Genomic DNA, 72,089 nt, shown 5'->3' with positions numbered 1-72,089 from the left:
TTATGGAATTTGTATCATATAATTTTAGCAAAAAATGTTTTTGTGATCATAATCTTATTATATTTTAGAAAAAATATTTTTTTTTAATCATTATCATATCATTTTAGCAAAATATACTTATCGGATAATTATCTTATTATATTTTGGAAAAAATATTTTTGAAATCTTGGGCATATAAATTAGTGGCTATAATATTGAGATATTCCTAATTAGCTTTCATTCACCTTTTTTTTTTTTTTTTGTTATTAGCTAGATATTAGATAATGATAACTTTCTTAAATTAAATGTTATATGACCGTGTATACATCTACATCCATAATTTTAGGACCCATCCTTTTTATCATTGTTAAGAAACACATTTTTTTGCCATTTTTATATATATCATATATTTATATTTTGTTTACAAAGTTATACAAATATAGCTTTGTTATATGATTTGCCCATTATTTAGCAATTTATAGAGAAACAATCTCTCTCAAATCGTTAATGACATTTAAGAGAATATTTTTTTAAAAAAAATATCAAACAACTTCACATATAAGAGTTTACCAAAAAAATTTAAAAATTTAAAAATTAGCTTCTTATTTTTTTTAATTAGCTTTTGTTCACTTTTCTTTTTTTAATTATTAGCTTTTATGTAATGACCAAAGATAGTTTAAGTCATTACCTAACCCACAAACAACTTCAAGAAAACTTAATTACATTTATAAGATCAAACAGGGACTGCGGAAGGTAAAAAAATTCGACCCACTTCATCTTCTACAAACTTGATACTCCTTGTTCTTTGACAATATTGCACAATTTGAGTCTACATAAAACATATTTTTGAACCATTTAAACCAAAATTTGTCCTTTGCAAATACAACTAACATTGAATTTGGGAGTAGGGGGCTAATCTATGACATGATTCATGAACAATGATGAACGATATGATCGAACAATGATAAACGATGACGATCGAGCAATGATGTTAGGAATATAGGAAAATATATTATTGTCATATATTTTTCATATAGATCTTATGATATTATATTTAGGATAATAATATATCTTAGTGATATTCTAAGATAGATTTATGAAATTTTATATGATAGAGTTTATATTGTGTAGGTTATCTTTTGTAGGCTATAAATAATAGCCAAGAGCATCAATACAATTCAAGCTATTCTCTTATATATAAATAATTTAGCATGGTATCAAGAGCAGGTTAAATCTTGGGACCGTTCACACAAATACTCCCCCTGCCGGTGGGTTAGAATGTTAAACCCACCGGTGGGATTCATAAATTTGCTTCCGCTATGCAATAGTATTGCTCTTTAAAATTTCTATTTTTTGATTTAATCTTTTTTTTTATGGAATAACCATGTGATACGTGGGTTATTATTGGTGTATGTGATCAATATGAATGATCATATGTGATTTGGTTAGGTTGAAGTGTTTGAGTGTGCTTCTTCCATTTTTGCATCTCCATGGAGATGAAGAAAAGCCACGTTTGGCGTTTTTTTTTTTTAAATTCAAAATAAAAAATAAAAAATTGCAAAAGACCACGGACACCAGCGAAGGGCCTGGCAAAGAAGAAAATAATAATATGAGGCATGTAGACGTATATGTACCACCCTATAAAAAAAACTATAATTTTAATTTTTAATATAGATTTTGGTACTAATTTTATATGTGTAGCTAACCATCATAGGGTTACTTAGTTAGTGTTATAGGGGTTACCCAATTAGTATTATAGTTGTTACTTTGTCAATGTTGTACTTTGTTATTTGAGTTTAACAAATAAGTATAATAAGACTCTGTTCACTTCACCTTAAATATAATATATGGTAAAAATAATTTCAGTTTAGAGTAAATAAGTTCAATTTGGTATATTTAATTTCAGTTCAGTAAAAAACAATTACCTTAAAGAAGAAATATAATAAAAAAATAAAAAAAAAAATTATCAACAACAATAATTTCAATTCAGTAAAATTAATTTTGATGTAGTAAAACTAATTTAAGATTAACAAAAATAATCTTAGTTCAGCAAATATAAGGTGAAGTGAATAGGGCTTAGAAGTTACTATATCAATATGATAGGGGTTAGTTTGTTAGTGCCATAGGGGTTAATTACTCCCTTTTTTTACAAGCGGTCACATTGTGTGACCAACCGCACAGAAAATATGTTGTAGATTTTGTATATGTAGTCACGGGTGATATTCATTTTTTTTCTTCTCTCTTATATTGACAGGGTAAAGTCGTATCCCCTAATCAAAAGTAAATACCTAAGTCCTCTAACTAAAGTAGATAGGGAAGTAGGGTCGAACTCCACAGGGAAACAAGTCTTTTTACTCCTAATTAATTATTATAATCTAAATTATCTAAGTAACCGATATTTTTGGGAATAAATTCTATACTACGAAGAATAAGTTTGGGAGAAAAACAATAATCAGAAGGCCTAGGGTCACAGGTTCACCAATAATTAATATTCCGGGATAAAACATAATAATTAATAATTAACATTGCACAAATAACATGATCAACAGGCTCTCGCAATTTATTAATCAACATAGATCTAACAGGCTCTCGCAATTTATTAGATCTAAGTTCCTATTAAAAATAGCCTTTAATAAAATTAACATCTGCTCGATTCATCAATTCAATATTGCTGAACATTCACAATCAAATTACATCTGCTCGATTCATAATCTAATTGCAAAGAATTAAAACAATTCAATAAGAAATTATCATGCAATACCAATAATCAATAATAACAAATTATCCCTTCATATTAATTATGGATCCCCATAAACCCTAGAATTAAACTACTCAGACATAATTATAACTAAACTAATCAAATAAATAAAACAAAACATAATCAAAGAAGTAAATGAAATAGATGAAATTAAAAGAGAAGAAATTGTTACCAAAAGAAATCTGGATTAATGAAAGAAAATTAAGAACAAAAGTAGAGAGAGAATTTAAGAGAGAGAAATATCCTAAGTAGAGAGAGAAAATCTAAAAAAAGAAGGTAATCCAAAATTACGTACATAATTCGTACTTAAACATTCCTCAAAACAAAAATTAAAACTAATCTAATCAGCTCTAATAAAAATACGCGCCCGATCGGGCTAGAGGCCGCCCGATCGGGCGCGCCTTTTTCCTCGTGCCTCTTCTCAGCAGCAACGCCGGATCGAGCTAAATGCTCGAACGATCGGGCGCGCCTTAGGCCACGCACCAACACCAAAGCTGCACGTCGCGCCCGATCAAGCTATTGCTTGCCCGATCGGGCCCTTGCTTCTCGAGGCTTGGATTCGATTGAGCTTGATTCCTCAGCCCAATCCGAATTTACTCTTCGGGTCTTGAATACTTGGTCCAAATACCTCGGTATCTCGATTACCGATCCCTTAATCACCGGCTCGATGACTCTAACCGGCCTTGGGCTTCAAAGATGGTCGTGCTCTTCTAATTTCCGTAGTCGCTCCATGAAAAACCCGAGAAAACGCTCCAAAGGTGAAATTTCCTACAAAACTCAACAAAGACTACGAAAACAGTAGAAAACACCAATTAGTAATAAAAGTGGCTCGAAAGAGCCAAAAACACTACTAATTATGACCAAGGGACGGGGGTAAATTACTATATAAAATGAACATATCAAACTCCGCCAAGCCAAACCTTTGCTTGTCCCTAAGAAAAGAGCTCATCAATGAACATATAACACATGCCTCACCCCAATAATCAAATCAAGCACGAACGATTCGAGGCAAATCTAATGAACATGCTTCAACATCAATCAATCTTATTCATCCAATCACCCTTCCTCCCCAACAATTGTCAAATAGAGCAAACCACAAGAGCATATAGAATTCAAGACTAGTGCTCACACACTCAACTCTCATTTATGTGGCGAGTAAAAGATGTACTCGATCGCTCTCCAACCCAACCCCTTTAATGTGAACAATTCCCTCCCAAACTCACACACTCATGTGTTTAAAAAGACATACACTCAACCTAATAGTCGACTTGGAATATGTCAAGTCATAACTTGCATTGATAAACAACACTTTCACATTTACACAACTCTATGCACAAAGGTCGGAAGGTCTTTAAAGCTTGTAATGTAAGGCTAGGGTAAAGGGTAAGATAAATTTGGGAATATGTGAGAGAAAAGCTATGCATTAAGGAAGCCAAATCCTATCAAACCCATGATCAAAAATAAATGATGATCATACATCTCCAACAAGAATCCACCAAATACAACTCCAAACAATATAAACAATCCCAACACTTACAAATTTCACTCATAAAAATATGATAATGTAGAACTTGAGTGAAATACAAACTTTGAACTCATTTTCTTCTTTTTTTTTCTTTCTTTTCAAACTTGAATTTTTTTTTCTTTTTCTTTTGAAATTTTTTTTCTTTTTTTTTTCTTCTTGAACAACCTTCAAATAGAACATTTGAACATTAAAATTTTTTCCTTTTGCTCTTTTTTTTTCCTTTTTAATTCATATTGAAAATTTCAACTTTGTAACACAACATATCAATATTTTCCAATCATAAAATCAAAGAACAATCACTCTTCTTTTATTTCCACATTGTGCAAATAAGCACACCACAACTCACTCACCTCACCAACTAATAGCTCCCCCAAGCCAAGCTTGGGACTAGTAACCAATGGGGCTTGATTAGGGGATTTTTATCCTCCAATCACCGTCTGACAAGTGGACCAACCAGGTTCCGCCACGTGTCCTTCACGTAGGCCAATAGGAGCCTGCCACGTGTCAATCACAGATACGTCCTCTACAGACTAATCGAGGCACGCCACGTGTCCACCCATGCCAAATGGGAAAACCGGCCAACAAGGCCTAATCTTGTCTAGAGGCCCGGTCAGCCCTAGGTTTACCCTAAACCTAGAGAGTGGCACGCTTCTCAAGACTATAAATACTTAATTAATCCTCATTAAAGAGGAGATCAAGAAATCAAGAAAACATCAGGCAATTGAGAGAGCAAACATCAAGCAACTAATCTCACCTGAAGAACAGAGAAGAACAGAAACATTACGGAACACTAATAACCGGCTAATCTCGCTAACAACGCAGATTACCAACATTAAACACTCTCACCTAGAGAGATCTTATTACTTTAATTTCCGTATTTATTACTCCTTAATCAGGTACTAACTTGACCGTTGGAGGCGGAGCTCTCAGGAGTCTCCGTTATTTTGCAGGTACAGGCGTCCGGTTCCAGTCTCGGAATTGTAACTCTCCCGCAGGACATCAGAAAACCCCGAAACATTTGGCGCCGTCTGTGGGGAGTGTACTTCAGAGATGGCATCCAGGTCTGTACCGACTCCTGAAGAGAGGCGTCCCATAAACGACCCTCAAGTTCAGTCGGACCATGACACCGAAAGTGAATTTGAAGTTGAAACTCATACAGCTCCAGACGGGACCCTAAGGGCCTGACGTACCCGTCATACCGAAAGGAGGGAACGGGAGCATCTTCAAACAGGAAGCGAGCCAGCAGGCGCACCGTCTGCTCGGTAACAGCCGACTGATGGGTCTGCTCCCATCACAAGGAACGAACTCATGACCTTCATGAGGGACTTCAAGGGAGAGATCCAAGAGTTGATCAACAAAAAGCCGCCTGCTTCAGTCAAAGAGCAGTCGGCCAAGAAACCTTCCACTTCACTGAAGAGGAAGCCAGTTCAAGGGCGAGAGGCGACTCCTCATCCTAAATCCAAGAAGCGGGAGCCACCTGCTCTTGATTTCACAAAATTCCGTTATCCTACGGGAAATAGGAAACCGGTTCGTCATATTTAGGCGGACGGGTCAAAGCAAACATTCACAGATGCTCGGCTACTGCTAGAGCAGAAGAAGAGTGACCGATTGTCCGAGTCGGCCTCTACTTCAGACTTTCAAGACAGTTTGCGAAATTCCTCGATGAGGCATACTCAGTCGTACCATGAGAGTCAGTCAGGCGGCACCTCCCGTCAGTCCGGCTTTCATAGTGCCCAGGCGGTACCAAACTTACCATTTGTGCCGCAACAACAGTATTTTATGCAGCCACCTCCATTTGGTGGACCTGCAGCAAAAAACGTCCAACCTATGGACTGGCAGCTACGGTTGCTTAGACTTGGTGAACAGCCGTCGGCCTTCTCCAAGGAAATTACTGAAGCCGCTCAGCCGGCCAAAGTAAAGAATGTACTAGTAGGCGCCTATGACGGCACTACTAACCTAGAAGACCATCTGATGGCATTCACCAACCTGATGTACCTTCAAGGGTTGGATGATCCCACTTGGTGCAAGTGTTTCCCAGCGACTCTCAAGGGAATCGCACAGCAATGGTTCGGCAACCTGCCGACTGGTTGTGTAAACAGCTTCAGGACGCTTGCTTACTTATTTGCCTCCAACTTCGCCATGAAAAACCCTGCAAAGAAAACGACCCTTGATTTGGGAACAATTCAGCAGGGCTAGAAGGAGGGGCTTCGTTCTTACATCAGGCGGTTCAACCTGATGAGAATACAGATTCAAGGGTTACCAGATGAGGTAGCTTATACTGACTTTTTTAGAGGTCTCAAAGACGGGTCTACCTTCAAATTTGATTTAGTTCGAAAAAGGGTGGCGACTCTTCAAGAGGCCTTGATTGAAGCAGAAGCCTATATACAGGCGACTGATCTGTGTACAATAAAACAGTCGGATGGGAAAAGGTTCGAAAAAAGAGAAGGACGACCGAAACAGTCGTCTAACAAAGATGAGAAAAGAAAAGAGGTCTGGGCGGCTGATTCCTCTAAACAGCCGGCCCAGAAAAAGAAAAAAGAATTCAAACCATACTCCCCAAAGTATGTGTTTAACAAGGATAACCAGTTTATCCTAAAAGAAATAAAGGGACGGTTCTCAATTGAGAAGCCGGTCCCCATGAAGGGTTCTGCAAACAACCGGAACCAAGACAAAATCTGTGCTTATCATGATGACGTTGGTCATCACACCAATGACTGCATCAGTCTCATGCGGTACCTAGACCGCTTGGCTGAGCAAGGTGATCTTGACACTTATGTCAAGAAATCTACGGGGAACACTTCCTCAAAAAAGCAGTCGGCCAAAAAGAATCAAAAGGCCGACAGTTTCGATACAGATGATGCAGTCGTCTACACCATTGCAGGCGGCTTCTCAGGAGGCGGCCCCACTATTAGGGGCAACAAAGATAATATAAGGCGGTTAGATGTAAATTCCATTCACCAAGAACGGCCGTCCAAATATACATTTCCTGAGATTGTCATCACTGAAGAGGATCTAGGAGGGGTAAGGGGGCCGCATGACGACCCTCTCGTTATTGAATGTAAAGTGGCCAACCAGAGAGTTTGCCGAATCCTCATAGATACCGGGAGCTCCTCAGATCTCATCAGCAGCAAATGTCTGTCAAAACTGAAATATCAGACGGACTGCATACATCCGGCCTCCCACCCTTTAATAGGGTTTGGAGGAGGAGTCGTCCACCCACTAGGACGAGTAGATTTACCCATTCGCCTGGGCGAAAAAGGGGAAGGACGACACATGGTAGTCCGGTTCCTAGTAGTAGAGGAACTCTCGGCCTACAACATGATTCTGGGTCGACCAACCCTGAATAAATCCAAGGCTGTTATAATCCCGTCTCTTATGCTGCTTAAGTTTGAGAGGGATAATGGAACAGTCGGCTCCCTAAGGGGAGATCAGAGGATGGCCCGAGAGTGCTATCTCTCGGATGTCAAGCCCACTGTTATGGCCACTGGGTCAAGTGGAGAAAAAACAGACCTTGACAATGTCAAAGAGAGTGCGCCTGTTCAAGAAACAGGCGACAAAAAGAGAAAGGCGTCCCAGACAGAGTCCGCAAGAAAAGCAAGAAAATAGCAATCATTGGCAGAGGAGCGGCCGGATGAGTTCCGCCCTCAGCCGGCTGGTGAGCATGCGGACCTGATCTTAGACGACTCACGTCCTGACCGAACAGTCAAAGTTGGGACGACTGCTCTGAGAAACCTTGGTGACGACTTTCACAATCTATTGAAAGAATACAAGGACATCTTTGCATTTGAAGTCCATGAAATGCCAGGCATTAGTCCTGATCTGGCAGTACATAAACTCGCTGTGGATCCGAAAAAGAAGCCGGTACGGCAAAAGAAGCGGAACCATGGCGAAGAAAGAAGTCAGGCGGCAGCCGCCGAAGTTAAAAAATTACTTGATGCAGGGTTCATTCGGCAATGTTACTTCCCAGACTGGGTTGCAAATGTGGTTCTTGTTAAAAAGCCGAATGGCACCTGGCGAATGTGTGTAGACTACACAGACTTAAACAAGGCGTGCCCCAAAGACAGTTACCCTCTGCCTAAAATTGATAATCTGGTCGACTCAACAGCCGGCCATGCCTTGATGAGTTTCATGGACGCCTATTCTGGTTTCCATCAAATTCCCTTATGGAAGAAAGATCAGGAGAAGACGGCCTTCGTCACTGATCAGGGGTTATACTGTTACACGGTCATGCCGTTTGGTCTTAAGAATGCCCCGGCTACCTTCCAACGAATGATAAACACTGTGTTTTTTGATCAGATTGGGAGAAACGTCGAGGCATATATTGATGATATGATTGTCAAGACTAAACTTCAGAAAGATCATCTGACGGACCTCCGAGAAACTTTCGCCACACTCAGGCGGCACCATGTCATGCTCAATCCCAAGAAATGTGTATTTGGAGTTGAGTCTGGGAAATTTCACGGATTCCTTATCAATCAGAGAGGAATAGAGGCGAACCCTGAGAAGGTGCAGGCGGTCATTGACATGCAGTCGCCTCGTACCATCCGAGAGGTTTAGAAGTTAACAGGTTGTCTGGCGGCCTTGGGGAGATTCCTAAGCCGATCAGGCGACAAATGCCTATACTTTTTCCAGGCAATTAAGAAAAAGGCAAGGTTTGAATGGGGGCCGGATGCTGAGGCCGCCTTCCAGAAATTAAAAGTTCACTTGCATTCCTTGCCGAGGCTGGTCAGCCCTTTGCCCAAAGAGGATCTCTACATGTACCTGGCCGTCTCTGATCATGCGTTAAGCGCTGTGCTCCTTGCTAAAAGGGATGGCTGTCAGCTCCCGGTCTACTTTGTCAGTCACGTACTGAAAAATGCCGAGTTGAGGTATCCCCTAGTGGAGAAATTTGGTCTTGCACTCTTCATGGCTGTTAAAAAATTGAAGCCCTACTTTTTGGCACATGCAGTCGTCGTGTATACCGACCAACCAATCAAGCGGCCCCTTACCATCATGGAGTCGTTAGGACGAATGATCAAATGGGCCATAGAAATACAGAGCCTCGAAGTTACTTTCGAGCCTAGAAAAGCAGTGAAGGGGCAAGCCTTTGCTGACTTTATTGTAGAGATGACTCGTCCTCCTGACTATCAAGTTCCAGACCAAGTATGGAAGGTATATGTGGACGGAAGCTCTACTTCAAATGGTTGTGGAGCAGGCGTCGTATGTCAATCTCCAGAGGGCGACAGGTTCGAGTATGCTCTACGCTTCAGTTTTCAGGCTTCAAACAATGAGGCAGAATATGAAGCTTTACTAGCCGGGATCCGCATGTTCAAGGCGGCAGGGGCAAGAAAAATAGACGCCTGTTCTGATTCACAATTGATAGTGAGTCAGTACAATGGCGAATACGAAGCAACCCATCCGGCCATGATCAAGTATTTACAGGCGGTCCGACAAGCAGTCGGCTCCCTTGAGGATTTCCATCTGATCCAAGTGCCGAGATCAGAAAACAACCAGGCAGATGCACTGTCTAAATTAGCATCATCCGCCTCCTCCGATACTCCTCGAACTGTTTTTTGGGAAGTAATGGAGAAGAGAAGCATCGAGGAAAACCCTATTGGAATCCTAGACAGAAGCTCAACCTGGATGGATTCAATCAGGGCATATCTGACAAACGGTACACTGCCGGATGATCCTCAACAGGCGGCAGCACTGAAAAAACGAGCCTCCTGTTTTGAAATGATACAGGGAGAACTTCACAAGAGGGGCTACCTTCAACCTTTCTTAAAGTGTGTTACTCCTGAAAAGGGACGAGAGATACTAGATGATCTTCACTCTGGTTACTGTGCTTCTCATATAGGTGATAGGATGCTTGCTCAAAGGGCAAGGCGGCAGGGCTACTTTTGGCCTACTTTGGAAGCAGATGCAATGGAGATGGTGAAAAAATGTGACAAGTTCCAAAGGTTTGGCAAATTAATTCACCGTCCGGCTACTGACCTCACTACCATTCACAGCCCACTACCGTTTGCTAAGTGGGGCATGGACATTCTGGGTCCATATACGCCTGCTACAGGCGGCAGAAGGTATATACTTGTTACCGTTGACTACTTCACTAAATGGGTAGAGGCGGAGGCTGTAAAGGGAATCAAGACGAAAGATGTAATTTCATTCATTTGGAAAAACGTCATCACTCGGTTCGGGGTTCCCATGTCTATGGTTTTTGATAATGGTCCCCAATTTGAGACGCCTGTTCTCAAAAGCTGGTTGGGAGACCAAGGAATTGCACACTACTTTGCATCTGTCGGCCGTCCACAAGCAAACGGCCAGGTAGAAACCTTTAATAAAATCATCTCAGACGGTCTCAAGAAAAAGATTGAACGAGCAGGCGGCCTATGGGCGGATGTACTACCACATGTTCTCTGGGCCATTAGGACGACTGAAAAAGGGGCGACTGGAGAAACTCCATTCCTCCTAACTTATGGTGCGGAAGCTGTTCTTCCAATAGAACACTACGAGCCGACTCTTCGAGTAATGCTATATGACGAAGAGGCAAACTGGGAAGCCATGCGCCTGGCATTAGATTCACTTCCTGAAAAGAGGGGCAATGTTGTTTTGCGCCATGAGATCTATCGCCTGAGAATGACTAGATCATACAACAAAAAAGTACATAGGCGTCCACTCAAAGTAGGGGACTTTGTACTTAGAAAAATGGAAGCAGTTGGTAGGGCTAATGAGTCTGGCAAACTAACTCCCAACTGGGAAGGACCCTACCGAATCTATGAGGAAGTCAGGGACGGTACCTACCGTCTGGAAACACCAGACGGACAACCGTTGCCTCGAACTTGGAATGTAGATAATCTTAAAAAATATTTCTTCTGAATGATGTAAAGTAAAGAGCTACTTAATAAAGTTTGCACTTACTATTCAATTTTGTATTACGAGGGGCATGCCGTCTGTACCTTTACAGTCGGCTACTCTCCATTGAGTTTTTCACTCTATCTTCAGAGGGGCATGCTGTCTGTTCCTTTACAGTCGGCTACTCTCCATTGAGTATTTTACTCACAATACTTAGCTAAAAAGATTAGGGCCTGGCCGACCCGGTGCCTAACAGGCGGCTACCCTTCTTTTACTTAGCACCTACGTTCACCAAGAACTTACCAAGGCAACCGGCCGAATGATCAGACCAGGCGCCAAGCCACCTGATCAAATTTACAAAACTAATACGACCTGTCCCAACATCATAGCAGGCGTCCGGCGGCATCCCTCCGGATGAAATTCGTCGCAGAGAGCAGCTCCCTTTTGGGTGGAACATTGTTCTATAAACTAATTACACGGCACCTATACGACTGTCCCCAAGGGCAACCACGTAGCCGTTTTTGAGACAAGGATAACTATATCACTAACCAAACCAGAGGTAGCAGTTGACATCTGAGTCAGATGACCGCCTGTATTACTTGGGATAAATGCAGGGGGTACCTATTGAGTTAATAGCCAACAAACATTGGTGAATCAAGGGGTCTAGCCGGCCTACGCCGCCTGGTACCTCTACTTCTCAAACAAAAGTGACGGCGACTGAGTAACTCCAACATTAACTCATAGTCACTCCTTCAAATTTGGTATGGAACCTAAAAGGTTTGAGTCGTCCGCCTATTTTAAACAAACAAGGGCACTCAAACCCCAATTCCTACTAGGTAACCTATTGAGTTAATAGCCAACAAACATTGGCAAATCAAGAGGATCAGCCGGCCTCCGCCGCCTGGTACCTCTACTATTCAATCTAGAGTGTGACGAAGACTAAGTAACTCCTATGTTAACTTAATAGTCACTCAAACTTAGTATGGAGCCTAAAAGGTATGAGTCGTCCGCCCGTTTTTAACAAACAGGGACTCAACCACTACTCTTGCTAGGTTAAACAAATTACGAGTTAAAAGCCAACATTGGCAATAAAGGGAAACAACCGGTACCCGCCGCTTGTTATCCTACTTAATTCCTTGGCGACTAGGTAATACTATTTGCTTGGTCAGACTGATTGAATAAATAGTTCAAATACCGATTGAATAAATGGCCGACTGATCGTCTATCCTGGAAACAGACAACCAGTCGTCCAGGGGCATAGGCGGCGTACTTACTATTTGTACCTGTCTGCAATGTTCGGCCATGTACAATAGTCGGTCTAGTGAACAATGGGATATTAGATACGGAATACTTAGACAAATTTGAATCAAAACAAAAATTTGATTAAAAATAAGCCGGTCATTAAAGACCAGCAATATATTCAAAACCCCGGCCCCCTGGCCGGGTAAATACAAAGCAAACGGCACGCAGGCCGTGGAAAAATACTTTAAGCTTAAGAAGGGGGCAGTTCAGTATTAGCAGCTGCCGCCTGGTCAGCACTCTTCTTGCTGGACTCGGCTTCAGCTGCACCCTCTTTTGATGCCTTACCCCCAAGTGGCACAAGCGCCACAACCGGCTCTTCCTCCTCCTCCAACGTATCTCCCAACGCCTCTTCTTCAGCAGCCGCCAGGATCTCTTGATTATAGGTTTCCGAACACTGGCGGTACGTTCTTTCCCATGAGGCAAAGTCGGCATTGGGGAACAGGCGGCCCCAGGTCATGCGCTGGATTTGAGCGGAGTCTTCCACCATCTCCCGGACGAGCTCTTTCTTCTCTTGCTCGGCCTTTTCCGAGAGCTCTTGGGTAAGACTCTTCTCTTGGCTCACCAGGCGTTCTTTTACGTTGGCCAAAGATTTCTCCATGGCTTCGTAAGAGTGCATTTTTTGGCGAAGAGATTTCAGCTCGGCCTTAAGATTTGTGACGGTCGCCTCCAGCTCGTCATTCTTCTTCTGGGCCGCCTCTAACTGAGCCCGAACAGCGGCGGTAGCCTGCGCCTGATAATAAAGAATATCAATGGTCAGTACTTCATTTTGGGCAATTTGAAACATTGCCTTATCACAGTTGGAGGCGGCCATAGCTTTTGCGGCCTTTACCTCTTTGTTTTTCCGATCAATCGGCTTGCGAAGGCTGTTAACTCGGAGCAGGGCCTAAGTACAAAAAGAAAACAGGCGTCAGTTTCCAAACAAAAAAGATAACAGGCGTCCTGGAATTCAAATACTAAAAAAAGTATACCTCAGCAAGGACCCCTGCAATCCCATCAAGGTCAAGGGTGCCGGCACCCCTGACCGCCTCCCTTTCAGATGGAGGAACTAATTTGATCATGGACTTGGCTACCTCAACCAAGTCAAGCCCCTGAGGGCCGGCTGCATCAAGCGTAAAAAAGCAAGTTAGACCTAGTCAAGAAGGAAGCAAGTGTAAAAGTTTTTACAAGTAATTGTCCATACTTCTAGGCGGCCCCGCCGGGGTTTTAGAAGAAGTGGCCGGCTGCTTCTCAGCCGCCACTGTTTTCCTGGAAGACCCAGGAGAGCTTGCAACAGTCGTCCTCCAGGCCTTGGGGTCCGGCTGTTGCGAGGAAAAAGCTCTTGGAGTGCCCGACTGAAAATAAAAAGAGTTAGTATATGCATAAGACAACTCCTAAAAGCAGAAGAGTTTTCGGAGCCTACCAAGGGTGCCCCTTGTTGGGGGAGTCGGCACAAGACTGTTGCATGAGAGAGGCCCGCAACATGGCCGCCGCAGTCTTGGATGCTGTTATTTTACTCATGGCGTCAGCTGCAAAAAATGAACAGCAAAGTTAGTAAAATCCCAAGTAAACAAAGCGTGAAAAAACAGAGTATTTGACAGGCCGGCTACCTCTAGAGCACCGACTGCTGAGGCCACAGGCGGCCAAAAAGTACTCGTCATAGAGCCACTTGAAGCTCGGGACGCAGTTTAGGGGTACTTGCTCTCGTACCCCTAAAGTAGAGTTCACCCTAGTCTCTACTTTGAAGAGTCCTTTGTCTAGGATCTCTCTTTTAGCCTTTGGGGGAACAGGCGGCATGCTGCGGCCGCCTGCGAGAAGAGGCGGATCCCTATTCCACTTGTTAAAACGTTGGTTCAGCTCCGTTTCTGAACCCTCAATGATAAGGAAGGTGTTCCGCCAATCCTTCCATTTGTTCGCCTTACCTCTCGTCATGAGGTAACCCCTATGGCTTGTTAATTGATACCAGCCGGTACCTCCCGACTTAGGGGTCCGGCTGAGATAGTTCATGTGGGCGAAAGCCTCAAAGCTTGGCTCCACCCCGTACATTTCGCACCCGGCCACATAGCCGAGTACGTTTACCCAAGAATTGGGGGCTAACTGCCATAACCCCAAATCATACCCATCTAAAATCCGCTGAACAACCGGATGTAATGGGAAGCGCAGTCCAGCTTTGATGGCCGCCACATAGCAGCCAAAGCAGCCGTCATCATAGCTGGTACCAGCCGGCCAGACGACAGTGTCTTTTGGATCCGGCACGAACAGTAAAAATTTTGGGCCCATTCTGTGGTTAGCAATAAAGCTCTCCACTTTGTCTTGCATGGTTGCGATCCGGCCCCGGGGTACCATGCAGTAGTAGGGGGCGTTTTCCTCTCTGTAAGAGGCGGACGGCTCCGCCCAATTGTCCCCCTTTTCAACTGCATGAGAAAGTCTCGCCTCTTGTAGGCGGCTGTTTCTTTCTTCTGAGCCTGGAGAACTGTGGCCAGAAGAGCTGGACTCGGACTCGTCCTCTGACGAGTCCGAAGAGGACGACTCCTCCCCTCTCCCAGAGGGGCCCGCCTCCTCTCCCTTAGAAGGAGCAGGAGGAAAATTAGACATATCAACGGTAAGATGGGAAGGGACCACCTTGGCCCCTCTCTCAGAACTGTCGGCTTGGCAGCCGTCTCGTTTCAATTCTACATCTGGCGCCTGGTCAGATGTTTCACTAATGAGCACCCTTTGGGAGGAGCCGTCTGAGTTTGATATCATAGCAGTCTTTTTTGTTCTGGCCATCACGTTCTGCATAGACACAGATACAGTCGGACTTTGTATAAAGGGTAAAGATGGGTCCAGAAAAGGGCAGGCGACACTCCTAGTCCTAGATTCAGCCGTCCCCGGTGACCGGCTGATCACTAACTTAGGTCGTGTCATGTGCTTCCGTGGTGCCATTTCAAAAAATAAAAAGAAAATTAAGAGTAAGAGAACTGAGTTACCTGAACGAGTGACGGTTGATGAAGTTCTGGAAATCCGGTGCAGTCGGCTTGTCAGAACAGGCGGTAGGCAGAAAAGGTCCGAAATGTCAGAGCAAGTTCAGGGGTCCGAATGTTCTCGCAAAGTTCTCAAATGTGAAAATGACCGAAGTCAGCACTTCCTTATATAGGCAAAGTGAGAAGGCGAAGGGTCGCTTCCAAATTCAAAATTTGGGCGGGAAAATCTCTCGGCCGTTTGCAAGGTGACACCTGTAGCAGGTCGTCGCCTGTCACCGTGCGACACCTGTCACAGGCGACACGTGACCAGTCACGTGCCACCTGTGAGGGGCAAATGATTAGGGGATTTTTATCCTCCAATCACCGTCTGACAAGTCCGCCACGTGTCCTTCACGTAGGCCAATAGGAGCCTGCCACGTGTCAATCACAGATACGTCCTCTACGGACTAATCGAGGCACGCCACGTGTCCACCCATGCCAAATGGGAAAACCGGCCAACAAGGCCCAATCCTGTCTAGAGGCCCGGTCAGCCCTAGGTTTACCCTAAACCTAGAGAGTGGCACGCTTCTCAAGACTATAAATACTTAATTAATCCTCATTAAAGAGGAGATCAAGAAATCAAGAAAACATCAGGCAATTGAGAGAGCAAACATCAAGCAACTAATCTCACCTGAAGAACAGAGAAGAACAGAAACATTACGGAACACTAATAACCGGCTAATCTCGCTAACAACGCAGATTACCAACATTAAACACTCTCACCTAGAGAGATCTTATTACTTTAATTTCCGTATTTATTACTCCTTAATCAGGTACTAACTTGACCGTTGGAGGCGGAGCTCTCAGGAGTCTCCGTTATTTTGCAGGTACAGGCGTCCGGTTCCAGTCTCGGAATAGTAACTCTCCCGCAGGACATCAGAAAACCCCGAAACAGGGCTCATATAGGCTTGTAATGTGGATAAATAAACAATAAAAGGGCACAAGCAACAACTTGGGTAACAATAAGGGAACAAATGTATCTAATATCGTCTGAAGGCTTCCTAAGAGAACAAATGTCTTCGTCCTCCTCAATGTGCATAATATTGAGCTATATAAAGATTACTAATAGTTGCAAACCAATACTCAAATTCATTGACATACCAGGAACTATGGAACTATCACACATTCCTAACCAAATCAACTAGTCAAGCACTATATTCACAAATAGTTGGCAAAATTGACGCATGTTTAGGAATCCAAACAATTAAACTTCAAATCATGACCAACAAATCCACAATGCTCATTATCAATAACCAAGAATCAAAACAAATTTTCTCAAGTACGGGGCACAGGGAAGCATGATTTACAATTCATTGGAACGTATTTTTGGATTTTTTTATTTTTCAATTTTTTTGTATTTTTTCATAAAGGAACGAAATAAAATCTAAACTAGGAAAGCAATAAATAGAGAAAAGAGAAAGAAAGTAACCATATATACAAGAAATCTCCCCCCAAGCCAAATCAAGCAATGACGTCATTGACTTGGGAGGGTAGCTAGGAGAAGCTACTCCTCATCGTCATCCATCCTCTAATATCCTCCTCCATAGCTTGAGCCGGCACCACCCTGGCTCGGTCCAGAACCACCATAACCCGAACCACCTGAAAAGTAGTTAGGGTTCACATTCCCCCCATACCCCCAAAAGGAGCGTCACCCCATATCCATGGACTGAAGAGTAGTCCACATAAGTACCATATGCACCGGGATGAGAATACCCTCCTTGGGGGCATTGGAACCAATCGGGAACTAATGCCTCAGGGGGAATAGCCCCTCGGCGTGTATAATCATCGTACATGGGGTATAGATCTCTCCCGAGGTTCCTCTCTATGTGTCCTACCCGCCCATCTAAGGTGCTTAACCTAGAATCTAGGTTTTGTATCATACCCTCAACTCTCCCTTGCCCCATCTCGATACGGTCTAATTGGCTCCTAAAAGCCGAAAAGTCATAAGGGGCATTGGGGTCGACGTTATAGTCGACCGAGGAAGTGGGTATGCCGTAGGTGAAAGGTGGAGGTGGTGGGTAGTGTGGTGAATGGTGATGGGGGGAATGGTCTTGGGGAGATTGGTGGGGTTGTGGTGAAGGGTGAGGTGGTTGAACCTCACATTGACCGTTAATCTCAAATGTATAGGAAGGCTTCCCCTTCTCAAATTTGGTCAAGGCGGGGTTGGGTAAGGTGAAGGCTTGGTCTCTCCTACCGGATTGTCGGTGGACTATCCACCAAGTGTCACCCCCCACGGGTTGCACCCAATTTAGACTCCCTAAATAGGCTAGGTCCATGAGGTTTGAGCCTACAACTTTCCTATGCCCATCCGGGTTGCAACCTAAGTGTTTTTTTTGGCAATGTGGGTCACTAAACCCCAAAGTAAATAGGTGCCCTAGACCTACTAGCTTCGGCTGCATTGGCCGCCCTTTGGAAGTGATTGACTATCCTATGTGGTATGTTCAATTTTTCAGTGTTAGGAATTACATAGGATGCCAATAGTTCCAATTCATCTCTCCTCACATTTGCCGGTTCATGCCTCCCAAAAATAGTGAGGCCGGAAAATCTTTGCCAAAATTTTGGGACGGGATGTTGAATCCACGTCCCTTTGGCATGTTGGAGGTTAATCAAATCCTCCCCGGTTAGCCTCTTGTAGACCACGGCAGTGTGGTCTTCAGAGGGTTCAATTGGTTTATCCGATTTTAAATCAAACAACTTTCCAAATTCTTTAAGAGTTAGTCTCACATCGTTGTTTAATAATCGGAATTGTACATGAGTGATTAATGCATTCATTTTAATAACATTAAAAGTTGAAATAAATTCTAATGTTAAATAGTCATACGTATCATGGCACATTTGAAAGAAACCACTCATGCCTATACCTTTGAACAATTTTTCCACATATTTATCTAGACCTAATCTAGCTAGTGTGGGATGATGAACACAACGGGTAGAAATTACTTGTCGATCAATGAGGTTCAACATCCTAGCCCGTTGCTCCTCCGAGGTGATGACAACCTCCTCCCATCCCGGTATTTGAAGGTCCGGGTTAACCGTTGGTTGTGGTGCCCTTGAACTTTCACCCCTTTGTGTCCTTGAACACTTCGAAGCCATTGTATGTGGAAAATTGGGTATTTGGAGCATTCTCTCTCTAAGGGTTTGAAGGATGTATGAGAGAAAGTAGGAGAAAATAGGTGGAAAATAAAGAGGAAGGTGTGAGGATTAAGAATTTGTAAGAAATTTGAGGTTTTGATGGGTGAAATTGAGGAGATGATGGATTGAAGGTGTAGACACCCATTTGTGTCTCCCCAAAATCAAACCCGGTGATGAGTACCTTTCACGTTGAATCATAATCGAATGAAGTGAAAGTGTGGAAAGTCTAGTGTTGCGGATAGTTTTTATTTATTTTCTCTTCTCTCTGTTTTGAAAACTTATTTTAAGAAAACAGCCAATCCAGTTTGGTTGGTCCATGATATGGGTCTAATAATAGTTTAGTTGGATGGGGCTTGACAAGAGCTTTCCAACGATATATTATAAGCCCAATTTCGATGAATATTGAGGAAGTTATGGCCAATTTACTAAACTGGGCCCGGTTTGAGCCTTATGTGTGGCCCAATGATCTAGAGGAGGGCCTATTATGATTTACCATTCCTAATGCAATTAGGAATGACTTTAGTCTTCTAGATTCTTTTACAAGGTTAATTCATTCCTAATTCAATTAGCATTAATAAATTGAATTTTGTTGACTTTTCAGAGTTTTAATTAAAATCAAAAAGCATTTTTGAGGAAAATATACGATTTATCCTCTTGTACGGCATAACTTATCTGATTTTCGAAAACACGTCAAAAACAGGCCTGGCTCCTGGCGCCAGCTCTGTTTCACGTGCGCTAGACTCTATTTTGTTAATTTATCTTTTTGGCTTATTTTCTCTATAAATAACGACGTAAAAAATCCGTTTTCATTCACCAATTCTCATCAACAATCAGTTTTCAATTATATTCACCTACAATCAGTTTTCATTCGCTAATTCTCATCAAGATTTCCTTAATCAATTCATCTTTTTCTTTCTCTTTTTCTAAACTTGCTTTTTATCTACAAAATTCCGCATTCACAAGATCTAGAAACACCTAGCCATATTTGAAGTTGCCTTCGCCCTAGACGTGAAAGGTTTAATTTCTGAGAGTTTGGTCCCAAATCTCTATTTCAATTATTTAATTTAATTGTTTGATTATTGTTTTCCTTGATGTTACTAATATGTGTATTTTGTTATTAGAAAGAGGTACGATGCATCAAAGTAAGTGCTCTAATGGTTTTAATTAATATTATGATGTAGAAATCATGTTTATATTGTTATTATGATAAAACTAGTATCATGTATAGGGTAACTTTAATATTAAATATGATTGTTACGATGCTTCCTATGTTCTTCCTAATATTTATGATTGTTAGTATCATGTTAGGGTTAAAGATTTGATTTTTATTGCTTAGTGACATGCTAGGGTTTGTTATTAATTTTGTTAGTATCATGCCTAGGATCTTGCTATTTTTATTATGCTTTAACATGATTTATGATTATTTTTATAATTGTTTTGATTATGATTATAATTTTATAATTATTATTATTATGATTAACATGATTATTATTATGGTTAATATGATTGTTATTATGATGATTATTTCATTGTTATAATTTTATGATCATGATTATATTTAGGGGGAAATTATCACCGATAACACCCAACTTTTGTTTTTTCTCAATGGTAGAATGCAAAATTTTGTATTATCATTGGTAATCACCAATTAGCAATACTAAGTTACTGGTAACATTAATGAAAGTTTTACTTAAAACCTTAACCATGGTTAAAATGTTAAGTGGGAAATAAACTGTGAAATGACTAAATTGACCCTATTTATTTCCCTTAACCACTTCTGTCTAATCAAATGAATTCAACACTTCTCGTTTCATCATTATGCAGTTTGGATTCCCTTTTTTTTTCTTTGAAAACCCCCTTTCTAAGAGATTATATAAATTAATTATTTTCATATGTTGTCACGACCACTGTTAGTCCTCTCCATAGCAACAACTTTCTCTGACAAATCAGATCAGGTGAGCTCTACGGATGATCACCATGATTCTCATGTACCTTCTGTACAGCCCCATGTTGATGTAAGGTAAACCAATAGCAATATAGCATTCACTTTACAATATTGATTGTATAAGGTAAGATAAATGACTTTGTTGCAATATGATGATAGTGTGTTATTGAAATTAGCCGAAGCCTGCCTACGGTGCTTCAGATGATCAAATTCTCACATAAACTAAAATTAATCAATAAACCCAGTAGTTCATCCCCAAATTAGATCGAAACCCACCAAATTAAACTCAAAATCAGATCGAAAATTGGAAGAACAAGTGATGATTGGGTCAAGTGAACCTAAATTAATCAAACCCAGAAAAATTGAACCTTGAATTACCCACGATTGATAAAATACAGATAAATTGGTAGCTCAATCTATAATCATCTGACTAAAACTTCAATCAAGATGATTAATTTATTGGATTGGATACTTTCGCTGACCTCCTGTCTCATTCCCTATGCTATCTTATATTTTGTATTTTGTTTAGCCATGGAAGTATTAAGAGAAATTGAGAAGAAGAAGAACAGAGAATACAAATAGAATTGGGGGTTTAGGGTTTATATAAAGGGGTAATTGATTAAGGAGGGAAAGAAGCATATAACTTTGGAGGGAAGTGATTTTTTAGAAGGATAGGTGTGTAATTGTGTTATTAGTAAACCATGGTCAGTCAATAATTAGGCAAAGGTTTACTTAATGTTACCAGTAAATTATTATTACTAATTGGTGATTACCAATGATAATCCAAAATTTTGCATTCTACCATTGAGAAAAAACAAAAGTTAGGTGTTACCGGTGAGAATTTCCCTTACATCTTTATTATTATTTTATTATTATGTTGCTTGATGATATTTTTTGTTATTGCTTGATCACACCTTTTATGCATGTTTAAAGGGAATTTATACTTGTAATCACGCTTAATAAGATAATTAATAATCTTGTTTAGGGTTAATTTGATTATAATTTCAAGTGATCGCCAATAATAGTTTTATTTGTGCATTAAATTCAACAAACATAGATAAACAGATTTAGGGTTAATCCTATTGATTGCATGTTAATCAGAAAGCGCACATGAATACGATCAGAATAAAGTAGTGGCCTATTATTAGGGCAGGTTCAATCTCTTTTAGGTTGTATTTGTACCTTCATCCCCGAACCCTTATTTGGTTCTAGACCTTATGGAGTTGACGATCTCTTGGATCGTTAACGGGTGTAACCTTCACCCTGTGAACGGTTTACAAGTTCCTAAAACTTGTTGGCGACTCTTTTGCTCTATCTTCTTCCCTTTTGGACGCCACCGTACTTAAGTGTATGATCACAGTGGGATTCAAGCTAGGGGTTAACGCTTGAAATTATTCTCTACAGTTTTTGGCGACTCCATTGGGGAGGATTTCTATTTTAATTCTTGAATTTATTTCGGCAATGATTTAGAATGAGTGGATGAGACTCAAAATGTACTAAGTATTTCATGTGCGTAATTTTGATTAACATTATTGTCATATGTGTTTCGGGGTTTTCTGATGTCCTGCGGGAGAGTTACAATTCCGAGACTGGTATCCTTGCGCCTGTACCTGTAAAACAACGGAGACTCCTTGTGGTGGGAGCTCCGCCTCCAACGATCAAGTTAGTACTTGTTTGAGGAGTAATAAATGCGGAAAGTAAAGGTGGGAGATCTGGTTCCTCTAGGGGAGGAGTGATCAATGTGTTTAGACTTCTCTAGGTGAGAGTCATCAATTGCTGAATCCCCTTTAATGAGGATTAATTAAGTATTTATAGTCTTGAGAAGCGTGCCAATCCTAGGTTTAGGTTAACCAGGGCAAATTGGGCTTCTCTCGGACTTTGGGCCTTGGTGGCCATTTTTGCCTATTTGGCATATGGGAGGCCACGTGGCGTGGCCTGATTAGTCCATGTTGGACCTCTTAGGGTGACAAGTGGCAGACGCTGATTGGCCCACGTGGTGGACACGTGGCAGGTCCGGATTGGTCCATTTGTCATGGGTAATTTTACCCTAAACATTTTCCCCTCGGAAGGAGTTATTTCTCTTTCCAGGAGGGATTGCTCCTTACGAAAGTTAGACCCTCAAAGCTTTGCTAGGTCGGCATCTTGTCTAGTTCTAATGGGAGATGGACTTGATTAACTTAGAAAATTTTGATACCTTGGGCGGTATGACATTTTCAAAGTTAATCAATCATAATAATGATTGCCGCCGAACTAGACAGATGTCGATTCTTTGCCCCACTATGCAGATAGCCCTTGATCAGGTGGACTGTCAACTATTGCATAAGGGGTAAGCGTTTAGCATTATTCGGCCATTGGCCTCTTTTGATTCAATATACTAAGTTTGGTACTTAGTTTATTTTGTTGGGGGATGGCTGGTCGTCTGCTTTGGTGGCTGCATAAAAGCAGGAGTCAGACAGGACGTCCAACCAAAGTAGCTACGCCTGTTGGGTTACAGACGGCAGCTTTAAGTATAGCCAACCTAGTAAGAATAGTGGTCGAGTACCTCTATTTACCAAAAAACAGGCGGAATCCTCATACCTTTTAGGTTCCGTATTAAGGAGGGCGACTGGTTAACCTTGCGGTTAGTCAATCACTGCCTATTTTGTTTGAGTGGTAGGGAAACCGGGCGGCGGGGGCCGGATAGTCCCCTTAATTCGCCAAGTTTTGCTTGGCTATTAACTCAAAGGTTGTTAACCTAGCAGGAGTAGTGGTTGAGAGCCCCTGTTTGCTAAAAACAGGCGGGCGACTCATACTTTTTAGGCTCCATACTAAGTTTGAGGGAATGAATATAAGTTAACATAGGAGTTACTTAGTCTCCGTCACACTTTAGCTTGAGTAGTAGAGGTACCAGGCGGCGGAGGCCGGCTGATCCCTTTGATTCGCCAATGTTTGTTGGCTATTAACCCAAGGAGTGGTTACCTAGTAGGAATAGGGGTTTGAGTGCCCCTGTTAGCCAAAAACAGGCGGTCTACTCAAACCTTTTAGGTTCCATACCAAGTTTGAGGGAGTGACTATGAGTTAACGTAGGAGTTACTTAGTCTCCGTCACACTCTAGCTTGAGTAGTAGAGGTACCAGGCGGCGGAGGCCGGCTGATCCCCTTGATTCACCAATGTTTGTTGGCCATTAACCCAAGGAGTGGTTACCTAGTAGGAATAGGGGTTTGAGTGCCCCTGTTTGCCAAAAAACAGGCGGTCTACTCAAACCTTTTAGGTTCCATACCAAGTTTGAGGGAGTGACTATGAGTTAACGTTGGTGTTACCTAGTTGCCGTCATTCTTGCTTGAGAAGTAGAGGTACCAGGCGGCGAAGGCCGGCTAGACCCCTTGATTCGCCAATGTTTGTTGGCTATTAACTCAAGAGGTACCCCCTTCATTTATCCCACGTAATATAGGCGGTCATCTGACTCAGATGTCAACTGCTACCACTGGTTTGGTTAGTGATAGAGTTATCCTTGTCTCAAAAACGGCTACGTGGTTGCCCTTGGGGACAGTCGTATAGGTGCCGTGTAATTAGTTTATAGAGCAATGTTCCACCCAAAAGGGAGCTGCTCTCTGCGACGAATTTCATCTGGAGGGATGCCGCCGGACGCCTGCTATGATATTGGGACAGGTCGTATTAGTTTAAAGATTGGATCAGTTGGCTTGGCGCCTGGACTGATCATTCGGCTTGTGGCCTTGGTTAGTTCTTGGTGAACGTAGGTGCTAAGTAAGAGGAGGGTAGCCGCCTGTTTAGGCACAGGGTCGGCCAGACCCTAATCTTTTTTAGCTAAGTATAAGGGGGGTGGCTGTGTGCTTTGGAACCAGTCGGCCCTCTTCTATGGAGAGTAGCCGACTATATGTCCAGACGGCATGCCCCTCTAGTGATAGAGTAAAATAATCAAAGCAGAGAGTAGCCGACTATAGAGGTACCGCTGCTATACTCAATGGAGAGTAGCCGACTGTAAAGGTACAGCGACATGCCCCTCTGATGATAGAGTGAAATACTCAATGGAGAGTAGCCGACTGTAAAGGTACAGGCGACATGCCCCTCTGAATTAGTATCAAGTATTGAAATAATTTCAAGTGTTAGAGTAGATAGATCACTTAGCTCCCTTCCAGGACTTAGCTCCCTTCCATGGAGGATTGGTGACTCAACTTTCTTCAAATGGGAACAGTTGTTTTAATGTGGTTTGCGACCTTGCTGTTCGGCCCACACATTTTCTGTCGGTCTTTAGCCCCTTAGTGAAATTAATGAGGGTCGACTGCTTTCATAGCTTCGAGACTTCGTCGTATAGGGGACCGACTACTATTCATGCCGCCTCTCTTGCTTGATAGATTGTCACACAAATAAGTGGAGGACGGTCTTCAGTAAGGTGTCGCCTAAACAGAAGGGAGATGGTCTTCAATAGGGTGCCGCCTAAACAGCCGGTTTTACTAACCTTAGGCAAATTTTATTTTATTTTATTTTATTAATTTTTTTTTTACTTGCAATCATAATAATGATAATGTGCTTATGGTGACAACTCACACATAAGATGAGACTTCCTGAACAATCATGCGGCAGGTTTTATACGATATGCAAGGCGTCAAGCCCCACACATGCTTGCAATGAACAAGCAATCGACTACTCTTTGGGTTTTGAGGCCGGCTGCTTGAGCTACGACGCTTTACATGCCGCCTGCTCAAGCTTCACATCCGGCCAAGCATGGTGCCGGTCTCCTTTGTTGGTTGTTCAAAGAGAGCTGACTCTCTCATAGCACCAAGATACGAGGGGGTGTTTTCAATAATCATTTGGCATGCCGCCTGTTGTATGATGTCGATTGCCGAGCCACTTGTATATAGCTTGCATATTCACAGGTGGCTTATTATGCCGCTTGTGTTTCTAATTCATCTTCAGTTTTCCACTCAGCAAGGAGTCTATCAAACATACGGCTTTCGCCCCTTGCTTGTGCTACTACCGGATGCTTTAATCATAGGTGCCCATGCTCCACCTTGTACTTTGTCAATGATTTCAAAGGCCGAATGGTTCTGGCGTGATGTGCCGGTTGGAGTTTGAGCTGCCGCCTGCTAGCCTATTTGTGAGGACCAATGAAGGTGCCATCGAAGTGGACATGCCGGCTGAAGCTAGGTGACTAGCGCATGATGCCGGTTGCATGCTATTTACGTGCTTGGCATTATTTAGACAAAAATGATCATAACACTCGGCCCCTATTTAAAAAGTATGAAGACCCACTTTTGCTCATGCCCTTTCAACCAAGTGCCGGTTGTTTAAGGTGAGTCTAGCTGAGACTGGGCTTAAGTCTTGAAGAGCACTTGTGGCCGCCTGTTTTCATTAACAAGGGTGGCCGACTATTTGATTTTATTGAGCGTCTGAGCACTGAATGCCGGCTGAAATAAGAGCAATGAGGATTCCCTAACTTAGCAAGTTGAGTTATATACTCTTGGGCTCATAAATTTGGCTTGGATGATCACTTCATGCGGCTCTTCAAACACATGGATACACACTTGGTTGGACGAATGGATAGCTTAGCATCTACTTGGCATGTACTCGTACCCAGCATCAACGTCAAATCTCAGCATGATATTTGAACTTAGCACGATAATTGTGTTTCATGTGCCGCATGTTTTACTATGGCTAGCTTCTTTGGTTGCAAGTGCCCCCTGCTAGCTTGAGCTACGACACCTAGATGCTGCCTGCTCTCGAATGCTTCGACCATTTGAACTCATCCAAGCCGGATGTGTTTTAGAGCCGCCTCCTTGCTGTGTTGCAAGGACTAGGCTGGCTGTCTATAGACATACAAGGGACTTGCTGTTGCGTGCATACACATGGTGGTTGTTTCTTTACAAACAATAGCAATGTGTCGTTTGATTCTTGATGTTTACCCATGATACTATGAAATTTCAAAAGGCACTCATTTTGAGCTTACATGGTGCTTTGGTAAGGATGCCGAGCTGCTCTTCTCAATGGAGCTAACTTTCAAAATTTTATTCGGCCACATGATGCCGTATGATCAGCTTGCCGCTTGTTTTAATTATGTTTTGATCGTGTTGGGCATTATTTAGACCAAAGTGATTCAAGACTCGGCCCTCATTTCAAAACATGAAGACCCATATCACCTCACGCATTGCTTGATGCGTTCGCTGTGGATGCCGCCTGCTTTCATGAAAGACAAGTGGTTTGTTGGATTTACTTGATGGCTAAACAGCCGGTTTCAATGCTTCCCATACATAAATACAGCTGCCTTGCTGCCTATTTTTTACATACACACGAACTCATTCGTCTCGGCCTTTTGAGTTGCTTGTTCTTGAAGTGATCAATCCGGCTGTTTGGTGGCTCGGATTGGGCTGGCTGTTTAGGTGTCGCCTACATTAGCATGGCTAGCTGATTTGTCATGCTTCGTGGCTAGGACTACGCCGGCTGTCATCTGGCCGCCTGCTTCCTTGGACGAGACGCCAATGCCCAGCTTTCACAATAAGAGACTAGCACATGAACAAGTTAAAGCATTCACTCTCATGGCCAATTATATTACTACGAGCCAAGCGCTACTCCTCTCGGCAGGCCGAGAGATTTTTATATGTGCGAGTATTTTGGCTGTTTGCTTTTGGAAGAACAAGCTGGAACCAAACTCATTTGTATCAAGTATACTTGGCATTATATTTTGAGCAAAAACCTTGATAAAACACCATATAGAGCCGGCTGTTTATGCGAGAATGAGGGTTGCTCTTATGGTTGCCGCTTAAAAGCTCAAAGGCTCGACGTTTGCATGCCACTACTGCACTCACAGTCGAGCCTTTATCGAAGGAAAAACAGCAGGCTTCCTAGACATGTAGAACAACCGACCGAGGAAGCTGTTCGTGACAAGCATCATGGGAGCCGGCTATGTATATAGCGATGTGGGCTGGTAGTTATGACACTACTTATGCCACTTGATAATATCAAATGCTAAGATTAACTTTGTAGTAGGTTGCCACCTAAGGTTCTTAGGTGGAGAAGCTTAACCGTCTGACTCTTTGCATTCGGCCGTATGACGCCTGCAGTAGTTGGCCGCCTGGCCGGATGCTCGGAGGCTGGTATATTGCCGGTTGTACCCAGTAGTTTCATGCGAGGCGCATGTAACTTCAACTGGGAGTTGTTTGATCTGGCCGACTGTTCGTTTGGTGGAGCAGTCGCCTTTTTATTGACAAGCTCTTGGATCTTTCCCTTGAAAGTACTCATGAGAGTCATGAGTTCTGTCCTAGTAATAGGAGCAGATCCTTCGGCCGCCTGCTGAGTCTCAGGCGGTGGGCCGGCTGGCCGACTGGGACCAGCCTCTCGTTCCCTCCTTTCAGTAGGACGGGTGCGCCGGGCCCTTAGGGTCCCGTCTGAAGCTGTGTGAGCTTCAACTTTAAATTCTTCCTCAGTATCATGGTCCGACTGAACTTGAGGGTCGTCTAGGGGACGCCTCTCTTCAGGAGTCGGTACAGACGTGGATGTCATCTTAGAAGTACTCTCCCCACAGACGGCGCCAAAATGTTTTGGGGTTTTCTGATGTCCTCCGGGAGAGTTACAATTCCGAGACTGGTATCCTTGCGCCTGTACCTGCAAAACAACGGAGACTCCTTGTGGTGGGAGCTCCGCCTCCAACGATCAAGTTAGTACTTGTTTGAGGAGTAATAAATGCGGAAAGTAAAGGTGGGAGATCTGGTTCCTCTAGGGGAGGAGTGATCAATGTGTTTAGACTTCTCTAGGTGAGAGTCATCAATTGCAGAATCCCCTTTAATGAGGATTAATAAAGTATTTATAGTCTTGAGAAGCGTGCCAATCCTAGGTTTAGGTTAACCAGGGCAAATTGGGCTTCTCTCGGACTTTGGGCCTTGGTGGCCATTTTTGCCTATTTGGCATATGGGAGGCCACGTGGCGTGGCCTGATTAGTCCATGTTGGACCTCTTAGGGTGACAAGTGGCGGACGCTGATTGGCCCACGTGGTGGACACGTGGCAGGTCCGGATTGGTCCATTTGTCATGGGTAATTTTACCCTAAACATTTTCCCCTCGGAAGGAGTTATTTCTCTTTCCAGGAGGGATTGCTCCTTTCGAAAGTTAGACCCTCAAAGCTTTGCTAGGTCGGCATCTTGTCTAGTTCTAATGGGAGATGGACTTGATTAACTTAGAAAATTTTGATACCTTGGGCGGTATGACATTTTCAAAGTTAATCAATCATAATAATGATTGCCGCCGAACTAGACAGATGTCGATTCTTTGCCCCACTATGCAGATAGCCCTTGATCAGGTGGACTGTCAACTATTGCATAAGGGGTAAGCGTTTAGCATTATTCGGCCATTGGCCTCTTTTGATTCAATATACTAAGTTTGGTACTTAGTTTATTTTGTTGGGGGATGGCTGGTCGTCTGCTTTGGTGGCTGCATAGAAGCAGGAGTCAGACAGGACGTCCAACCAAAGTAGCTACGCCTGTTGGGTTACAGACGGCAGCTTTAAGTATAGCCAACCTAGTAAGAATAGTGGTCGAGTACCTCTATTTACCAAAAAACAGGCGGACTCCTCATACCTTTTAGGTTCCGTATTAAGGAGGGCGACTGGTTAACCTTGCGGTTAGTCAATCACTGCCTATTTTGTTTGAGTGGTAGGGAAACCGGGCGGCGGGGGCCGGATAGTCCCCTTAATTCGCCAAGTTTTGCTTGGCTATTAACTCAAAGGTTGTTAACCTAGCAGGAGTAGTGGTTGAGAGCCCCTGTTTGCTAAAAACAGGCGGGCGACTCATACTTTTTAGGCTCCATACTAAGTTTGAGGGAGTGACTATAAGTTAACATAGGAGTTACTTAGTCTCCGTCACACTCTAGCTTGAGTAGTAGAGGTACCAGGCGGCGGAGGCCGGCTGATCCCCTTGATTCGCCAATGTTTGTTGGCTATTAACCCAAGGAGTGGTTACCTAGTAGGAATAGGGGTTTGAGTGCCCCTGTTTGCCAAAAAACAGGCGGTCTACTCAAACCTTTTAGGTTCCATACCAAGTTTGAGGGAGTGACTATGAGTTAACGTAGGAGTTACTTAGTCTCCGTCACACTCTAGCTTGAGTAGTAGAGGTACCAGGCGGCGGAGGCCGGCTGATCCCCTTGATTCGCCAATGTTTGTTGGCCATTAACCCAAGGAGTGGTTACCTAGTAGGAATAGGGGTTTGAGTGCCCCTGTTTGCCAAAAAACAGGCGGTCTACTCAAACCTTTTAGGTTCCATACCAAGTTTGAGGGAGTAATTATGAGTTAACGTTGGTGTTACCCAGTCGCCGTCATTCTTGCTTGAGAAGTAGAGGTACCAGGCGGCGAAGGCCGGCTAGACCCCTTGATTCGCCAATGTTTGTTGGCTATTAACTCAAGAGGTACCCCCTGCATTTATCCCACGTAATACAGGCGGTCATCTGACTCAGATGTCAACTGCTACCACTGGTTTGGTTAGTGATAGAGTTATCCTTGTCTCAAAAACGGCTACGTGGTTGCCCTTGGGGACAGTCGTATAGGTGCCGTGTAATTAGTTTATAGAGCAATGTTCCACCCAAAAGGGAGCTGCTCTCTGCGACGAATTTCATCCGGAGGGATGCCGCCGGACGCCTGCTATGATGTTGGGACAGGTCGTATTAGTTTAAAGATTGGATCAGTTGGCTTGGCGCCTGGACTGATCATTCGGCTTGTGGCCTTGGTTAGTTCTTGGTGAACGTAGGTGCTAAGTAAGAGGAGGGTAGCCGCCTGTTTAGGCACAGGGTCGGCCAGACCCTAATCTTTTTTAGCTAAGTATAAGGGGGGTGGCTGTGTGCTATGGAACCAGTCGGCCCTCTTCTATGGAGAGTAGCCGACTATATGTCCAGACGGCATGCCCCTCTAGTGATAGAGTAAAATAATCAAAGCAGAGAGTAGCCGACTATAGAGGTACCGCTGCTATACTCAATGGAGAGTAGCCGACTGTAAAGGTACAGCGACATGCCCCTCTGATGATAGAGTGAAATACTCAATGGAGAGTAGCCGACTGTAAAGGTACAGGCGACATGCCCCTCTGAATTAGTATCAAGTATTGAAATAATTTCAAGTGTTAGAGTAGATAGATCACTTAGCTCCCTTCCAGGACTTAGCTCCCTTCCATGGAGGATTGGTGACTCAACTTTCTTCAAATGGGAACAGTTGTTTTAATGTGGTTTGCGACCTTGCTGTTCGGCCCACACATTTTCTGTCGGTCTTTAGCCCCTTAGTGAAATTAATGAGGGTCGACTGCTTTCATAGCTTCGAGACTTCGTCGTATAGGGGACCGACTACTATTCATGCCGCCTCTCTTGCTTGATAGATTGTCACACAAATAAGTGGAGGACGGTCTTCAGTAAGGTGTCGCCTAAACAGAAGGGAGATGGTCTTCAATAGGGTGCCGCCTAAACAGCCGGTTTTACTAACCTTAGGCAAATTTTATTTTATTTTATTTTATTAATTTTTTTTTTACTTGCAATCATAATAATGATAATGTGCTTATGGTGACAACTCACACATAAGATGAGACTTCCTGAACAATCATGCGGCAGGTTTTATACGATATGCAAGGCGTCAAGCCCCACACATGCTTGCAATGAACAAGCAATCGACTACTCTTTGGGTTTTGAGGCCGGCTGCTTGAGCTACGACGCTTTACATGCCGCCTGCTCAAGCTTCACATCCGGCCAAGCATGGTGCCGGTCTCCTTTGTTGGTTGTTCAAAGAGAGCTGACTCTCTCATAGCACCAAGATACGAGGGGGTGTTTTCAATAATCATTTGGCATGCCGCCTGTTGTATGATGTCGATTGCCGAGCCACTTGTATATAGCTTGCATATTCACAGGTGGCTTATTATGCCGCTTGTGTTTCTAATTCATCTTCAGTTTTCCACTCAGCAAGGAGTCTATCAAACATACGGCTTTCGCCCCTTGCTTGTGCTACTACCGGATGCTTTAATCATAGGTGCCCATGCTCCACCTTGTACTTTGTCAATGATTTCAAAGGCCGAATGGTTCTGGCGTGATGTGCCGGTTGGAGTTTGAGCTGCCGCCTGCTAGCCTATTTGTGAGGACCAATGAAGGTGCCATCGAAGTGGACATGCCGGCTGAAGCTAGGTGACTAGCGCATGATGCCGGTTGCATGCTATTTACGTGCTTGGCATTATTTAGACAAAAATGATCATAACACTCGGCCCCTATTTAAAAAGTATGAAAACCCACTTTTGCTCATGCCCTTTCAACCAAGTGCCGGTTGTTTAAGGTGAGTCTAGCTGAGACTGGGCTTGAGTCTTGAAGAGCACTTGTGGCCGCCTGTTTTCATTAACAAGGGTGGCCGACTATTTGATTTTATTGAGCGTCTGAGCACTGAATGCCGGCTGAAATAAGAGCAATGAGGATTCCCTAACTTAGCAAGTTGAGTTATATACTCTTGGGCTCATAAATTTGGCTTGGATGATCACTTCATGCGGCTCTTCAAACACATGGATACACACTTGGTTGGACGAATGGATAGCTTAGCATCTACTTGGCATGTACTCGTACCCAGCATCAACGTCAAATCTCAGCATGATATTTGAACTTAGCACGATAATTGTGTTTCATGTGCCGCATGTTTTTACTATAGCTAGCTTCTTTGGTTGCAAGTGCCCCCTGCTAGCTTGAGCTACGACACCTAGATGCTGCCTGCTCTCGAATGCTTCGACCATCTGAACTCAGCCAAGCCGGATGTGTTTTAGAGCCGCCTCCTTGTTGTGTTGCAAGGACTAGGCTGGCTGTCTATAGACATACAAGGGACTTGTTGTTGCGTGCATACACATGGTGGTTGTTTCTTTACAAACAATAGCAATGTGTCGTTTGATTCTTGATGTTTACCCATGATACTATGAAATTTCAAAAGGCACTCATTTTGAGCTTACATAGTGCATTGGTAAGGATGCCGAGCTGCTCTTCTCAATGGAGCTAACTTTCAAAATTTTATTCGGCCACATGATGCCGTATGATCAGCTTGCCGCTTGTTTTAATTATGTTTTGATCGTGTTGGGAATTATTTAGACCAAAGTGATTCAAGACTCGGCCCTCATTTCAAAACATGAAGACCCATATCACCTCACGCATTGCTTGATGCGTTCGCTGTGGATGCCGCCTGCTTCATGAAAGACAAGTGGTTTGTTGGATTTACTTGATGGCTAAACAGCCAGTTTCAATGCTTCCCATACATAAATACAGCTGCCTTGCTGCCTATTTTTTACATACACACGAACTCATTCGTCTCGGCCTTTTGAGTTGCTTGTTCTTGAAGTGATCAATCCGGCTGTTTGGTGGCTCGGATTGGGCTGGCTGTTTAGGTGTCGCCTACATTAGCATGGCTAGCTGATTTGTCATGCTTCGTGGCTAGGACTAGGCCGGCTGTCATCTGGCCGCCTGCTTCCTTGGACGAGACGCCAATGCCCAGCTTTCACAATAAGAGACTAGCACATGAACAAGTTAAAGCATTCACTCTCATGGCCAATTATATTACTACGAGCCAAGCGCTACTCCTCTCGGCAGGCCGAGAGATTTTTATATGTGCGAGTATTTTGGCTGTTTGCTTTTGGAAGAACAAGCTGGAACCAAACTCATTTGTATCAAGTATACTTGGCATTATATTTTGAGCAAAAACCTTGATAAAACATCATATAGAGCCGGCTGTTTATGCGAGAATGAGGGTTGCTCTTATGGTTGCCGCTTAAAAGCTCAAAGGCTCGACGTTGGCATGCCACTACTGCACTCACAGTCGGGCCTTTATCGAAGGAAAAACAGCAGGCTTCCTAGACATGTAGAACAACCGACCGAGGAAGCTTTTCGTGACAAGCATCATGGGAGCCGGCTATGTATATAGCGATGTGGGCTGGTAGTTATTGATTAGGGGATTTTTATCCACCAAGCGCCGTTTGACAAGTGGACCAACCAGGTTCCGCCACGCGTCCTCCACGGACCACTTAAGACACGCCACGTGTCCACCCATGCCAAATGGGACAACCGGCCATCAAGGCCCATTTCAGTCTAGAAGCCCGATCGGCCCTAGGTTTACCTTAAACCTAGAGAGTTGCACGCTTCCCAAGGCTATAAATACTCGATTAATCCTCATTAATCAAGGGACCGAATAATTAACGGAACGGAGGAGAAACATTACGGAACACACTAATAACCGGCTGATCTCGCTAGCAAAGCAGATTACCTACATTAAATACTCTCACCTAGAGAGACCTTATTACTTTAATTTCTGTATTAATTACTCCTTAATCAGGTACTAACTCGACCGTTGGAGGCGGAGCTCTCAGGAGTCTCCGTTATTTTGCAGGTACAGGCGTCCGGTTCCAGTCTCGGAATTGTAACTCTCCCGCAGGACATCAGAAAACCCCGAAACATTTGGCGCCATCTGTGGGGAGAGTACTTCAGAGATGGCATCCAAGTCTGTACCGACCCCAGAAGAGAGGCGTCCCCTAGACGACCCTCAAGTTCAGTCGGACCATGATACCGAAAGTGAATTTGAAGTTGAAACTCATACAGCTCCAGACGGGACCCTAAGAGCCCGCCGTACCCGTCATACTGAAATAAGGGAACGGGAGTATCTTCAAACAGGAAGCGAGCCAGCAGGCGCACCGCTTGCTCGGCAACAGCCGACTGATGGGTCTGCTCCCATCACAAGGAACGAACTCATGACCTTCATGAGGGGATTCAAGGGAGAGATCCAAGAGTTGATCAACAAAAAAACCGCCTGCTTCAGTCAAAGAGCAGGCGGCCAAAAAACCTTCCACTTCACTGAAGAGGAAGCCAGTTCAAGGGCGAGAGGCGACTCCCCATCCTAAATCTAAGAAGCGGGAGCCGTCTGCTCTTGATTTCACAAAACTCCGTTATCCTACGGGAAATAGGAAACCGGTTCGTCATATTCAGGCGGACGGGTCAAAGCAAACGTTCACAGATGCTCGGCACCTGCTAGAGCAGAAGAGGAGTGACCGATTATCAGAGTCGGCTTCTACTTCAAATTTTCAGGACAGTTTGCGAAATGCCTCGATGAGGCCAACTCAGTCGTACCATGAGAGTCAGTCAGGCGGCACCTCCCGACAGTCTGGCTTTCATAGTGCGCAGGCGGTACCAAATTTGCCATTTGTGCCGCAACAACAATATTTTATGCAGCCACCTCCATTTGGTGGACCTGCAGCAAAAAACGTCCAACCTATGGACTGGCAGCTACGGCTGCTTAGACTTGGTGAACAGCCGTCGGCCTTCTCCAAGGAAATTACTGAAGCCGCTCAGCCGGCCAAAGTAAAAAATGTTTTAGTAGGCGCCTATGATGGCACTACTAACCCGGAAGACCATCTGATGGCATTCACCAACCTGATGTACCTTCAAGGGTTGGATGATCCCACTTGGTGCAAGTGTTTCCCAGCAACTCTCAAGGGAATTGCACAGCAATGGTTCGGCAACCTGCCGACTGGTTGTGTAAACAGTTTCAGGACGCTTGCTTACTTATTTGTCTCCAACTTTGCAATGAACATCCCTGCGAAGAAAACGACCCTTGATTTGGGAACAATTCAGCAGGGTGAAAAGGAGGGGCTTCGTTCCTACATCAGGCGGTTCAACCTGATGAGAATACAGATTCAAGGGTTACCGGATGAGGTAGCTTATACTGACTTTTTTAGAGGTCTCAAAGACGGGTCTACCTTCAAATTTGATTTAGTTCGAAAAAGGGTGGCGACTCTTCAAGAGGCCTTGATTGAAGCAGAAGCCTATATACAGGCGACTGATCTGTGTACAATGAAACAGTCGGACGGGAAGAGGTTCGACAATAGAGAAGGACGACAGAAACAGTCGTCCAACAAAGATGAAAAAAGAAAAGGGGTCTGGGCGGCTGATTCCTCTAAACAGCCGGCCAAGAAGAAAAAGGAATTCAAACCATACTCCCCAAAGTATGTGTTTAACCAGGATAACCAGTTTATCCTAAAAGAAATAAAGGGACGGCTCTCAATTGAGAAACCGCTCCCCATGAAGGGTTCTGCGAGCAACCGGAACCAAGACAAAATCTGTGCTTATCATGATGACATTGGTCATCACACCAACGACTGCATTAGTCTCATGCGGTACCTAGACCGCTTGGCTGATCAAGGTGATCTTGACACTTATGTCAAGAAATCTACGGGGAATACTTCCTCAAAAAAGCAGTCGGCCAAAAAGAATCAACAGGCCGACAGTTCCGATACAGATGATGCAGTCGTCTACACCATTGCAGGCGGCTTCTCAGGAGGCGGCCCCACTATTAGGGGCAACAAAGATAATATAAGGCGGTTAGATGTAAATTCCGTTCACCAAGAACGACCGTCCAACTATACATTTCCTGAGATTGTCATCACTGAAGAGGATCTAGGAGGAATAAGGGGGCCGCATGACGACCCTCTCGTTATTGAATGTAAAGTGGCCAACCAGAGAGTTGGTCGAATCCTCATAGATACTGGGAGCTCTTCAGATCTCATCAGCAGCAAATGTCTGTCAAAACTGAAATATCAGACGGACTGCATACATCCGGCCTCCCACCCTTTAATAGGGTTTGGAGGAGGAGTCGTCCACCCACTGGGACGAGTTGATCTACCCGTCCGCCTGGGCGAAAAAGGGGAAGGACGACACATGGTAGTCCGATTCCTAGTTGTAGAGGAACTCTCTGCCTACAACATGATTCTGGGTCGCCCAACCCTGAATAGTGCCAAGGCTGTTATAATCCCGTCACTTATGCTGCTTAAGTTTGAAAGGGACAATGGAACAGTCGGCTCCCTAAGGGGAGATCAGAGGATGGCCCGAGAGTGCTATCTCTCGGATGTCAAACCCACTGCTAAGGCCACTGGGTCAAGTGGAGAAAAAACAGACCTTGACAATGTCAAGGAAAGTGCGCCTGTTCAAGAAACAGGCGACAGAAAAAGAAAGGCGTCCCAGACAGAGTCCGCCAGAAAGGCAAGAAAATAGCAATCATTGGCAGAGGACCGGCCGGATGAGTTCCGCCCTCAGCCGGCTGGTGAGCATACGGACCTGATATTAGACGACTCCCGCCCTGACCGAACAGTCAAAGTTGGGACGACTGCTCTGGGAAACCTTGGTGATGACTTTCACAACCTGTTGAAAGAATACAAGGACATCTTTGCATTTGAAGTCCATGAAATGCCAGGCATTAGTCCTGATCTGGCAGTACACAAACTCGCTGTGGATCCGAAAAAGAAGCCGGTACGGCAAAAGAAGCGGAACCAGGGTGAAGAAAGAGGTCAGGCGGCCGCCGCCGAAGTCAAAAAATTACTTGATGCAGGGTTCATTCGGCAATGTTACTTCCCAGATTGGGTTGCAAATGTGGTACTTGTTAAAAAGCCGAATGGCACCTGGCGAATGTGTGTAGACTACACAGACTTGAACAAGGCGTGCCCCAAAGACAGTTACCCTCTGCCCAAAATTGATAACCTGGTCGACTCAACAGCCGGCCATGCCTTGATGAGTTTTATGGACGCCTATTCTGGTTTTCATCAAATTCCTTTGTGGAAGAAAGATCAGGAGAAGACGGCCTTCGTCACTGATCAGGGATTATACTGTTATACGGTCATGCCGTTTGGTCTTAAGAATGCCCCGGCTACATTCCAACGAATGATAAACACAGTGTTCTTTGATCAGATTGGGAGAAACGTCGAGGAATACATTGATGATATGATTGTTAAGACTAAACTTCAGAAAGATCATCTGACGGACCTCCGAGAAACTTTCGCCACACTCAGGCGGCACCATGTCATGCTCAATCCCAAGAAATGTGTATTTGGAGTTGAGTCTGGGAAATTTCTCGGATTCCTTATCAACCAGAGAGGAATAGAGGCGAACCCTGAGAAGGTACAGGCGGTCGTTGACATGCAGTCGCCTCGTACCGTCCGAGAGGTTCAGAAGTTAACAGGTTGTCTGGCGGCCTTGGGAAGATTTCTAAGCCGATCAGGCGACAAATGCCTATACTTTTTCCAGGCAATTAAGAAAAAGGCAAGGTTTGAATGGGGGCCGGATGCTGAGGCCGCCTTCCAGAAATTAAAGGTTCACTTGCATTCCTTGCCAAGGCTGGTCAGCCCTTTGCCCAAAGAAAATCTCTACATGTACCTGGCCGTCTCTGATCATGCGTTAAGCGCGGTGCTCCTTGCTGAAAGGGACGGCTGTCAACTTCCGGTCTACTTTGTCAGTCACGTACTGAAAAATGCCGAGTTGAGGTATCCCCTAGTGGAGAAATTTGGTCTTGCACTCTTCATGGCTGTTAAAAAATTGAAGCCCTACTTTCTGGCACATGCAGTCGTCGTGTATACCGACCAACCGATCAAACGGCCCCTTACCACCATGGAGTCCTCCGGACGAATGATCAAATGGGCCATAGAAATGCAGAGTCTCGAAGTTACTTTCGAGCCTAGAAAAGCAGTGAAGGGGCAAGCCTTTGCTGACTTTGTTGTAGAGATGACTCGTCCTCCTGACTCTCAAGTTCCAGACCAAGTCTGGAAGGTATATGTGGACGGAAGCTCTACTTCAAACGGTTGTGGAGCAGGCGTCGTATGTCAATCTCCAGAGGGCGACAGGTTCGAGTATGCTCTACGCTTCAGTTTCCAGGCTTCAAACAATGAGGCAGAATATGAAGCTTTACTAGCCGGGATCCGCATGTGTAAGGCGGCCGGGGCAAGGAAAATAGACGCCTGTTCTGATTCACAACTGATAGTGAGTCAGTACAATGGCGAATACGAAGCAACACATCCGGCCATGATCAAATATTTACAGGCGGTCCGACAAGCAGTCGGCTCCCTTGAGAATTTCCATCTGATCCAAGTACCGAGATCAGAAAACAACCAGGCAGATGCACTCTCGAAATTAGCATCATCCGCCTCCTCCGATACTCCTCGAACTGTGTTTTGGGAAGTAATGGAGAAGAGAAGCATCGAGGAAAATCCTATTGGAATTCTAGACAGAAGCTCAACCTGGATGGATTCAATCAGGGCATATCTGACAAACGGTACACTGCCGGATGATCCTCAACAGGCGGCATCACTGAAAAACGAGCCTCCTGTTTTGAAATGATACAGGGGGAACTGCACAAGAGGGGGCACCTTCAACCCTTCTTAAAGTGTGTTACTCCTGAAAAGGGACGAGAGATACTAGATGATCTTCACTCTGGTTTCTGTGCTTCCCATATAGGTGGTAGGATGCTTGCTCAAAGGGCAAGGCGGCAGGGCTACTTTTGGCCTACTTTGGAAGCAGATGCAATGGAGATGGTGAAAAAATGTGACAAGTGCCAAAGGTTTGGCAAATTAATTCACCGTCCGGCTACTGACCTCACTACCATTCACAGCCCACTACCGTTTGCTAAGTGGGGCATGGACATTCTGGGTCCATATACGCCTGCTACAGGCGGCAGAAGGTATATACTTGTTGCCGTTGACTACTTCACTAAATGGGTAGAGGCGGAGGCTGTAAAGGGAATCAAGACGAAAGATGTAATTTCATTCATTTGGAAAAACGTCATCACTCGGTTCGGGGTTCCCATGTCTATGGTTTTTGATAATGGTCCCCAATTTGAGACGCCTGTTCTCAAAAGCTGGTTGGGAGACCAAGGAATTGGACATTACTTTGCATCTGTCGGCCGTCCACAAGCAAACGGCCAGGTAGAAGCCTTTAATAAAATCATCTCAGACGGTCTCAAGAAAAAAATTGAACGAGCAGGCGGCCTATGGGCAGATGAACTACCACATGTTCTTTGGGCCATTAGGACGACTGAAAAAGGGGCGACTGGAGAAACTCCATTCCTCCTAACTTATGGTGCAGAAGCTGTTCTTCCAATAGAACACTACGAGCCGACTCTTCGAGTAATGCTATATGACGAAGAGGCAAACTGGGAAGCTATGCGCCTGGCATTAGACTCACTTCCTGAAAAGAGGGGCAATGCTGTTTTGCGCCATGAAATCTACCGCCTGAGAATGACTAGATCATACAACAAAAAAGTGCACAGGCGTCCACTCAAAGTAGGGGACTTTGTACTTAGAAAAATGGAAGCAGTTGGTAGGGCTAACGAGTCTGGCAAACTAACTCCCAACTGGGAAGGACCCTACCGAATCTATGCGGAAGTCAGGGACGGTACCTACCGTCTGGAAACACCAGACGGACAACCGTTGCCTCGAACTTGGAATGTAGATAACCTTAAGAAATATTTCTTTTGAATGATGTAAAGTAAAGAGCTACTTAATAAGTTGGCACTTACTATTCAATTTTGTATTACGAGGGGCATGCCGTCTGTACCTTTACAGTCGGCTACTCTCCATTGAGTTTCACTCTTTATCTTTACAGGGGCATGCCGTCTGTTCCATTACAGTCGGCTACTCTCCCTCGAGTATTTTACTCACAATACTTAGCTAAAAAGTTTAGGGCCTGGCCGATCCTGTAACTAACAGGCGGCTACCCTTCTTTTACTTAGCACATACGTTCACCAAGAACGTACCAAGGCCACTGGCCGAATGATCAGACCAGGCGCCTAGTCAACTGATCTAACTTTTAAAAACTAATCCGACCTGTCCCAACATTATAGCAGGCGTCCGGCGGCATCCATTCGGATGAAATTCGTCGCAGAGAGCAGCTCCCTTTTGGGTGGAACATTGTTCTATAAACTAATTACACGGCACCTATACGACTGTCCCAAAGGGCAACCACGTAGCCGTTTTTGAGACAAGGATAACTCTATCACTAACCAAACCAGTGGTAGCAGTTGACATCTGAGTCAGATGACCGCCTGTATTACTTGGGATAAATGCAGGGGGTACCTATTGAGTTAATAGCCAACAAACGTTGGCGAATCAAGGGGTCTAGCCGGCCTACGCCGCCTGGTACCTCTACTTCTCAAACAAAAGTGACGGCGACTGAGTAACTCCAAAGTTAACTCATAGTCACTCCTTCAAATTTGGTATGGAACCTAAAAAGTTTGAGTCGTCCGCCTGTTTTATACAAACAAGGGCACTCGAACCCCTATTCCTACTGGATAACCTATTGAGTAAATAGCCAACAAACATTGGTGAATCAAGGGGTCTAGCCGGCCTACGCCGCCTGATACCTTTACTACTCAATCAAGATTGTGACGAAGACTAAGTAACTCCTATGTTAACTTCATAGTCACTCAAACTTAGTACTGAGCCTAAAAGGTACGAGTCGTCCACTTGTTTTTAATAAACAAAGGCTCTCAACCAATACTCTTGCTAGGTTAACAAATAACAAATTAGAGGCCAACATTGGCAATAAAGGGAAACAACCGGTACCCGCCGCTTGTTTTCCTACTGAAATTCCTTGGCTACTTGGTAATTCTATTTACTTGGTCAAATTGAATAAAGAGTTCGAATACCGATTGATTAAATGGCCGACTGATCATCTATCCTGGAAACAGACAACCAGTCGTCCAGGGGCATAGGCGGCATACTTACTATTTGTACCTGTCTTAACGTTCGGCCATACACAACAGTCTGTCTAGTGAGCAAATTTCAAATACTTAGACAAATTTGAACAAAAACAAAAAATTTGATTAAAATGAGCCGGCCATAAAAGACCAGCAGAATATTCAAAACCCCGGCCCCCTGGCCGGGTAATTACAAAGCAAACGGCACGCAGGCCGTGAAAAGAAAAAATATACTTAAAGCTTAAGAAGGGGGCAGTTCAGTATCAGCAGCAGCCGCCTGGTCAGCACTCTTCTTGCTGGACTCGGCCTTCGCTGCATCATCTTTTGATGCCTTTCCCCCAAGTGGCACAAGCGCCACAACCGGCTCTTCCTCCTCCAACGCAACGTCCATCGCCTCTTCTTCAGCAGCCGCCAGGATCTGTTGATTATATATTTCCGAACACTGGCGGTACGTTCTTTCCCATGAGGCAAAGTCGGCACTGGGGAACAGTCGTTCCCAGGTCATGCGTTGGATTTGGGCGGAGTCTTCCACCATCTCCCGGACGAGCTCTTGTTTTTCTTGCTCGGCCTTGTCCGAGAGCTCTTGGGTAAGACTCTTCTCCTGGTTCACCAGGCGTTCTTTTACGTTAGCCAAAGATTTCTCCATGGCTTCGTAAGAGTGCATTTTCTGGCGAAGGGGTTTCAGCTCGGCTTTAAATTTGGTGACGGTCCCCTCCAGCTCGTCAACCTTCTTTTGGGCCGCCTCTAGCTGAGCCCGAACAGCGGCGGTCGCCTGCGCCTGATAATAAAGAAGATCAATGGTCAGTACTTCATTTTGGGCAATTTGAAACATTGCTTTATCACAGCTGGAGGCGGCCATAGCCTTTGCGGCCTTTACCTCTTTGTTTTTCCGATCAATCGGCTTGCGAAGGCTGTTGACTCGGAGCAGGGCCTAAGTACAAAGAAAAACAGGCGTCAGTTTCCAATCAAAAGGGTTAACAGGCGTCCTGGAACTTCAAAAGGGTATACCTCAGCTAGGATCCCCGAAATTCCATCGAGGTCAAGGGTGCCGGCACCCTTGACCGCCTCCCTGTCAGAGGGAGGAACTACTTTAACCATTGACTTGGCTACCTCAACCAAGTCAAGTCCCTGGGGGCCGGCTGCATTAAGCAGAAGGAAAAACAAGTTAGACCTAATCAAGAAGGAAGCAAGAGTGAGTTTTTACAAGCAAATTTCCATACATCTAGGCGGCCCCGCCTGGGTTTTTGAAGAAGTGGCCGGCTGCTTCTCAGCCGCCACTGTTTTCCTGGAAGACCCAGGAGAGCTTGCAACAGTCGTTCTCCGGGCCTTGGGGTCCGGCTGTTGCGAGGAAGAAGCCCTTGGAGTGCCAGACTGAAAACAAAAAGAGTTAGTATATGCATAATACAACTTAAAGGGGAAGAGTTTTCAAAGCTTACCAAGGGTGCCTCCTTGCTGGGGAGTCGGCGTACGACTGCTTCATTAGCGAAACCCGCAGCATGGCCGCCGCAGTCTTAGATGCTGTTATTTTACTCATGGCGTCGGCTGAAAGAAATAAACAGCACAGTTAGTAAAAATCCCAAGTAAACAAGGCGTGAAAAAACAGAGTATTCGTCAGGCCGGCTACCTCTAGAGCACCGACTGCCGAGGCCACAGGCGGCCAAGAAGTACTCATCATAGAGCCACTTGAAGCTCGGGACGCAGTGTAGGGGTACTTGCTCTCGTACCCCTGAAGTAGAGTTCACCCTAGTCTCTACTTTGAAGAGTCCTTTGTCTAGGATCTCTCTTTTAGCCTTTGGGGGAACAGGCGGCATGCTGCGGCCGCCTGCAAGAAGAGGCGGATCCCTGTTCCACTTGTTAAAACGTTTGTTCAGCTCCGTGTCTGAACTCTCGATAATAAGGAAGGTGTTCCGCCAATCCTTCCATTTGTTTGCCTTACCTCTCGTCATGAGGTAACCCCTGTGGCTTGTTAGTTGATACCAGCCGGTACCTCCCGACTTAGGGGTCCGGCTGAGATAGTTCATGAGGGCGAAAGCCTCAAAACTTGGCTCCACCCCGTTCAGTTCGCACCCGGCCACATAGCCGAGTACGTTTACCCAAGAGTTGGGGGCTAACTGCCATAACCCCAGATCATACCCATCTAAAATCCGCTGAACAGCCGGATGTAATGGGAAGCGCAGACCAGCTTTGATGGCCGCCACATAGCAGCCAAAACAGCCGTCACCATAGCTGGTACCAGCCGGCCAGACGACAGTATCTTCTGGATCCGGCACAAACAGTAAATACTCCGGGCCCATTTTGTGGTTAGCAATAAAGCTCGCCACGTTGTCTCGCATGGTTGCGATCCGGCCCCGGGGCACCCTGCAGTAGTAGGGGGTGTTTTCCTCTCTGTAAGAGGCGGACGGCTCTGCCCAATTATCCCCCTTCTCCACTGCATGGGAACTTCTCGCCTCTTGTAGGCGGTTATGTTTTTCTTCTGAGTCAGAAGAACTATGGTTAGAAGAACTATGGTCAGAAGAGCTGGAATCGGACTCGTCCCCTGACGAGTCCGAAGAGGACGACTCCTCCCCTCTCCTAGAGGGGCCCGCCTCCTCTCCCTTAGAAGGAGCAGAAGGTAAATTAGACATGTCCACGGTTAGATGAGAAGGGAACACCTTGGTCCCTCTCTCAGAACTGTCAGCTTGACAGTCGCCTCGTTCCACATCTGGCGCCTGGTCAGATGTTTCGCTAAGGAGTACCCTTTGGGAGGAGCCGTCTGAGTTTGATATTCTAGCAGTCTTTTTTGTTCTGGCCATCACGTTCTGCATAGACACAGATTCAGTCGGACTCTGTATAAAGGGCAAAGATGGGTCCAGAAAAGGGCAGGCGGCACTCCTAGTCCTAGATTCAGCCGTCCCCGGTGACCGGCTGATCACTAACTTAGGGCGTGTCGTGTGCTTCCATGGTGCCATTTCAAAAAATAAAAAGGAAATTAAGAGTAAGAGAACTGAGTTACCTGAACGGATGACAGTTGATGAAGTCCTGAAAGTTCGGGTCAGTCGGCTTGTCAGAACAGGCGGTAGGCAGAAAAAGTCCGAAAATGTCAGATCAAGTTCAGGGGTCCGAATGTTCTCGCAAAAATTCTCAAATGTAAAAATGACCGAAGTCAGCACTTCCTTTTATAGGCAAAATGAGAAGGCGAAGGGTCGCTTCCGAATTCAAATTTGGGCGGGAGAGTCTCCCGGCCGTCTGCAAGGTGACACCTGTAACGGGCCGTCGCCTGTCACCGTGCGACACCTGTCACAGGCGACACGTGACCAGTCGCGTGCCACCTGTGAGGGGCAAATGATTAGGGGATTTTTATCCACCAAGCGCCGTTTGACAAGTGGACCAACCAGGTTCCGCCACGCGTCCTCCACGGACCACTTAAGACACGCCACGTGTCCACCCATGCCAAATGGGACAACCGGCCATCAAGGCCCATTTCAGTCTAGAAGCCCGATCGGCCCTAGGTTTACCTTAAACCTAGAGAGTTGCACGCTTCCCAAGGCTATAAATACTCGATTAATCCTCATTAATCAAGGGACCGAATAATTAACGGAACGGAGGAGAAACATTACGGAACACACTAATAACCGGCTGATCTCGCTAGCAAAGCAGATTACCTACATTAAATACTCTCACCTAGAGAGACCTTATTACTTTAATTTCTGTATTAATTACTCCTTAATCAGGTACTAACTCGACCGTTGGAGGCGGAGCTCTCAGGAGTCTCCGTTATTTTGCAGGTACAGGCGTCCGGTTCCAGTCTCGGAATTGTAACTCTCCCGCAGGACATCAGAAAACCCCGAAACAGTTATAACACTACTTATGCCACTTGATAATATCAAATGCTAAGATTAACTTTGTAGTAGGTTGCCACCTAAGGTTCTTAGGTGGAGAAGCTTAACCGTCTGACTCTTTGCATTCGGCCGTATGACGCCTGCAGTAGTTGGCCGCCTGGCCGGATGCTCGGAGGCTGGTATATTGCCGGTTGTACCCAGTAGTTTCATGCGAGGCGCATGTAACTTCAACTGGGAGTTGTTTGATCTGGCCGACTGTTCCTTTGGTGGAGCAGTCGCCTTTTTATTGACAAGCTCTTGGATCTTTCCCTTGAAAGTACTCATGAGAGTCATGAGTTCTGTCCTAGTAATAGGAGCAGATCCTTCGGCCGCCTGCTGAGTCTCAGGCGGTGGGCCGGCTGGCCGACTGGGACCAGCCTCTCGTTCCCTCCTTTAAGTAGGACGGGTGCGCCGGGCCCTTAGGGTCCCGTCTGAAGCTGTGTGAGCTTCAACTTTAAATTCTTCCTCAGTATCATGGTCCGACTGAACTTGAGGGTCGTCTAGGGGACGCCTCTCTTCAGGAGTCGGTACAGACGTGGATGTCATCTTAGAAGTACTCTCCCCACAGACGGCGCCAAAATGTTTTGGGGTTTTCTGATGTCCTCCGGGAGAGTTACAATTCCGAGACTGGTATCCTTGCGCCTGTACCTGCAAAACAACGGAGACTCCTTGTGGTGGGAGCTCCGCCTCCAACGATCAAGTTAGTACTTGTTTGAGGAGTAATAAATGCGGAAAGTAAAGGTGGGAGATCTGGTTCCTCTAGGGGAGGAGTGATCAATGTGTTTAGACTTCTCTAGGTGAGAGTCATCAATTGCAGAATCCCCTTTAATGAGGATTAATAAAGTATTTATAATCTTGAGAAGCGTGCCAATCCTAGGTTTAGGTTAACCAGGGCAAATTGGGCTTCTCTCGGACTTTGGGCCTTGGTGGCCATTTTTGCCTATTTGGCATATGGGAGGCCACGTGGCGTGGCCTGATTAGTCCATGTTGGACCTCTTAGGGTGACAAGTGGCGGACGCTGATTGGCCCACGTGGTGGACACGTGGCAGGTCCGGATTGGTCCATTTGTCATGGGTAATTTTACCCTAAACATTTTCCCCTCGGAAGGAGTTATTTCTCTTTCCAGGAGGGATTGCTCCTTTCGAAAGTTAGACCCTCAAAGCTTTGCTAGGTCGGCATCTTGTCTAGTTCTAATGGGAGATGGACTTGATTAACTTAGAAAATTTTGATACCTTGGGCGGTATGACATTTTCAAAGTTAATCAATCATAATAATGATTGCCGCCGAACTAGACAGATGTCGATTCTTTGCCCCACTATGCAGATAGCCCTTGATCAGGTGGACTGTCAACTATTGCATAAGGGGTAAGCGTTAAGCATTATTCGGCCATTGGCCTCTTTTGATTCAATATACTAAGTTTGGTACTTAGTTTATTTTGTTGGGGGATGGCTGGTCGTCTGCTTTGGTGGCTGCATAGAAGCAGGAGTCAGACAGGACGTCCAACCAAAGTAGCTACGCCTGTTGGGTTACAGACGGCAGCTTTAAGTATAGCCAACCTAGTAAGAATAGTGGTCGAGTACCTCTATTTACCAAAAAACAGGCGGACTCCTCATACCTTTTAGGTTCCGTATTAAGGAGGGCGACTGGTTAACCTTGCGGTTAGTCAATCACTGCCTATTTTGTTTGAGTGGTAGGAAAACCGGGCGGCGGGGGCCGGATAGTCCCCTTAATTCGCCAAGTTTTGCTTGGCTATTAACTCAAAGGTTGTTAACCTAGCAGGAGTAGTGGTTGAGAGCCCCTGTTTGCTAAAAACAGGCGGGCGACTCATACTTTTTAGGCTCCATACTAAGTTTGAGGGAGTGACTATAAGTTAACATAGGAGTTACTTAGTCTCCGTCACACTCTAGCTTGAGTAGTAGAGGTACCAGGCGGCGGAGGCCGGCTGATCCCCTTGATTCGCCAATGTTTGTTGGCTATTAACCCAAGGAGTGGTTACCTAGTAGGAATAGGGGTTTGAGTGCCCCTGTTTGCCAAAAAACAGGCGGTCTACTCAAACCTTTTAGGTTCCATACCAAGTTTGAGGGAGTGACTATGAGTTAACGTAGGAGTTACTTAGTCTCCGTCACACTCTAGCTTGAGTAGTAGAGGTACCAGGCGGCGGAGGCCGGCTGATCCCCTTGATTCGCCAATGTTTGTTGGCCATTAACCCAAGGAGTGGTTACCTAGTAGGAATAGGGGTTTGAGTGCCCCTGTTTGCCAAAAAACAGGCGGTCTACTCAAACCTTTTAGGTTCCATACCAAGTTTGAGGGAGTGACTATGAGTTAACGTTGGTGTTACCCAGTCGCCGTCATTCTTGCTTGAGAAGTAGAGGTACCAGGCGGCGAAGGCCGGCTAGACCCCTTGATTCGCCAATGTTTGTTGGCTATTAACTCAAGAGGTACCCCCTGCATTTATCCCACGTAATACAGGCGGTCATCTGACTCAGATGTCAACTGCTACCACTGGTTTGGTTAGTGATAGAGTTATCCTTGTCTCAAAAACGGCTACGTGGTTGCCCTTAGGGACAGTCGTATAGGTGCCGTGTAATTAGTTTATAGAGCAATGTTCCACCCAAAAGGGAGCTGCTCTCTGCGACGAATTTCATCCGGAGGGATGCCGCCGGACGCCTGCTATGATGTTGGGACAGGTCGTATTAGTTTAAAGATTGGATCAGTTGGCTTGGCGCCTGGACTGATCATTCGGCTTGTGGCCTTGGTTAGTTCTTGGTGAACGTAGGTGCTAAGTAAGAGGAGGGTAGCCGCCTGTTTAGGCACAGGGTCGGCCAGACCCTAATCTTTTTTAGCTAAGTATAAGGGGGGTGGCTGTGTGCTATGGAACCAGTCGGCCCTCTTCTATGGAGAGTAGCCGACTATATGTCCAGACGGCATGCCCCTCTAGTGATAGAGTAAAATAATCAAAGCAGAGAGTAGCCGACTATAGAGGTACCGCTGCTATACTCAACGGAGAGTAGCCGACTGTAAAGGTACAGCGACATGCCCCTCTGATGATAGAGTGAAATACTCAATGGAGAGTAGCCGACTGTAAAGGTACAGGCGACATGCCCCTCTGAATTAGTATCAAGTATTGAAATAATTTCAAGTGTTAGAGTAGATAGATCACTTAGCTCCCTTCCAGGACTTAGCTCCCTTCCATGGAGGATTGGTGACTCAACTTTCTTCAAATGGGAACAGTTGTTTTAATGTGGTTTGCGACCTTGCTGTTCGGCCCACACATTTTATGTCGGTCTTTAGCCCCTTAGTGAAATTAATGAGGGTCGACTGCTTTCATAGCTTCGAGACTTCGTCGTATAGGGGGCCGACTACTATTCATGCCGCCTCTCTTGCTTGATAGATTGTCACACAAATAAGTGGAGGACGGTCTTCAGTAAGGTGTCGCCTAAACAGAAGGGAGATGGTCTTCAATAGGGTGCCGCCTAAACAGCCGGTTTTACTAACCTTAGGCAAATTTTATTTTATTTTATTTTATTAATTTTTTTTTTTACTTGCAATCATAATAATGATAATGTGCTTATGGTGACAACTCACACATAAGATGAGACTTCCTGAACAATCATGCGGCAGGTTTTATACGATATGCAAGGCGTCAAGCCCCACACATGCTTGCAATGAACAAGCAATCGACTACTCTTTGGGTTTTGAGGCCGGCTGCTTGAGCTACGACGCTTTACATGCCGCCTGCTCAAGCTTCACATCCGGCCAAGCATGGTGCCGGTCTCCTTTGTTGGTTGTTCAAAGAGAGCTGACTCTCTCATAGCACCAAGATACGAGGGGGTGTTTTCAATAATCATTTGGCATGCCGCCTGTTGTATGATGTCGATTGCCGAGCCACTTGTATATAGCTTGCATATTCACAGGTGGCTTATTATGCCGCTTGTGTTTCTAATTCATCTTCAGTTTTCCACTCAGCAAGGAGTCTATCAAACATACGGCTTTCGCCCCTTGCTTGTGCTACTACCGGATGCTTTAATCATAGGTGCCCATGCTCCACCTTGTACTTTGTCAATGATTTCAAAGGCCGAATGGTTCTGGCGTGATGTGCCGGTAGGAGTTTGAGCTGCCGCCTGCTAGCCTATTTGTGAGGACCAATGAAGGTGCCATCGAAGTGGACATGCCGGCTGAAGCTAGGTGACTAGCGCATGATGCCGGTTGCATGCTATTTACGTGCTTGGCATTATTTAGACAAAAATGATCATAACACTCGGCCCCTATTTAAAAAGTATGAAGACCCACTTTTGCTCATGCCCTTTCAACCAAGTGCCGGTTGTTTAAGGTGAGTCTAGCTGAGACTGGGCTTGAGTCTTGAAGAGCACTTGTGGCCGCCTGTTTTCATTAACAAGGGTGGCCGACTATTTGATTTTATTGAGCGTCTGAGCATTGAATGCCGGCTGAAATAAGAGCAATGAGGATTCCCTAACTTAGCAAGTTAAGTTATATACTCTTGGGCTCATAAATTTGGCTTGGATGATCACTTCATGCGGCTCTTCAAACACATGAATACACACTTGGTTGGACGAATGGATAGCATAGCATCTACTTGGCATGTACTCGTACCCATCATCAACGTCAAATCTCAGCATGATATTTGAACTTAGCACGATAATTGTGTTTCATGTGCCGCATGTTTTACTATGGCTAGCTTCTTTGGTTGCAAGTGCCCCCTGCTAGCTTGAGCTACGACACCTAGATGCTGCCTGCTCTCGAATGCTTCGACCATTTGAACTCATCCAAGCCGGATGTGTTTTAGAGCCGCCTCCTTGCTGTGTTGCAAGGACTAGGCTGGCTGTCTATAGACATACAAGGGACTTGTTGTTGCGTGCATACACATGGTGGTTCTTTCTTCACAAACAATAGCAATGTGTCGTTTGATTCTTGATGTTTACCCATGATACTATGAAATTTCAAAAGGCACTCATTTTGAGCTTACATGGTGCTTTGGTAAGGATGCCGAGCTGCTCTTCTCAATGGAGCTAACTTTCAAAATTTTATTCGGCCACATGATGCCGTATGATCAGCTTGCCGCTTGTTTTAATTATGTTTTGATCGTGTTGGGAATTATTTAGACCAAAGTGATTCAAGACTCGGCCCTCATTTCAAAACATGAAGACCCATATCACCTCACGCATTGCTTGATGCGTTCGCTGTGGATGCCGCCTGCTTTCATGAAAGACAAGTGGTTTGTTGGATTTACTTGATGGCTAAACAGCCGGTTTCAATGCTTCCCATACATAAATACAACTGCCTTGCTGCCTATTTTTTACATACACACGAACTCATTCGTCTCGGCCTTTTGAGTTGCTTGTTCTTGAAGTGATCAATCCGGCTGTTTGGTGGCTCGGATTGGGCTGGCTGTTTAGGTGTCGCCTACATTAGCATGGCTAGCTGATTTGTCATGCTTCGTGGCTAGGACTAGGCCGGCTGTCATCTGGCCGCCTGCTTCCTTGGACGAGACGCCAATGCCCAGCTTTCACAATAAGAGACTAGCACATGAACAAGTTAAAGCATTCACTCTCATGGCCAATTATATTTCTACGAGCCAAGCGCTACTCCTCTCGGCAGGCCGAGAGATTTTTATATGTGCGAGTATTTTGGTTGTTTGCTTTTGGAAGAACAAGCTGGAACCAAACTCATTTGTATCAAGTATACTTGGCATTATATTTTGAGCAAAAACCTTGATAAAACATCATATAGAGCCGGCTGTTTATGCGAGAATGAGGGTTGCTCTTATGGTTGCCGCTTAAAAGCTCAAAGGCTCGACGTTGGCATGCCACTACTGCACTCACAGTCGGGCCTTTATCGAAGGAAAAACAGCAGGCTTCCTAGACATGTAGAACAACCGACCGAGGAAGTTGTTCGTGACAAGCATCATGGGAGCCGGCTATGTATATAGCGATGTGGGCTGGTAGTTATGACACTACTTATGCCACTTGATAATATCAAATGCTAAGATTAACTTTATAGTAGGTTGCCACCTAAGGTTCTTAGGTGGAGAAGCTTGACCGTCTGACTCTTTGCATTCGGCCGTATGACGCCTGCAGTAGTTGGCCGCCTGGCCGGATGCTCGGAGGCTGGTATATTGCCGGTTGTACCCAGTAGTTTCATGCGAGGCGCATGTAACGTCAACTGGGAGTTGTTTGATCTGGCCGACTGTTCCTTTGGTGGAGCAGTCGCCTTTTTATTGACAAGCTCTTGGATCTTTCCCTTGAAAGTACTCATGAGAGTCATGAGTTCTGTCCTAGTAATAGGAGCAGATCCTTCGGCCGCCTGCTGAGTCTCAGGCGGTGGGCTGGATGGCCGACAGGGACCAGCCTCTCGTTCCCTCCTTTCAGTAGGACGGGTGCGCCGGGCCCTTAGGGTCCCGTCTGAAGCTGTGTGAGCTTCAACTTTAAATTCTTCCTCAGTATCATGGTCAGACTGAACTTGAGGGTCGTCTAGGGGACGCCTCTCTTCAGGAGTCGGTACAGACGTGGATGTCATCTTAGAAGTACTCTCCCCACAGACGGCGCCAAAATGTTTTTGGGTTTTCTGATGTCCTCCGGGAGAGTTACAATTCCGAGACTGGTATCCTTGCGCCTGTACCTGCAAAACAACGGAGACTCCTTGTGGTGGGAGCTCCGCCTCCAACGATCAAGTTAGTACTTGTTTGAGGAGTAATAAATGCGGAAAGTAAAGGTGGGAGATCTGGTTCCTCTAGGGGAGGAGTGATCAATGTGTTTAGACTTCTCTAGGTGAGAGTCATCAATTGCTGAATCCCCTTTAATGAGGATTAATAAAGTATTTATAGTCTTGAGAAGCGTGCTAATCCTAGGTTTAGGTTAACCAGGGCAAATTGGGCTTCTCTCGGACTTTGGGCCTTGGTGGCCATTTTTGCCTATTTGGCATATGGGAGGCCACGTGGCGTGGCCTGATTAGTCCATGTTGGACCTCTTAGGGTGACAAGTGGCGGACGCTGATTGGCCCACGTGGTGGACACGTGGCAGGTCCGGATTGGTCCATTTGTCATGGGTAATTTTACCCTAAACATTTGCCCCTCGGAAGGAGTTATTTCTCTTTCTAGGAGGGATTGCTCCTTTCGAAAGTTAGACCCTCAAAGCTTTGCTAGGTCGGCATCTTGTCTAGTTCTAATGGGAGATGGACTTGATTAACTTAGAAAATTTTGATACCTTGGGCGGTATGACATTTTCAAAGTTAATCAATCATAATAATGATTGCCGCCGAACTAGACAGATGTCGATTCTTTGCCCCACTATGCAGATAGCCCTTGATCAGGTGGACTGTCAACTATTGCATAAGGGGTAAGCGTTTAGCATTATTCGGCCATTGGCCTCTTTTGATTCAATATACTAAGTTTGGTACTTAGTTTATTTTGTTGGGGGATGGCTGGTCGTCTGCTTTGGTGGCTGCATAGAAGCAGGAGTCAGACAGGACGTCCAACCAAAGTAGCTACGCCTGTTGGGTTACAGACGGCAGCTTTAAGTATAGCCAACCTAGTAAGAATAGTGGTCGAGTACCTCTATTTACGAAAAAACAGGCGGAATCCTCATACCTTTTAGGTTCCGTATTAAGGAGGGCGACTGGTTAACCTTGCGGTTAGTCAATCACTGCCTATTTTGTTTGAGTGGTAGGGAAACCGGGCGGCGGGGGCCGGATAGTCCCCTTAATTCGCCAAGTTTTGCTTGGCTATTAACTCAAAGGTTGTTAACCTAGCAGGAGTAGTGGTTGAGAGCCCCTGTTTGCTAAAAACAGGCGGGCGACTCATACTTTTTAGGCTCCATACTAAGTTTGAGGGAGTGACTATAAGTTAACATAGGAGTTACTTAGTCTCCGTCACACTCTAGCTTGAGTAGTAGAGGTACCAGGCGGCGGAGGCCGGCTGATCCCCTTGATTCGCCAATGTTTGTTGGCTATTAACCCAAGGAGTGGTTACCTAGTAGGAATAGGGGTTTGAGTGCCCCTGTTTGCCAAAAAACAGGCGGTCTACTCAAACCTTTTAGGTTCCATACCAAGTTTGAGGGAGTGACTATGAGTTAACGTAGGAGTTACTTAGTCTCCGTCACACTCTAGCTTGAGTAGTAGAGGTACCAGGCGGCGGAGGCCGGCTGATCTCCTTGATTCGCCAATGTTTGTTGGCCATTAACCCAAGGAGTGGTTACCTAGTAGGAATAGGGGTTTGAGTGCCCCTGTTTGCCAAAAAACAGGCGGACTACTCAAACCTTTTAGGTTCCATACCAAGTTTGAGGGAGTGACTATGAGTTAACGTTGGTGTTACCCAGTCGCCGTCATTCTTGCTTGAGAAGTAGAGGTACCAGGCGGCGAAGGCCGGCTAGACCCCTTGATTCGCCAATGTTTGTTGGCTATTAACTCAAGAGGTACCCCCTGCATTTATCCCACGTAATACAGGCGGTCATCTGACTCAGATGTCAACTGCTACCACTGGTTTGGTTAGTGATAGAGTTATCCTTGTCTCAAAAACGGCTACGTGGTTGCCCTTGGGGACAGTCGTATAGGTGCCGTGTAATTAGTTTATAGAGCAATGTTCCACCCAAAAGGGAGCTTCTCTCTGCGACGAATTTCATCCGGAGGGATGCCGCCGGACGCCTGCTATGATGTTGGGACAGGTCGTATTAGTTTAAAGATTGGATCAGTTGGCTTGGCGCCTGGACTGATCATTCGGCTTGTGGCCTTGGTTAGTTCTTGGTGAACGTAGGTGCTAAGTAAGAGGAGGGAAGCCGCCTGTTTAGGCATAGGGTCGGCCAGACCCTAATCTTTTTTAGCTAAGTATAAGGGGGGTGGCTGTGTGCTTTGGAACCAGTCGGCCCTCTTCTATTGAGAGTAGCCGACTATATGTCCAGACGGCATGCCCCTCTAGTGATAGAGTAAAATAATCAAAGCAGAGAGTAGCCGACTATAGAGGTACCGCTGCTATACTCAACGGAGAGTAGCCGACTGTAAAGGTACAGCGGCATGCCCCTCTGATGATAGAGTGAAATACTCAATGGAGAGTAGCCGACTGTAAAGGTATAGGCAACATGCCCCTCTGAATTAGTATCAAGTATTGAAATAATTTCAAGTGTTAGAGTAGATAGATCACTTAGCTCCCTTCCAGGACTTAGCTCCCTTCCATGGAGGATTGGTGACTCAACTTTCTTCAAATGGGAACAGTTGTTTTAATGTGGTTTGCGACCTTGCTGTTCGGCCCACACATTTTCTGCCGGTCTTTAGCCCCTTAGTGAAATTAATGAGGGTCGACTGCTTTCATAGCTTCGAGACTTCGTCGTATAGGGGGCCGACTACTATTCATGTCGCCTCTCTTGCTTGATAGATTGTCACACAAATAAGTGGAGGACGGTCTTCAGTAAGGCGTCGCCTAAACAGAAGGGAGATGGTCTTTAATAGGGTGTCGCCTAAACAGCCGGTTTTACTAACCTTAGGCAAATTTTATTTTATTTTATTTTATTAATTTTTTTTTTTACTTGCAATCATAATAATGATAATGTGCTTATGGTGACAACTCACACATAAGATGAGACTTCCTGAACAATCATGCGGCAGGTTTTATACGATATGCAAGGCGTCAAGCCCCACACATGCTTGCGATGAACAAGCAATCGACTACTCTTTGGGTTTTGAGGTCGGCTGCTTGAGCTACGACGCTTTACATGCCGCCTGCTCAAGCTTCTCATCCGGCCAAGCATGGTGCCGGTCTCCTTTGTTGGTTGTTCAAAGAGAGCTGACTCTCTCATAGCACCAAGATACGAGGGGGTGTTTTTTCTAAAGCTCGCGGTGTCCCATCCACTCGCGCCAACCCTTAACGGTTAGGCTTCCGCGCGGTGCATCTGGACAATTAACCATGGACCCTCTATTGACTAAACCATATCCCGAACTTTAGAGAAGTAGAGCCATGGTTACGTTGCAAACTCATTGCATCATATTGTGCCTACTTGACTAATTGTGCATTATTTGTTGTGCATATGATATATGTTTTCCTCTTAACCGTTTGTTTGACTTTTGTTGAGATTAAATAAATTAATGACTTAAAGAACTTTGCCTAATTAATTAATTAATTAATTAATTTGAGTAATTAAAGTCTAATATTTTAATCGGAATTGACCTAGTACGACTTTAGGCATACCCTAGTTGATTAATAACACCGAAAACAGTCCCAGATTGAAGCTCCAATATTGGCGCCAAAATCTGAGCTGTAGCGCCACTTTGTGGAGTGTGGCGCCTGGCGACAGCTCTGTCGTCTGGCGCCAAGATACACTGTGCGGCGTTAATTCTGTCGTTTGGCCGAAAGTTCGAATTATTGGTCGAGTCATCACCTAGTGTATAATTAACCAGTTTGCTAATTAATTCGGTTAACTTTCGCTGTCAATCATGCTTTGTCGAGTCATTAATTGAGTATAAGTCATATAGTCTAGTCACATGGTCATGACACGAGTCTTAATATGTCACCTACACTCACTAGTCTTAACACGCACTTCGAGTTTATGTCACCATGACCATGTCTTAGGTTCATGCATGAGTCAGTCTTTTTTTTCGTCATTTGAATTGGGGGGTACATTCTATTCCTAATTTTCCATACCCCTCCATCTACATCATTTTCCTTCACATTCCATTCAAATATTTCTTCACTTCCTCCATCCATTGTATGTTGAATAAAGTTTGAGTCAAATAATTAACAATGAGTATCCCCAAATTCCTTTTCCACAGTACTTGGTCGAGGAGAGAAGGGCGATTAATCAAGGACAACCTCTTTATTCAAGTCTCACTTTTTGATAAACCGATTCCACAAAAGAGGAAGGCTAAGAAGATAATGGCAACTCAAGAGGAAGTCAATGAGCTTAGGAACCAATTGGTTACCGTGACTGAGACACTGAAGCTACTCACACTCAAGATCGATGATCCCGTGAAACAACAACAAATGAACCTCATGCAAGAAAGCTTGACAAAGCTATCTAGTGACTACAAATTTCAGGGCATGAGTTCACAAGGGGTCTCGCTGGACAAGGAACTTCTTCCCCATAAGTTCAATGCCACTGACATCCCTAAATTCAAGGCAACAGATAAACCTTACTTCCATTTAAGAGCTTTCGAAACCATAATGAACATTAAGGGTATCGATAAGAAGGTTTTCCCCTCTTTGTTCCCACTATCTCTCGAAACCGTTTGCCAACAATGGTACTTGTCCCTCGACAAAGAGAAAACCTCTACCTGGGAATTGATAGTAAACGCTTTCGTTGATAGGTATAATTGCAATATTCAAGTTGAAACCGACCATAGACAACTTGAGATGCTAAGACAAAAAGAGAATGAGGTCTTTACTTCTTTCTTTAATAAATGGAGAGAAACTTCCGCCAAGATGATTGAGGTCCCCACCGAAAAGGAGTTTGTGAGGATGCTTATCAAAAATCTCCAAGAAAAGTATTCAAAGCACTTAAAATATCAACACAACTTGAATACTTTCAGAGCCGTCTATGACATAGGTATCGAGATCGAAGACGACCTCGCAAAGAAAAAAGCTACTAACAATAGTAACCACGGTGGCTGGAAAGGAAAGAAGAACGACAATCCTTCTTCTTCCGAAAACGCCCACTCTAGTAATAATGTTAGTACCTTTGACCATAATGGTGTCTTAGCCATGGACAATCAAGGATCTAAAAGGAAACCCAAGCGAGAGTTCACACTCATTGGAATGTCCTACGATGCTGCTTTCGATCGTCTCTATGATCGAGGATTAGTCAAACCTATTGGCCCTACCGAGGATCCAACACTAGAAAATCGATCTTCGAGATGGAATCCAAACTCCTATTACAAGTACCATCGAGGACGCGGTCATACCACTGACGAATTGAATGCTACAGTTTCAAAATCTCATTCAAGATCTCATAGAAGAAAACAAGATCCCATTGCCTCTAGCTAGCGAGAAAACTGGGTGATGATGAAGCGAATGACACAAGACAAAAGGCGAGCTTCAACGACAAGATTTTATGACCTCTTTTTCTATTTCTTTTTCATTTTTTTCTTCCCCAATAAGTCTAGCATAGGCACCTTTCTTTTCCTTTAGATTTATTTTGTAGGATCATTATATATTTTATTTTTTTAATAAAATGAGCATTTTTTTTTTGGAAAATAAAATTTTATTACCAAAGAGAGAAAGTTACAACTTACAAAAGCTAAATTATAACTACTACCAGAACACCAAAAGACCTGAAAACAACAGGCCAACCCCACAACCAGTTATAGACCCAAACCTAGCCACCTTCTAGGAAGGGTTCTAGGAAGGCCCTAGAACAACTGGACTCAGATTTCCGGCCACCTTCTAGGAAGGGTTCCGGAAACCAGGACAAGACAACAAGAAACCATAAACAAACAAAACAATAACCAGAAGCAGACATGCCTGCAAACTGACCAAAACATCTAAAAAAACAAAAATAGGCAACAAAAAGAGCAACAAAGCTTGCACCAAACAGCAGACAGCAGGGAGCAGCAGCATGATAGCAGACCAGCAGCATAGAACAGCAGCTAGCACTGCAAACCAGCAGCAACAACAAGCAGCAGGCACAACAACAGCAACACAGGAACACCAGCAGCAGACTGCAGCAGACAGACAGCAAACCAGCAGCACAGAACACAGCAGCTAGCACTGTAGACCAGCAGCAACAGCAAGCAGCAAGCACAGCAACAACAACACAGCAACACCAGCAGCATACTGCAATAGACAGCAGGCACAGCACCAGCCAGAGCAGCAGTAAACCAGCAGAACAGCAACAGCATACAGCAGTGCAGCAGCAACCAAACAACAACAGACTGCAGTAACAACAGGAGTAACACACCAGCACTGCAGCAGCACAAACAGCAGGCAGCAGGCAGCAGCAACACAGCAGCACAGCAGAGCACAACAACACAGCACCAGCAGAGAGCAAACAGAAACATCCTGCAGAAAAGGAAACCAAAATAAAAAGAAACAACGGGAACACCAGCATCAGAACCCAACACCACAAACACTAGGAGCCCGAAACAAGCCCTAAACGATCAAATATTTGCTTCCCGCCGGGATTCTACAAACTGAGTGAAAGACAATATCCCGAACAAGGGCATCAACTGATTTGCAACAACCAGTAAAGAGAACTGCATTCCTTTGAATCCAAATACCATAAACCGTTTCAGTAAAGGCCACCTGGATCACTTTATTCTTCAATCTGGAACTTCTGCAGATTTTCTTTATCCAATCAATCTCATCACTAAACTGCTGAACAGGATTGGAAACACGTAAGATCCCCAAAACCTTACTCCAAACCTTCCTAGAGAAATCACAATAAAAAAAAGATGTTGAACACTTTCATTACCATTCAGACATAGGAAACACTTTGGATCACAAGAGATGTGCCATTGAAGCAACCTATCCTTAGTGACAAGCCTATTCCACAAAGCTAGCCACAAGATAAAAACTCTTTTGGGAGTTGCTAAGTTATGGAAAGTAACCCTCTTCCAAGGAACTTTAGGCACTTGAGGCCTAATAGCAGCATAAAGTTTCTTGATTTTCAACTTGTTTCCCTGAACGAATCCATCCTATCCCCATTGATCATTCACAATATCTCTACAACTCAAAATCTTCTTCAAGAACCAAGATAAATGAGCATTTATTTCCTTGCATATGATCATTTCATTATATTGCATTTTAAAAAAAAAATGTCGAACTAAGCACAAGGTATACTAATGATTTGAGGCACCCCTTGTAGCCACATCATATCTCCTTTCACTTTTTAATTTTACAATCCTTTTTTCATAAACCACTTTGAGCCTCGTCTAACGATAGACCCTTCTTCTTTCAACCTACATCTACCTAACCTTGGGATGGGATGGTGTGCAACTTATGCAATTCCAAAAAAGGCTTGAGTGATTCAAAAAAAATTAAAATAGCAAAAATAAGCAAAAGCAAAAAAATAAATAAAAGTGTACAAAAGGGCAAGTGTTCCAATGACTTTGATATGAAAATGTCTTTGACAAAAACACGTCTCAGATTGCGTCTCTTATCGAGTGCTCGGTACCGTGCCTGAGAAACATGAATGCCAAGTGAGTGATAGACCGCATGATCGGGATTGCCCACACTTATTAAAATAAAATAAATGCTAAAGCAAAAAGAGCAAAAAATTAAACCTTTAGCCTAACCACGTTACAACCCTTAAAAGACCTTTTTGAGGTATACACACTTGTGCGAGGTTCGGCTAGAGCTACGTTCGGCCTGATTCCTAACGGATACGTAGGCAACCTCACATTGAGGTGCGACCGTAATTAAAACACATTCACATTCACACACTCACACCATGATCATATCAAAGGATCTCCTATGCTCATACCTATTCGCTTAGAGCTAGACTTGGGGGCTTGATCCCTACATCATTAGCTTACCTAGCCTAAGAGTCACCACATTTAACTCTTTTCAATAATATTTTTCCACACACTTAGCCTTTGCGGCCTAGCTTTAGTGTCACTTTCACACACATCACAGATACATGACCAAATATACCTCCCTTAGGAACCCTTTTTCATGGAATCTTAAGATAACAATGAAGCATGCCTTGTCACATCACTCATCACTCATAATCGGCATTACATTGAAGTATGAAGTGCTTAGCCTCCGTGCCTAAGTTACCCAAATACTTTCATCATGGATTCAACAGTTGAGATATCCTAGGATCAAAGCTTTGTTCATCTAGTTTTGCTGATCTATGCAAGTTTTTTCCAAACTCACTCGATTTTTGATGAATTTCATTCATGTTTATTCACGAATTTCTCAAAAATTCGAAACTTATATATCTCAATTTTCTTTGTTTGTGAAATTTTATGTCATGAAATTGCTTGATTATGTTTATATATTTCCTTGGGAGTATTTTGAGACTTGTTTGACTCAATTTGTTGAAGAAACGAACGATTCATCATTGTTGAACCTCTCAAGGTTGGGTAAAAAATGCGGCTCGTTCTTGATGTTTTTGCTAGCAATTCTTGTTCAATTTGTCACAATAATTATCATAATATTGCAAGAAATTGTTTGGTTTCTTGAAAAATGTCATATCTGCTTGAATTGAAATTGTGCTCTGTTTAGTACTACGTACTCTGTATTTTTTTTTTTTTTTTTTTTTTTTTTTTTGCGGACATAGTATCAAGCGGCTAGGCGAACCTTAGATACTATAGAACCTTAATTTTTGTCAACTTTTCACAATGTAGTATGGATAGACAACGAGGTTCCGGTTCCCGGTCCCGAGACACACGACGGGAGCACAAACCCGTTCAGGAGCACGCCGACCCGTTCACCTCTCTCAATCCCTTCCTTGAGTGGGACGAGCGAACAATGTTCTTTGCCCCCGAGCAACACATTTGTGAGAGGGTACGTCGTGGGATTGTTAGTGGCAGGACACACAGCCATGGCTCGGGCAATGACACCCTTGGAAAACTGTACCACAAGTATTTTAGCAGTGATGAGGGGTTGCGCCTTCTTTAGGAGTCTTGTGGACTGACTGTCCTATTCCGGGATACGCATGCCATGTACTCATTTGACGTGAGCCACCACATGGTTCGCGCTTTGGTGGAGTTCTTCTAGGACACCACCAACACTTTTCACTTTCCTTGGAGTGATATGACTGTCACCCCGGCCGACTTCTGTCTCATATCGGGACTGGAGTTTAACTCGACCGCGCTGTTGTTCGACAACTCCATCAGTGTTTTCTCTCCTGTGATCAATGAGCTATTAGGTCCGATTGATGTTCGGGCCTGTGCTAAGATGGAGCCATCGCGATTCAGCTCCAGGTGCATTCACCGGTCGACTCTAGCGATGGCTTTTGAGGACGATGCGACCACCCGAGAGTAGTGGGTGCGCATCTTTGAACTTATTTTACTGTCAGGGACATTTTCACCTGACAACGGTAGTCGGGTGCTGCTTTACTACCTTCCTGCTGTCCGCAATCTTCAGCTTATCGGGACCTACGATTGGGCTAGCTTAGCCTGTGCTAACTTTCTGCGAGGACTGCGAGACTCATGTCGACACCAGTTTTACACAGGAAACATCGCTCTCTCTAGCTTCTAGAGAGTCGTAGAGATATACTTTATCTCTTAAAATTTAGCTCTAAACTCTTATTAGCATCTGCTAATTTCTTTTTATCTTCGTAGATCTGGTTCTACGAGTACTTTCCTTCGATTCCGCCGGCGAGACCATCTCCACGCGAGTACCCTGTTGGCGCCTGTTGGGGAGGTCATTTCAGTAACCAGGCGACTAATGCCCGTGTCTGAGAGTTGAACCTCTTAGTATATTCTCTTTGCATAGTTGACATTTTTGTATCGCTTTTGGTAGAGCTTTATCTTAAAGGCATTCTTTGTAGGAGCCTGATGTATTATACCAGCCCTGGGGCAGTTTGGTTATTCCTGCGCCGTACACTGCTGAACGTTACTACTTTGAGGGGACGTATGAGGTAGCGGTGTACCTAGGAGAAAGAGTTTTTATTCAGCACTCCTTAGAGATTTTTGTCGTTCCTGCTCCTCCGCCGCGCCACATGTTCTATGACGCGATGCTCCTCAACTTATCAGAAAGGTCGCCTGCTGGTACCCCTTGGTAATCTCATGCTAGTTCCGGGCAGTGCTACGAGGAGGACCTGCTGCTGTTGTTAGCTTCGGCCCCTGTTTTGTCTGAGGAGGCGGCGGTATGATTTTTATCTTTTATCTTTTTTCTAAGTAGCCCCCAAGTGGTATTTTATTCACTTTGTTTTTTTTTTAGCCAGACCAAGCCTATTCAGTTCATTCCCCCTCGTATGTCCATCCACTATCTGGGGACGTACGGGCCTATTGAGGAGATGGTCCCTTCGTCTCCCGAGGATCACCGTTTTGTTGAGCGATCTACCCCTCGCCACCAGAATCGGGTGAGTTATTTATTTGCTATTTGTTTATATATGTCTTGTATTGTTACTAATTTTATTTCTTTGACAGTTCTCGTGCGAGGTGGTTACACCGATGGCAAGGTGCATAGACGCCTTTCGGAGCCAGCTCGTGCGAATGAGGAACGTGGCCTCTTGTCGCCGCGACAACACTATTTGGGAGGTAGCTTTTCCCTCTTTGTTTCTGCATTGTTTTCTATTTTCTTTGCATCGGATTTTATTTCTTTTTGCAGGGACAACCTATTCCTTCTCATACTCCGACGAGACGTGAGGTTCGGAGAGAGTCGGCTAGATCTAGCTCGAGGCGTCGCCGTACTACTTCTGGTGGTTGGGGTGGCCGATCTGATGCTACTCGGACTGAGGCGATGGAGGGTTCGGGCTCTTCATCTGAAAGTGCACAGGCTGGGCCGATGGGCCAAGGAGAGGCGACATCAGCTCCGAGAGGTGGTGGGACGTACGAGGTTGGCTCATCGTCGTAGCCGCCTCGGCCTCTGCAGATTCATCACCAGGGCGACCTTGGGTGGACTGGTCCTGAGTTGAGTTTCCCTCCTCCTGGTGAGACTGGAGCTGGTGGGGAGCATACTCCTCAATCTAGGCAATTCTTTGATATGATGAACTTTCCTTATCATTTGCGTCCTCCAGCGCCGTAGTTGTACCTGTATTTATTTATTATGACTTTTCTAGGACTTTGCCTAACTGACACATTTGTTAGACATCTTTTGTATATACAAACTTTTATCTATTATGACTGTATTATCTTTGCATTTATTTTTCATTTTTATGTGCATATGTGTATGTGCAAAAAATTGTGATAAAAGTGTGATTAATTTTGCGCAAAAATTTCCGTCATTTTTATTACTACTGGAGGGTATCCGACTTTCTCCCCCAAAAAATGAAAAATAAATTGGACTAAAAACAAACCTAAATTTGATTAAGTTTGAATAAATCCAAAAAGAAAATAGAAGGAAAATATATTAAATTAATATATGTGGGATATTTGAACAAAGGGCGAAATTGTAAAGTCTTTGTACGAACTCGATATCATAGCCAGAAAAACGCGGTTCGCATAGCACGTTAAGGAAGCGCTGCAGCGCCACGTGTTGCCACGTGTTTTTCGCTATCGTCGAGCGCTGCTGCTGTCGTTCGGCGCTGTAGTGCCTGCTTCCGAATCCTTTTCGGAGTCAAACTGCATCGATTTTGTAAATAAATAGCCCCTTAATCTGTCGATTTTTTGTATAATTCGAACAGATTAATTATAATCTTAGTTTCTCAACAAATAATCATGTCTTTAGTTACTAAGAGTTTTAGCAATTTCACTCGTGAATAGTGTCGGTCTTTAACTGCTAAAGAGAGAAAAGAACTCGACTTTTTTGACATGGGAGGTATTTATGGTGTTAAGGGAGTAGAAATTGATATAGATTTTATTCATACCGCCTTAGAATATTGGGATACAGATACACATTGCTTTAGACTAGGGTGTGATGAAATTAGCCCTTTACCGGAAGAATTTGGTGCCATCCTAGGCTTCCCTTCATTAGATCTTGCGGTAATCCCTAGAATAAATGAGTAGATGGTAGTGTAGTTAATTTAAAAGAATTAGTAGATGGTAGTGTAGTTAATTTAAAAGAATTTGTACGCCACTACTTTGATAGACCTTATTCTGAATATTTTCATGTTTATAGAAGAAGGGCTTTTCTCTTTTGCATGATTAACCAATATCTTCTCACTAGTGGTAGGACTAATGAGGGTCAAGCAATCATATTAACTGTTTTGGAGCAAATTGAATCTGGAAGAAATCTAATGCCATTAATTGTTGGAGAGACTATGCTTAGTCTTGATGAATTAAAGAACAATCCAAAAGCACCTTATTGGGTCTCTCCAATTTTATTACAAGTATAAAAATAATATTTTTAATTACATAAATCAAAAACATATTTTTGTATAGTAATACTAATTTATTTGCATTGAATTTTTTGTAGATATGGCTAATGGAGAGACTAGAATTAATTAGTCCTCTTGACAATATTGAAAAATATACTCCAAATTTCTTTGTGAGGCAAAAGAAACGTTCTCTAAGATGGGGCACCATGAGTGGAATAAAGTCTTTGCTTCTTGTAACTTTGCTATCAACTGGGTTGTCCCATGGTGGAAAATAGAGAAGATGGTTAGAATCAACAAGTAACCCTTTTGTCGTCTTTCAAGATTAACCAAGATGACTTTTTATTATCCCTGCAGGGTAAAAAGGTTGTACGGTCTACTTCAAACAATTCCTTTTGGGGACCTCCGTCGTCCCTATGAATTCCCTCTTTCACAAGAAGTAGAGAAATTTGACACATATTGGAGTGCTAGGCTTTTATGGGAAGTGATTACTCAAAAGGTTCCTCCTTCCTTGCCCAATGATGTGAAGAGATGGCTTCTTAATAAGCCCACAAAGGATATGAAGAAAAATCAGAGTAGAACCAACGTGAAGAAACGTCTAGGTGACAAAGTGATTCATGTTAAGGAACGCTTGAGTGAAAACATTGAATTCAAAACACTTGTGATGCCTAAGAAGAAAGACTCTACAAAGGATAAGGGGAAAAGAAAATCTGACACTTCAGAATAGAAGGTTTGGGTAGAAAATAAACATGGAGTCCTAGCTAAGGGAGAAACCATTTACTCTAAAATTGAATGTAGGTCATCCAAAGGGTGCCTACTAGCTAAAGTCATGGACGATGAATAAGATGTAGATAAAAATTGGAAAGGGCAAAGAAAGAGAAAAAAGATTGAAGCATCGCTTGACTTTCAATTTATTAGACTAGTTTTAAATTTAAAGTTAATTTGTTTTATTAAGCCTTCATATAAATTCCATCAATAATGTAATTTTTGCTTTATTTTTTTTATGAAATTTTAGCTTTTTTAATTAAATCAACTTTTAAAATTTAATTTATTAAAGCAATGAAAACAAATTATATTATTTTATTTTCCAGAAATTTTTTCGAGTACAGAAGTCGAAAATTTTCTTAAAAAAAAACACTGAAAACTATCGCTGAGCGACGGGCGCTGTCGCTTTGCGCTGCAGTCTGTCGGCGTGCGACAGACATCTTTATGTGGCACTGCTATTCTGTCGAATTTTCTATTGCTTCTGGGATGTGAGGTTTGCAAAAATTAAAGTGGCCGCACCCTGTAAAGAGTTGCCTACGTATCCTTTCCTAAGGAATTAGGAAAACGTAGCTCTCTTGAGTGTCCTACTCAAGTAATTATGGGTAGTACTTTTTAAGTTGGTCAAGGTCGTCATATTTGAGAACTCATTGCCATCCATGTAAGTTGGTTTTTCTGCACCTCCTAATAAGATGGTTTTGACAATATAAGGTCCGGACCAATTAGGCCTAAATTTGCCTCTTGGATCTAAAACATTTTTCCTTAATGCTTTTAACACCAAGTCTCCTACTTTGTTGTTTCTTGTCTTGACCTTCTTATTAAAGTGCCTAGCCATACGGGTTTGATAGCATTGGGTATGATGTAAGGCTTCTAGTCGTTTTTCATCAAGTAGAATTAGCTCTTCATACCTTAATCTATTCCATTCGACTTCATCGAGTTTACTTTCTAGTGCAATGCGTAGAGACGGTATCTCTAACTCTACAGGTTGTACGACATCCATTCCATAAACTAAGGAGAATGGCGTATTTCCTATTGATATGCGAATTGACGTGCGATAACCCCAAAGTGCAAAATGGAGTTTGTTAGGCCAATCCTTGTAATTTTTTGTTATTTTCTTGATAATAGTCTTTAGGTTTTTATTAACTGCCTTAACTGCTCCATTTTCTTGAGGTCTTTAGGGGGAAGAATGATGGTGTTGAATGCCATATTTTTGTAACAATTCTTCACATTCAGCTTGAAAGTCAGTTATATTGTCACTTATCATCTCATGTGGGACTCCATATCGACAAATAATATTCCTTTCGATAAAGAGTGCTACATGTTTGCAGTGATTTTAGCATATGATTGTGCTTCAACCCATTTTGTGAAGTAATCAATTGCTACTAAGATGTATTCGTGACCTCCTGTCCCAGGAGAAGTAATTTAACGATAATATCAATTCCCCATGTAGAGAATTGCCATTATGATGTGTAGGTTTAAAGTAGAGATGGAGGAACATGTTGTAAATTGGCATAAATTTGGCACTTAGGGCATCTTTTTACATATTGATGACAATCCCTTTTCATGGTTGTCCAATAGTACCCTTCTCGCATTATCTTTTGGACTAGCATTTTGCCATTAACATGGGTTCCACAAATGCCTTCGTAGACTATCCTCATAGCTTTTTGGGCATCCTTTTTCCCTACACATAAGAGAGCTTGACCCTTAGGTACCCTTTTATGTAACTTGTTGTCTATGAGTACGTAATGGGAAGCCAAGAGTTTTAATGCTCATTTTGCTCTTTTGTCAGCCTGAGGAGGATATTCTCCTTTTGTGACATAATTAAGTATATTCGTATGGTTTTTCTTCTTCCTCTTCTTCAGCTTGGACCACTTCATCATCTTCTATGGTTTGAATATAAACCGGTTTATGCCTTTTCTCTATGGTTAGAGGCATTTGCTCGATTTCCGTAGGAATCCTAACCATTAAGGCTAGTCTTTACATGCCATCAGCAAATTGGTTTACCTCTCTAGGTAGATAGGCCTATTCTACCTTTTCCAGCTAGTTGGTGAGAGTTTCCAGATAAGATTGGTAAGGAGCTAGACTTTCACCCCTTACTTTCCTTCTTTTGGAAATTTGGTTTATGATCAACAAAACATCTCCGAATATTCACAATTTCTTCACTCCCAATGCCAAAGCTGTTTCAAGGCCTACCACGCAAGCTTCGTATTTGGCAGCATTGTTGGGAACGTCAAAATCTAGCTTTATAGAGATTGGAACGTGCTCTTCTTTAGGTGATACTAATAGTACTCCAACGCCACATCCCTTTTGGTTTGAGGCTCCATCGAAGTATAAAGTCCAAGTATCATCTTCTGTGACCATCAAGTCTTCGTTTGGAAATTCGTTATCATGTATTGGCATCGAATCTTCTATTGGAAAATCCGCTAGGAAGTCCGAGACCACAGATCCTTTGATAGTCTTTTGAGGCATGAATCTTACATCAAACTAGGCTAAATTGACTATCCACCTTGATATGCGCTCATTAAGTGTAGACTTTTCGAATAGATGCTTAAGTGGATCCATTGGAGAAACTACAAAGACTGTGTGCACGAGCATGTAATGTTTTAGCTTGGTTGTGGCCCACACCAATAAGAGGCACAATTTCTCAAGCGGGGTGTAACGCACTTCATACTCGAGCATTTTATTGCATAGATAGTAGATTGCATTTTCTTTACCTTCTACTTCTTGTGCAAGCATAGCCCTCATTGTCTCCTTGGTGACTGTTAAGTACAACCTAAGAGGGATTCCTGAAAGTGCTGGTGCTATTACGGGAGGATTTGCGAGATAGGCATTGATCTTCTCAAAGGCATTTTGACACTCGTCATCCCATATTACTGGCACTTTCTTTTTGAGTTTCTTGAATATTTGTTTTCATATCGTTGTTAGCTACGATATGAACCTACTTATATATTGCAACCGGCCAATAAACCCTCAAAGTTGTTTCTCGGTTTTGGCAGTGGCATTGACATGATCGCCTTGATCTTGGTTGGGTCTATCTCTATTCCTCTAGAGCTTATGACACAACTAAAGAGCTTGCCTAAGGTGACTCCAAAAGCACATTTTAATGGATTCAACCTCATGTTATATTTTCTTATCCTTTCGAAGAATTTTCTTAAGGCTACTTGATGTCCTGGGCGATCTTTTGATTTGACAACATATCGTCTACATATACTTCAACTTCCTTGTGCATCATGTCATGGAGTAGGGCAGTTGCTGCTCGTTGGTAAGTAGCACCCGCTTTTTTCAATGCGAATAGCATTACCGTGTAACAGTAAGTACCCCATGGTGTTATGAACGTTGTTTTCTCCATGTCTTCTTCTGCCATGAGAATCTGATTTTACCTAGCGTATCCATCCATAAATGAGATAAGTGCATGATTTGCTGTATTATCTACTAAAATATCAATGTGTGGTAGGGAAGTCGTCCTTTGGACTTGCCTTATTTAAATCTCGATAGTCGACACACATTCTTACTCTTCCATCCTTCTTCGAAACTTGGACCACATTTTCTACCCATTCGGGGTATTTGGATACCCTAATAAAACTTGTAGTTCTTTGTTTCTGAACTTCTTCTTTTATTTTTAAAGCTACGTCGGGTTTCATTCGACGCAGCTTTTACTTTACAGGTTTCATTCCTGGAATTAGTGGTATAGTGTGTTGAGCAATTTCTCTATTAATGCCTGGCATATCTTCATATGAACTGGCGAATACATCGATATATTCTTTGAGTAGAACTAATTGTTCTTTCTTGTTTATTAAGCGTTAATCCGATTTTAACTTCTCTTTTGATGGTTGAATCATTTGAGATATCAACCGTCTTAGTATCCTCTATTATTGGTGTTTTCTTTTCAAGTGTTTCCATTGCTTTAATAATTTCTTTGTCGTTTTCATTATTAGTTAAGCAATGCTCGTCATTTTTGGTTAATGAAAAACACGAGGAGTAAGAGGAAGAAACATATTATTAAATTCTAAAATCATTAAATCAAAAAGAGAAATGTCCTCAGACCCTTGATTGCTAACTATCCTAGGAGTAGAAATAGAAGAATTAGAAATATGGGGTGCTACAGCTAAGGACTTGGAAGACTTTGTAGGAAAAGACTCAGACTCAGACTCTGACTTAGACGACTCTTCAAACATTGGTCCTTGCCCTGTTGTTATTGAGATTTTTCTTCCACTCGGAGTAGTCGCCTTGACCGTCTTGCGCCATCCTTGCACTAAACCTTCCGCTGGAGTGATGAGCTTCGAAGGGTCAAGGTTCTCGCTTTGCAGGACCGTTTGGATTAGCGAGGAATTATCCTCTACATATTTTTTCTCATCTTTTTCACGCCCAAAGAGTAGTCCAATGATATTAAAGTCAAAGCACGGGGGTGCTTTCTCCTTGTGAATAGGAGTTGGGATCTCATCTAAAAAGTAGCAATCAAGAAAGATTTCGAACCCAGGTTGCCTTATACCATTTATAACAAAAGGTTCGGGAAATTCATAGCATGGATAGTCCTTTCCTTCTCTTATGAACTGTCCATTGAGTAAGAGGGTACTGATCCATTGGGATTTCTTTGTTTTGAGCGTTCCTACGTGCCTTAGACTTTTCCTGGGCTTGCTTAAGATCTTCCCGAGTCGGTTCGAAACCAAGTCTGAAATTAACTAACTTAGGGAGGCCAGGTAATTCCATTTGTTTTTCTATCTCCTTTTTCTTTTCTAGAGTCATTCCAGGAATGTGTCCCTGTCTTTTGAGAATAGCATTTACCGTCATATTGGAGTGGGGGTTGTGACAAAGAGGGGTCCTTTCATCCTCCTCAATTAAGGAGACCTCTTCATTAAAACCCCACAAATCTTCATCATCCTCATCGTGTTCCACATTAATGATCGAATTTTCAACAGATTTAATCCTCATAGGTGAAGCATCGATTGTAATAGGGATTCCTCAAACTATGGTTTTTACCTGTTGGTGAAGAGATGAAGGGACGACCTTGAGGTCATGAAGCCAATGGCATCCCAACAATAAGTTGAATGAAGCCTTAATATCTACCACTTGGAAAGTAGTGGCATATTCTATTGCTCTCGTCGTTACATTCATAGTGATTTTTCTAAGAGCTTGGTGACGAGTATTGTCGTAGTCTCTTATCCCTGGTCTTAACGGGGTTAAGTCTTCATCCCTTATGCCAAACATCCTCGCAGTTCTGAGTGGACGGACATTAATTGCCGATTTGTTGTCTACAAGAGTCATTGGGACATTCATCCTCTTGCAGACTACTGTAAGGTTTAGAGCCTTGTAATGCTTCTCACCTTCTGGAGGTAAATCTTTGTCAGAAAAAGTGAGAAAGTTGATAGGAGTAGGGAGATCTCTCGTAAGGAAGTTATCCAACCCCTCTATAGTGGTGTCGGAATCTATCCCTATCTTATCCAAGGCATTCATTATCGCCAACCTATGTTCTCGAGATGTAGCTAGAAGTTTCCATACGTTCATTTCGACCTTAGTCTTCTTGAAGTGTTTGACAATATCATTGTCCTCTATAATAGGTATGGGAACTTGTTGCACCGTAGGAATAGGTTGTGTAGAGATGGGAGGTTGCATTCTCCCAGATCTTATAAGTCTATGGGTAAATCTTCTTTATCCCAAAAATCACCTATTGAATATGACATTGAAAGTGGAGGTTCTTCCATGTCCTTAAGATAGACGTCTTCATCATCGCTGTCCCAAACCCCATTAATGCTTATATCTTGTTCTTGTGGGATTTGAACAAGCTTCTTATCATCAATCATCTTCTGAATTAATTCTTTGAATTTAGAACAGTTTTCAATGGTATGTCCCCCTAATTGATGGTATAGACAGTAGAACATATCTGTCCTCTTTAGTGATTCAAATGGTCTCGGTTCGAGAAGTTTGACCTTACCATTCTCGGAGAGCATTTTGAACATTTTGGCATAGGAAGTCCCAATTGGAGTATAGAGGTTATTACTCTTCTTGGGTGTGTCAATTACTTGGAGAGGGAATGGTTTCTTATTCATAGGTGGAAGTTTAGCACATTTTCTTTGAAGCTCCTCTCCTTGTTTCTTTGGTGATTCGGTAGCTTCACGTAGTAAGTCTATTACCTCCCACATTGACCATATAAGAATTTGTACTTCTTCCTTGGTTGCAAGTTCTTGTTCGGAAGGAAAATCATCCATGGAATCTGTAGGGAATATTTCAAGCATTACCCTAAACTTGAACTCCACTGTGATCATACACTAAAGTACGGTGGCGTCCAAAGGGAAGGAAGCTAGAGCAAAAGAGTCGCCAACAAGTTTTAGAAACTAGTAAACTGTTCACAGGGTGAAGGTTACACCCCGTAACGATCCAGAAGATCGTTAACTCCAATAGGTCTGGAACCATGACTGGAAGTTCGAAGATAAAGTATAAATCCAACCTAAAAGAGATTGAACCTGCCCTAATAATAGGCCTCTACATTATATTTCTTGTATTCATGTGCGCTTTCTGACTAACATGCAATCAATAGGTTTACCCTAAACATGTTTATCTATGTTGGTTGAATATTAATGCACAAATGAAACTATTATTGGCGATCACTTCAATTATAATCAAATTACGCTAAATAAGATTATTAATTATCTTATATAAGTGTGATTACAAGTACAAATTCCATTCAAACATGCATAAAAGGTGTGATCAAGCAATAACAATAAACATCAAGCAACATAATATAATAAAAATAATAATAATAAACATGTTAAAGCATAACATTAATAGCAAGATCCTAAGCATGATACTAACAAGATTAATAACAAACCTTAGCATGTCACTAAGTAATAAAAATAAAATATTTAACCCTAACATGATACTAACATGAATATTAGGAAAGACAATAGGAACCATCATAGAAATCAGAATAAGCATATTTGATATTAGGAAGATCAAAACATCCTAACATAATACTAAAAATCAAAATAACAATCTAAGCATGATTTCTATATCATAATATCAATATATCAATTAAAGAACTTACTTGGATGCCTCGTATCTCTTTCTAATAACAAAATACACACGTTAGTAACTTCAAGGAAAATATAAAATCAAAGAATTAAATTAACTAATTGAAATAGAGATTTGGGACCAAATCCATAGAAATTAAAACCTTTCACGTCTTCGACGAAGGTAACGTTGAACATGGCTAGGTGTTTCTAGATCTTGTGAATGCGGAATTTTGTATGAAAAAGGCTAGTTTAGAAAAGAGAGAGAGAGAGAGTAATCAAGAGATTCTTGATGAGAGTTGGTGATAGAGAGAATAAGACTTGATGAGAAGAATTTATAATAATTGATGATTGAAAACGGAGTTTTTAGGAGGCTATTTGTAGAGAAAATTAGCCGTATATGATAAAACTCAAATCAGAGTTTTGAAAAGAATAAAACACGATCGCAACGCCAAAAACGCACGTGGCGCAAAACGCTAGACTCTAGCGCCAGATGCCATGTTTGGCACGTCTGGCGCCAGACGCAAGGTATGGCGCTAGGCGCTGGTCTTGTCGTCAGACGCTGGAAATGAATTTCCACACGTTTTCTTAATTTGATAAAATTTAGCCGTATGAGAGGGAAAAATCGTATTTTCCTTAAAACACTTCTTTTATTCTAATTAAAACTCTAAAAAGTCA

Source organism: Chenopodium quinoa, unplaced genomic scaffold, assembly GCF_001683475.1.
Source record: "Chenopodium quinoa cultivar QQ74 unplaced genomic scaffold, ASM168347v1, whole genome shotgun sequence".
In the NCBI taxonomy this organism is placed as follows: Eukaryota; Viridiplantae; Streptophyta; class Magnoliopsida; order Caryophyllales; family Amaranthaceae; genus Chenopodium; species Chenopodium quinoa.
The sequence above is the reverse complement of the archived record's forward strand: the minus strand, read 5'-3'. Positions refer to the sequence as shown.